The sequence below is a fragment of the Myripristis murdjan genome, chromosome 16, assembly GCF_902150065.1.
Source record: "Myripristis murdjan chromosome 16, fMyrMur1.1, whole genome shotgun sequence".
NCBI lineage: Eukaryota > Metazoa > Chordata > Actinopteri > Holocentriformes > Holocentridae > Myripristis > Myripristis murdjan.
Window position 1 is genome coordinate 30,707,459 of NC_043995.1, and position 72,089 is coordinate 30,779,547.

General features: G+C 41.8%; 2 protein-coding genes and 1 long non-coding RNA gene across 3 annotated transcripts; 2 read left to right on the forward strand and 1 right to left on the reverse strand.

Moving 5' to 3' along the window:
- The first annotated feature begins 7,847 nt into the window (after positions 1-7,847).
- On the forward strand, positions 7,848-9,652 carry LOC115374323 (natural killer cells antigen CD94-like). The gene is made up of 6 exons (XM_030073179.1): positions 7,848-7,866; positions 8,132-8,204; positions 8,289-8,440; positions 8,557-8,726; positions 8,869-8,975; positions 9,517-9,652. The coding sequence occupies exons 1-6, from the start codon at positions 7,848-7,850 to the stop codon at positions 9,650-9,652; spliced, it is 657 nt and encodes a 218-aa protein (XP_029929039.1).
- Positions 9,653-11,591: 1,939 nt separating this feature from the next.
- LOC115374030 (uncharacterized) lies at positions 11,592-29,236 on the reverse strand. Its single transcript, XR_003929588.1, has 3 exons — positions 29,225-29,236; positions 28,238-28,243; positions 11,592-11,672 (listed from the first exon to the last, which is right to left on the reverse strand). It is a non-coding gene; the product is annotated as an uncharacterized LOC115374030 (long non-coding RNA).
- Positions 29,237-49,323: 20,087 nt separating this feature from the next.
- Positions 49,324-61,475, forward strand: LOC115374324 (asialoglycoprotein receptor 1-like). Its single transcript, XM_030073181.1, has 7 exons — positions 49,324-49,387; positions 49,508-49,585; positions 59,788-59,877; positions 60,143-60,193; positions 60,236-60,457; positions 60,572-60,744; positions 61,353-61,475. Exons 1-7 carry the CDS (start codon positions 49,324-49,326, stop codon positions 61,473-61,475), a joined length of 801 nt encoding a protein of 266 aa, XP_029929041.1.
- The last annotated feature ends 10,614 nt before the right edge of the window (positions 61,476-72,089 follow it).

The window sequence follows — 72,089 nt, forward strand, 5'->3', positions numbered from 1 at the left end:
CTCTGTTCATGCAGTGGAACGAACTGCTGACAAAAATCCAGACCTTTCAGGTAAATTTTGAAGTCATGATTATTATGATAATTTTTATTCTATAAAAAAGATGACATTTGGGATAAAGGTAAGAGTTGAACAGAATATGTGGTATATTTCAAAGGATGTGTGTTTAATGCAAAAAAAAAATACACACATATATATATATATATATATATATATATATATATGTGACTCACATGAAAGTGTTTCCTATCAGCTGTTCGGGTGATCTGACTGGACTCTTTGTCTCTGCTAGATGAGAAGACTCCCTCCTTCTCTCCGTCTTTTCCACTGGTATCGGTATGTTGGCTGATGTTCTTAGTCATCATGGCCCTTCGTTTCTACTGTGAGTATTGACTCAACATTTATTCTGTCATATAAACAGGACATATTGTCCTAATTCATATTTAGATGCAGTCCTGTCAGCTTTACAGTTGGTCTGTAAAATAAAGTGAGGTTGGAAGTGGAGCATCAAAAGTTATAACTTTTACATGAAGGCCAGTTGAACTGAAATGATTCGTAATACCATGTTCCACAGTGACACTACAACAGATTCTTATTTTGTGGCTGATTTGACAGCCGAGACGTTTCTGTGTCCTTCTCTGCAGTTACCTCGCTCATTTCTGACAATATGGCCAAGCTGAGAGAAAACCACACAGCTGCAGCCAATCAGAACTTACTGTGCCTCAGCTCAACCAATGACATCTTGAGGAGGGTTCTCAGCGATCAGACGGTCCTCATTGGTGACCTGAGACTAAACAACAGCATCCTGATTTCAGAAAGTCAGCAGCTGCAGATGGAGAAGAGCGCCTTAGAGAGACAAGTGGAGAAGCTGAGGAGAGAGAGGACTGAGCTCAGCTTGACTCGGACACAGAGGATCCTTGATGCCTACTGCCCCAAAACAGGAGACAAGGAAGGTAATCTGAAAACCACTTCAGCATGGTCACCAAAATGAAATTATTATTATAGTGATAATACTGAAATCACAAATTAATAATCATGTTTGTTGATTTGTCTGTTATTTTTCTCAGAGAGACGGTGTAATCCTTGTCAGAGGGGCTGGCTTCTCTCCCCGTCCAAGTTCAACTGTTATCTTCTTAGAACAACAAATAATTATCATGAATTGAAAACCTGGGAAGAAGCTGGAGAAGACTGCAGGCAGAGGAATGCAGATTTGCTTGTGATAGAAAATGGACAGGAGCAGGTAAAGGGAACATGACAGGAACAGAGAGGAGTGTCTATGTCACAAACTGAGCTTGAAACAGTAAAAAAAAGAGTCCAAAAGTCACAATGTGTCCATTTGAATGTGATACTGAAATATCTCTGATTATTCATCAGGAGTTCATCAAGGAAATCAGTGACAGTGATTTTTACGGCTACTGGATTGGCTTGAGAAGAACAAGTGGGGTCTGGAAGTGGGTCGATGGAAGTGATCTGACTGAAAGGTAAGACACATTTCTAAACACCATGACTCATAAAATCTGTCAGCAGTTTTCTAACCATCACGTTCTTCCATCAGCTACTGGATATACCGACCTTCTGACAACAGGGACTGTGCACTTTCTGTCCAGGGGGGCTCACCTAAGGGATGGACAGCTGTGAAATGTGCTGGCAAATACCAATGGATCTGTCAAATGAAGGCTTTGTCTGTTTAGACATCGTGTGATTATTGAATCCACCTGTAGAGAAATCAGCTGGATTGCTCATATTCATGAACAAAACATGGAGAGTTTCAGTTAAAATTGCTTGGTTTTCTTTGCATAATCATTTACTGTAAAAGAGCATTTTATTGCAGAGCTGTACTTGAAATACTGTCATTCACATGATTTCCAACACAAGCGGCATCAACCAACATTGTTTGAAGCAGTTTGTATTCTAATGACAATATTCATTTTGATTTAGTGAAGAAGTGTCTTTTCCTGTGATCACATCACTGTTACCATGTTAAAATGTAATCTGTAACTTCCCAACCTGATCACTGTGTTCAACATCTCTCCAAGTAAAGCTGCTGAATTCTTAACCATATCCTATGTGTGCATGAGTATATTTTTTATTGTATTTTAATTTTTACCTCAAATTGCCAAACATTCCTCTCTGGCCTCATTTGAAGCCACAGTGATCATTTTTTTAATCCTCATCATAGCGTTCCATGATGACAGTTTGTTCCTCCTGAGTGAAGTAGGCAGCAGAAGAAGAGTTACATGACGCACCGAATGCCCCTTTAAATGTGAACGCACTCAGAGCAGAGAGCCGGGCTGCACAAAGCGACTTGATAACCACCATCATGATACCAGTTATCTCCACTTGGGGCTTCAGGTTTTGTCGAGTGAGCTCACACACAGAAAGCCGGGCTTTGCTGAAGTGGCCTGGTGGTGAAGAGGGCAGCTTACATGAAGGCACACTTCTGTATTTCTGTTGAATGAAATAACAGAGGAGGTAAATGAGGCAGGAAAGAGCAAAGACACCCAGTTTTTGGGCAGCAGTGTTTTTTTATGGGTTGCCTTCAATATGGAGCGCTCTGAACAAAAATGACGGATTGTGACTTTAATGTACAGACAAATAAAATAAAGGACAAAACGTGTCTTTGTAACGTGCTCATGAGCCACCATGAGCCTCCAAAATTTAATTTAAGTTCTGATTGTTGCTCATTTTTCTATTGTTCCTTTTCCATTGTTTTACTGATGTTGTAGGAGATTCAGTGCAGTTTTAATTCACAGTTTTATCTTTTAGTGCTGTGGCTGCTGTTGGCCTGCAGCTCCAGCAGCGGCTGGTGCAGTGTGAGCTGAACGGTTGTTGTGGTTCTGCTTCTGGTTTTGGTGAGTGGTTTTCTGTTGGGGGTGGTGGAGGTGTTTTCTCAGTTTTGGTTTTAGCACAGCGACACTTCCTGTGCATTGGCCTGACTGGAGCGCTGCACCACCACAGCTAGTGGTTTCCATTTTTAACTTTGTGAAAAGGCTTGATGTTAAACCTGGTCATACAAAATCTGAATTTTTGGTAACTAATAGAGGTGTGCCACATGATTGTAATAAATCAGCCTGTTGTGGCATTTTGACCCATACTGGCTGCCCGTTGTATAAATTTTACTCTGGGTATTTAGCCAATTTATCACGTCCATCTGTATAATGCAGTTCAGTGCAATAGCTTTGCCATGGTTTATTATTGAGTTCGTAGTTTGCAGAGGTCTTGTACTGGACTACATTACATTGAGAGGTTTTTCTAATTTTGTTGTCCTCCGTATTTATATACATGAGGGAGGACAGAATAGTGGAAACAGCTATCAATATAATGCAGTCCAGTCCAACAGCACCACTATGAGCTCAGTGCCAAACCAGACCCAGCGCCAGAGGAAGCTCGCTGAATGGGCATTTGTTTTTTTTGACGGGCCCCGACAATCATAGCCATTTAATTTGATTACAGATTCATACTGTATAGTTTACTGCTATGTTTTATGTGGAATAAGGTGTATGCATTTATATGTTAAAAGACTATAATGAAATTACATTCTTATTTACTCCATATCTTAATGATGACATATTATAATGATGACAGTTCAGTTCAGTCGTTATGAATTATCTCGCCCCGATAGTGCAGCCTATTACAAGAATGGCACAGTATAGGATGGCCTACTAAAGTCATGTGGTCTGAACCCATTAAACCTTACAGTTCACACACAAACAGTTTGAGGCCTAATTTATTTATTAGTGCAAAACAAATTCACCAAACAGCCACATGGTGACAGATGCATCAGCACCGTGGACAGCGCCACACATCAATCAGAACTATGTCAGCGTTTCTTCTGCTCTCTCATCGACTGTCAGGCCTGCTCGAGATTTGCAAACATTCACTGAAGAGATGCATGAGCTCTGAAGTGTCTATAAGGGAAACGGTACGCAGCATTGCCTTTCACAGAGAACTCAAGCCAGGCTCTGTTTTGGTACCATGCGCTGCTGAAAGTGCGCATGGTACTGACTGCTTCACAGTTACATTTACTTCAATCATTAATAAACATGCTCCCCTCAAGAAATTCAGGATCAAAGACAGAATTGCACCTTGGTTCTCAAAGGAACTATCAACTTTGTTCCGTGAGAAGAACAAAGCCTGGTCTCGTGCGAGGCGTTCAGGTGACCCTGCACATTGGTTGTACTTCAAACAACTTAGGAATAAATGTACTACAGCAGTGAGAAAATCAAAATCTGATTACTATTTAGCTCTAATCACTAACTCCTCCTCAAACCCAGCCCACTGGAAATTCTGGCGATTCAGATGATTTAGAGATCTGCCTTATCCTCAACAAGTACTTCACAGATGCTGCACTTTTATTTGAGAGAGAGTATCCAGAGCTTCTTTAAGTCAGTACTGATAGCACTGGTGCTGATGCTGACGCTGATAGTGAGAGTGCTAGGGGTCAAACCAGTTTCTCCCTCTGTTCCTTCACACACAGTGAAGTGCTGAATGCACTACAATCCATAGATCCTAAATGCTCTACTGGTGAGGATAATTTGGATTCCTTCTTTTTAAAGCTTGCAGCCCCTGTTATCACACAGCACCTTACCAACATTTTTAATCTGTCCATCTCAATTGGAAAATTTCCCATACTATGGAAAACTGTTCATGTAGTCCCCTTACACAGAGGTGGCACTGGGGATGACTTAAACAACTATCGCCCCATCTCCAAATTACCTTGTCTAGAAAAAGTAATGGAATCTTTGGTCAACTCTCAACTCAAGCCTTTTATTTCAGACCATTCAGTCTTAAGTCCTTTTCAGTCTGGCTTCAGAGCCAATCATAGTACAATCTCCACCATCACATTGGTGACAAATGACATAATAACTGCATTAGATAAGAGGTATCACTGTGCTGCTCTTTTTATAGATTTGTCTAAAGCATTTGATACAGTTGATCACCACTTGCTTCTCAGAAAATTAGATGCTATTGGTTTGGATAAAAATGCATGTACCTGGTTTCAGAGCTACTTATTTGATAGGCTTTAGGGTGTTAAACTTGGTCATACAAAATCTGAATTTTTGGTAACTAATAGAGGTGTGCAACAAGGTTCTGTCCTGGGCCCCATACTTTTCACTGTCTATATAAATGATATTGTTTCTTCTGTAAGTGATTGCCATGCTCATCTTTATGCTGATGACACAATTTTATATCGTATCACGGATTCTGTACAGCTAGCCACCAAAAATCTGCAACTTGCTTTTAATTCTTTTCAAGAATCCCTTATCTGACATAAACTACTTCTTAATGCAACTAAGACAAAATTCATGTTGTTTTCCAGAGCCAAAAACATTGACTACAATAGTGTATACACCAAAACTGGTTCAGAAATCAAGAGTGTCACAGAATACAAATATCTAGGCATCTGGCCTGATGAGGAGTTCTCATTCAAGTTCCACGTGAATGAGCTAGCCTCCAAGTTGCGACAAAAGATTGGCTTTCTGTACAGAAATAAATCAAGTTTTCCAGTACACTCAAGAAAAAGAATTGTTGAAGCTGTATTTTTGTCTGTCATGGATTATGGGGATGTAATTTACAAACATGCTGCTGCTTCAACTCTGAAGCCCCTGGACACTGTTTATCACTCTGCCCTTAGATTTATAACTGGCGATAGATATGACACTCATTATTGCTTGCTCTACAAGAAAGTTGGTTGGCCCTCCCTTGAAGAGAGGCGCAAAGGACATTGGCTTTTATTCATCTTTAAGGCCCTTCTTGGTAGACTACCATCATATATCACAAACCTTTTAGCATGGAATTCTGGCACTTACGTGACCCGTTCATCTGACTTGCTACTCCTAAAAGTTCCCCGAGCTTGTACTGAACTTGGTAAAACTGCATTCTCCCATAATGCCCCAAACTCGTGGAACACCCTCCAGCACACTCTGAAGATGCAAGCACTCCCCTCTCTTGCACAGTTTAAGACTTTAATCTCAGAACACTGTGTTTCTGATTGTATTTGTTTTAAATGATTTTCTTATTATATGTATGTGTTATTTTGTTTTTAATGCGCTTGTAAACTCGATGGCATTGAAAATGAGGGTAGCCTCAATGTCCATTCGAGAATGAATAAAGGTTCAGTGAATGAAGTGCATTACTTCAACGAGACGAGCTGAACTGGAAAATGATCCAGGAGGAGCTGTTTGGGTTTATCAACCCCGAGGTCGTGTGGAGTTACACTGCTGGATTCTCCAAGATGAGAGTTGGTAAAAAGGCTACCGCTAACAGATGCGCACCTGCCATCTGTTTCTGTTGCTGCTGGTTGCAGAAAAGGTGAGCCAGGCCCCGGTGGTGGTGTTGGTGGTGGTGGAGTGGAGGGGAAAAGTGGAGCATAGATGGCCCAGTGGTGACTGCTCTTGTCCCTGCTTTGGTTGCTAGTTTGGCAATGTGGACGCCACCTCCCGTTTCACCACCAGGATCTACAAACCTGCCAGCAGTGGCTGCTTCTTGTATTCTGCCATTTTTAGCTTTTAGCCTTTACACCTCCTGGTCACATATCATTACGTGTCATTTGTCTTGGTTAAACTCTCACTGGTTAGGATTGTCACCGAGCAGAAAACAAGGCCTTCCTGTCTCCTCATCAGCTAATTAGATACAAAGTGGTGAGTGTGATGAGTTCAAAGAAACACTTCAACTCAGCAGCGAGGACAGTGCAGCCTGGGACTGTTTGTGTTTCCTGGACACCAACACACACACACACATTGAACTACACACTGGCACAAGCTTGAATAACAAAATGCAAACACAGAATATACATGAATATAGAATAAAAGTGGCTACATGATTCTAATGATACACATAAACAGATATATGATTCCCTCTGAGCTCACTCCATTTTTGGGCATTGAAGAGCACTGAAGCTGCTTGGGAGGGTCCTGGTGGCCACACATCTTACTGTAAGATGCTATATGTTGTTTTTTCCCTGAATTTGTCATGAAAAAAGGGACATGCTTGAATTCACGGCAAGTTCACAACTTCATCACCAAGACATGATGCAAGAGTCACACAAACAAGGCTTAACAACTTGAGAGAAACCAAGGAAATTAACTCATTTCTTCACCTGAAAAAGACTGACAAAACCTCAAAGCAGAAGTGAAAAATAACTGAGCAGTTTCCATTAAAAACACACACTGGCACGCTCTCAACATAAAGAATTAACTTGCAAGCCTCCTATCAGACTGTTGGCGATCCCTCTGATGTGAGCAGGATGAACAGAAAACCAAACGCGCAGGCCGTTCTTTTCAAAAATCCTAATGTTTATCTGTCTGCAGGTAAGATGCTCTCTACACCTAATCTGCACAAGTTCTCATCTTGAACACAAAACCAGATGATTTACCACGAATCTGACTTCGGTAACGCAAACGCTTCCATGTATGAATGATGAAGTTACCAAAGTACAAAAAAATACTATGACCATTATTCTTATATTATTTTGCTGATGTATTTTCAATGTACATTGTTCTGATGTTCAATTCTTTATCATGTATGATTTGTCAGAGACAATTGAGGAAGGGGAGGACTCTGTTCATGCAGTGGAACACACTGCTGACAAAAATCCAAACTTTTCAGGTAAATTTTGAAATCCACATGATTATTATTATGATTATGATTCTATAAAAAAGGCGTTTGGGGTAAAGGACAGAGGATGTGTGTTTAAAGCAAAAAAATAAAAATTACTCACATGAAAGTATTTTCTATCAGCTGTTCAGGTGATCTGACTGGACTCTTTGTCTCTGCTAGATGAGAAGACTCCCTCCTTCTCTTCGTCTTTTCCACTGGTATCGGTGTGTTGGCTGATATTCTTAGTCATCATGGCCCTTCGATTCTACTGTGAGTGTTGGCTCAGCATTTATTCTGTCACATAAACAGGACATATTGTCCTAATTAATATTTAGATACAGGACTGTCAGCTTTTCAGTTGGTCTGTAAAATAAAGTGTGTTTGGACTTGGAGCATCAAAAGTTATAATAAGTTTTACATGAAAGCCAGTTGAACTGAAATGATTTGTAATACCATGTTCCACAGTGACAGAACAACAGATTCTTATTTTGTGGCTGATTTGACAGCTGAGATGTTTCTGTGTCCTTCTCTGCAGTTACCTCGCTCATTTCTGACAATATGGCCAAGCTGAGAGAAAACCAGACAGCTGCAGCCAATCAGAACGTACTGTGCCTCAGCTCAGCCAATGACAGCTTGAGCAGGGTTCTCAGCGATCAGACAGTCCTCATTTGTGACCTGAGATAAAACAACAGCATCCTGACTTCAGAAAGTCAGCAGCTGCAGATGGAGAAGAGCGCCTTAGAGAGACAAGTGGAGAAGCTGAGGAGAGAGAGGACTGAGCTCAGCTTGACTTGGTCACAGAGGATCCTTGATGCCTACTGCCCCAAAACAGGAGACAAGCAAGGTAATCTGAAAACCACTTCAGCATGGTCACAAAAATGATTTTATGATTATATTGATAAAACTGAAATCACAAATCAGTAATCATGTTTGTTAATTTGTCTCTCTTATTCCCCTCAGAGAGACGGTGTAATCCTTGTCAGAAGGGCTGGCTTCTCTCCCCATCCAAGTCCAGCTGTTATCTGGTTGTACACGGTACATATCGTGACTGGAAAACCTGGGAAGAAGCTGCAGAGGACTGCAGGCAGAGGAATGCAGATTTGGTTGTGATAGAAAATCGTCAGGAGCAGGTAAAGGGAACATGACAGGAACAGAGAGGAGCGTCGATGTCATAAACTGAGCTTGAAACAGTAAAAAAAAAAAAAAAAGAGTCCAAAAGTCACAATGTGTCCATTTGAATGTGGTACTGAAACATCTCTGATTATTCACCAGGAATTCATCTGTAAAGTCAGTGAAAGGAGTTTGTACGGCTACTGGATTGGCTTGAGAAGAACAAGTGGTGTCTGGAAGTGGGTCGATGGAAGTGATCTGACTGAAAGGTAAGACACATTTCTAAGCTCTAGGCTAAGTTCTAGGCTCTGTGATATGTGTGACCTTGGAGAAATAGAAAATGAAATGCACTTTCTTTTTTACTGCCCGTTTTACCATGATATAAGATTTAAGTTGTTTAATCAAGTTAAGGTACAAACAAGCCACCTAATGCAGGACAAAGAGATGTTGACATGGCTATTTAAATATAAAACACATGCAGTCGCGGATTTCATTGAGAAGGCCTGGTATAAGAGGAAGATGGCAATGTACCATTGAGTGCCTGGAATTTGTTGTATTATTGCCTGTTTGCTCCCTTTGTTTTGTTGTGGCAAGCAGTGTTTTTTTGTTTTGTTATGGATGGTGATATATTTTTATTTGGTGTCTTATAATTCCTTTGTGGGATGGGCCACAGTTGTGGCAGGACATGTAAATAAATCATTAATTCATTCATTCATTCATTCATTCATTCATTCATTCATTCATTCATTCTAAACACCATGAGTCATAAAATCTGTAAACAGTTTTCTAACCATCATGTTCTTCCATCAGCTATTGGATATACCAACCTTATGACAACAAGGACTGTGCAGCTTCTGTCCAGGAGAGCTCACCTAAGGGATTGATAGCTGGGAACTGTGCTGACAAAAACCAATGGATCTGTGAAATGAAGGCTTTGTCTGTTTAGACATCGTGTGATTATTGAATCCAGCTGTAGAGAAATAAGCTGGATTGCTCATACTCATGAGCAAAACATGGAGAATTTCACTTAAAACTGCTTGGTTTTCTTTACATAATCATTTACTGTAAAAGAGCATGTTATTGCATAGCTGTACTTGAAATACTGTCATTCACATCATTTCCAACACAAGCAGCATCAACCAACATTGTTTGAAGCAGTTTGTATTCTAATGACAATGTTTATTTTGTTGATTTGGTAAAGAAGTGTCTTTTCCTGTGATCACATCACTGTTACCATGTTAAAATGTAATTCTGTAATCTGTAACCTCCCAACCTGATCACTGTCTTCAACATCTTTGCAAGTAAACCTGCTGCATTCTTAACCATATTCTGTGTGTGCATGGGTATATTATATTTTATTATTATTATTATTATTATTACCTCAAATTGCCACTTGAAGATTTAACAGGAACTTTAATCAAGTTAGAAATGATCTCATCAGACAGGATCCTGTAACATATATTATCCAGTAAATACAAGAATAATACCAGAATAATAAGCCACAGCAGCTCCATGACACTTTGAATTATATTTTTATGCTCGCTCCTTATTTGTTAGCAAGTTTGTTTGACGCTGCTGGTATCGCATCTCATAAAACCCCGAATAAAAATCAAAGTCTATCACAAATTGGCCTAATACTGTATCAGTTAAAATTATTTCACTTGCTACGCACAAAAACTACAGTGATTTATATGTATCCTTCATTATAAGACGAGTGCGAGTCCTCAATGCAAGTCATGAGTTTAATGTTCTGTTTTGTCAGTCTGACTGAATGAAAACTGATCTTTTAGAAGTGAACACTCTTCAAAACCAATTCCAGAAACAAATCAACTCTATGCACAGAACAACACATCAGGAGAGTGAAAAGAACACACACTTAAGAGAAAATATACATTTTTTTAAACAGAAAATTTACTATAAGATTTTACCTTACCATATAATAAACAAAATCTCAATCAGGATTCTCAAACCCTCCTCCCATATTCTATAGTTGTACTGTTGAAAGTATTGGTGGTTCCATTGAAGCAAGGCAGTGTTGGATTTTGACCTCAGTGCCTCCCTCTGGTGGGCGTCTCTCCACACTGCAGCAGATAGTGACAGATCACAGCAGGACATCAGCTCAGCTCTCTGAAGCTTTGATGAAAAGTTAGACATATCCAACACTGCACAATTTCACAGTTAGCTGCACCTTTTATATTTAATAGATCAGAAACTGTTGATTTTGGGAGACAGACACATTTTATTTATGTGTTTAATGATTCATTATTTAACATCACTTCTTGATGTAAAGGAAGTGTCCCAAAGTTTCCCCACCGCTCAGTGGATGGGTCAAACTCTCCAAAGATTTTCTTAGTCTGACTTTTAGTGTCTTAGTGTTTTTGGATGAAAATGGCCAAATGTAAAGGTCATGAATAAGGGCATAAAAGGTACAGCCACAGGGATTTTACCACTGACAGCTGCTCAAAATCCCTGCTGCTGCATCACTGACTCGGTGCAGCCACCAGTGCAACGTGACTGACAGTTTCAGCCTCTAGAGGGCAGTGCAGCAAACATTTCCTCTCCTTATGTGATTTAAAACACACAATAAAAGGTTGGTTTGGCTTGCCAACAGCATGAGGAGCACTCACAGGAGCAGGGATGAAGCTGACCCACCTGTGTTCTCCATGAGCCTCTTAAAGTCTCCATGAAATGACCTCACATGACCTCCACTTCCTGTAAAGCAGAGCATCTCATATAGTGACAGCACCCTGTACTAGTGGCTGCAAAGTCAAATTTCAACCGGTACAACCCTCACAAATTTTTAAACATCCTCTCTCATCCACCTCATCCTTTCAAAATAAAAGTCTCATTCTTCCAAACTGAGATCCTGTTGGTTTGCACTTGTGAGTGATCCTTCCCTGCACCATGTCCCGCCCTAACTTCCTGTTTCAACAGGAAATCCATCAAATCAAGACAGTAAGAGTCCACTCACGAGCTCTTTAAAGGTCCAGGTGATCTCTCACCTTCATTGGACAAATTGTGAAACTGAGTCCTGGTGTCCCCTGTCTGCACGTCTCTTATTTATAATTCGTCTTGTATTTTGCAGCTGCACTTCCCTGCTGGTAAATTCAAACTGCTTTACTTTTGATCGGTGTGAAATGTGTTAGATGTGTAAAAGGCCTGGGACTGAAACAGGCCCTGCTGTCACATCTCCATCCTCCCTTCAGCATCTTCTGTCTCAGAAATACCTTGAGGGTGGATTGGCCACCCAACCCTAATTTATTTTATTTAGTTTACTTATTAATTTCATCGTTTGGTCTCAGTGTCTCACACAAAAGTCCTTTTTTCAGTGGAGACCTGGCTATGAGAGCAGCATGGAAATATTTAATAAATATATACATTTTTTAAAGCACACACACAACATACATCAAAGCATGTGAGCAAAAATACAATTCAACTCTCATAACAGTGAATATCAGAGGCCAAATTTGCTGCATCAGCACAGATAAAGGCTTCAGTCCAGCGGTAAAGCAGCTCCGTCAGGGAGCAAATTATGAATCTTAGCCAAACAGCACATAAACATTTTAAAAACACTGGTTGTCTCAGTGATAAGCAGCAGCATGCACACACACACACACACACACACACACACACACACCCTTCATACTGGTACATTTGTCCACTTTAAAAGTGTGAATATGCTGATGAGTGGACAAGTTGAACCATCTTTGCACCAGACAAAACCACAGTCACAGTGGTTTGTTTTTCCTGTTTTTTAGCAGACAAAGCAGCGTGTCTTTGCACAGTTATCTGCTCACAAGGCTCATAATACCACCTCTCAGCATCATCAGAGGAAAGACTTTTTTTTATTTTTGCTAATGCAACAGTGAAGTCAGGAAGCCACATGTATGTTGTCAGAGTTACTGCTGTGAAGGAGTTTGTCACACAGCCTTTGCCAAAAGATGATCATCTGACAGCTGAGGCTGATGGACTGAGCAGAGGAAACAACTGCCTCCTCCTGCAAGGCAGGAACTTGTTTTTTTACACCGTGTTACATCTCCGAGCAGAAGCCACACAGCTTCTGGACAGACAGAGAAGCTGTCGAGTCTGAGCGATGGAGGGAGAGCTTAATTACGCTTCCATTGTTTTCAAAGCCAACAAGCCCTCCGCATCCAAAGGTAAGAGTAATTTTTGACATTTGGCAGATCACAAAGAGTGAGCCCACTCTTGACACGAATATCTTATTTTATGTAACTGCAATAGATTATTTTTTATTATTGTCTACCTGTCAGCTAAATGTGAGGAGGAAACAGTGTACGATGACGTGAAGGTTCAGGGCAACACAGCAGATCTAAATACAGACACACAAGGTGAGTTCATATAAAGGAATTTATTCAATAATTGGAAATTCCTTCCTAGTTTCCAAATGGAATAATAATATTACTACTACTATTACTGCAAGTACAACTACTGTTGCTACTTCCCCAACTACTACTGCTGCTATTATTACTATTTCTAGTAGTTATGCTACTCAGCTACCACTTCTACTGCTACTACTGCTGCTCTTACTACAGTTGTACTAATACTCTGACTACTGTTACAAGTACTGCTACTGTTATTGTTAGTATTTTTCAAGATGCAAAGAGTTTTTCTGTCACAATCAACAAGGTTAACCCAAATTCTGGACGCAGACTCAGAGCTGAAGTGATAAAAAAAGGAGTTTTTCAGTGAATCTATGGCACGGGAAAAAACACATGGTTAGATTCCAAACATGAAAGCAAAAGTAATCTTGAACACAAAGTTCAGGACAAGGAAAAACAGGGAGAAAAACTAGTGACACGACCACAGCCAGGAGATTTTCAGGCTCGTATTGAGCAGCTGGTCATCAGAGTCAGAGACAGGCTCTTTTCATTGTCTGTTCAGCTGATGATGCTGAGTGCCCAGTTCTACTTCTGTTTATTGCAAACAAACCACAAACATGAAACGCATCACTTCCTGAGTAGCAGAGGGGGCGATCACACCCTGAGCGCTGAGAACAGGCAATGGAAAAACTTTATGATCAGTGTCAGTGTTAGGAAGGTCACTTTTGAAATATAATAGGTTGCAGATTACTAGTTACCCTGACAAAAATGTAATAAGTAATGTAACTATTTTAATTACTTCATCAAAATAATGCAACTTATTACATTTAAATACTTTTTGATCACTTTTCTAACAAATGGCTTAATTTGGGCAATAAAGATGCAAAGTGCAGTGGCACTGAGAGCTCAGTGCACTGCAACTAAAGAAAACACATTCAGATACAGAAGAGAGAACACAAGCAAATTAAGAAACTTCATCATCCTCATCTTCACTTTCTGCTGCTGATCCGGGACTGGGTCGCTCTGGCAGCAGGCTGAGGAGGTCAGTTCAGACGGTCTTTTCCAGGGCCTCATCCACCAGCTCCTCTTGGGGTCCCAAGGGGTTCCCAGGCCAGTCAGGACACATAACCAACCCACCAGCATGTCCTAGGTCTGTCCCAGGGTCTCCTCCCAGGTGGTCATGCCCAGAAAAACCTCCACAGGGAGGCGACCACGAGGCATATTTGGATGTAACCCCTTTTGTAATCAGTTACATTAAAAACTGTAATTTTATTACATGTTCCTCTCAGTAACTGTAACTGATCACAATAACACTTATTTGGGAATTTAATTCCATGTTACTAGTTACATGTGACTAGTTACTCTGCTTACATGTGACTAGTTCCTCCCCAACACTGATCACTGTTGACTGTTCTGTTATATGAGTCAGTGAGTCCCAAGTGGTAACAGGCTATAACTTTAAAATCAGCCCACCCAGCCCCACATCATTCCCTTCTCTCTTCATAATAAACTGTCAAATAATCAGAAATGCCTTAAAAAATATCCTGAAGCTGTTTCTGTTCACTGATGTTTGCCATCAACAGGATTTTTAGGGGAGAAGCCAGTGAGAGGAAGTCACGGTGTTCAGCTGGTGGTGTGCTGTTTGGGGATTCTTTGTGTTATCTTGGTCGCGGCCATCATAATGCTCTGTTTCTACTGTAAGAATGCACACATGATAAAAGCAACTGTCATTTTATGATGTTTAAGCTAACTCATTTGGAGGTAGAGCCTAATGGATAAACTGTATTTTTTTTTCCTATCACAAGTAATGCCCATATTCAAGTAGTCTAGTTTGTCCCAAAGTATTACAGATCAAAAACAATCTACAGGGGAAATGAATGGTGTTTTCCCTCCACTCTTTCAAACCAATTCTTGATTTCTGTATCTTTTTTTGTCTTTGATTAATATATATTTATAAGTGGAACATGATTGGTGTATTTTTGAGTTATATTTTAGATTTAAAAAACGTTACAGTTACTCAAAGCAGTGGTGGGTCTCTGAGTTAATTTTAACAGAGATTTAATAAGAAAACCCAGACTTCCAGGAGGTCAAGTGAACCTACAGTAAAGTAAAGTAGATCAGGTGGTTTGATGTTTCATGAGCATTAACAGCGACTGACAAAGTAAACCAATGTAAGAGACGTTATCTCACTGATTTTTATGTTGCAGTTCCTGCAGCAAGAAATTACAGTGATGCAAAAGAAAACAACCTGACCAGCATCATCAACAACCTCAGCTCAGAAATAATTCACTTAAAGAAGAACAGCAGAGATCAGACGGTCCTCATTGGTGACCTGAGACAAAACAACAGCATCCTGACTTCAGAAAGTCAGCAGCTGCAGATGGAGAAGAGCGCCTTAGAGAGACAAGTGGAGAAGCTGAGGAGAGAGAGGACTGAGCTCAGCTTGACTAGGATCCTTGATGCTTACTGCCCCAAAACAGGAGACAAGGAAGGTAATCTGAAAACCACTTCAGCATGGTCACAAAATGATTTTATGATAAGTGATATATGATAGTGATAATAGTGATAATACTTAAATCAGTAATCAATAATCATGATTGTTGATTTGTCTCTTATTTCTCTCAGAGAGACGGTCTAATCTTTGTCAGAAGGGCTGGCTTCTCTCCCCGTCCAAGTCCATCTGTTATCTGCTTATAACAACAAATAATATTAATGAATTGAAAACCTGGGAAGAAGCTGCAGAAGACTGCAGGCAGAGGAATGCAGATTTGGTTGTGATAGAAAATAAACAGGAGCAGGTAAAGGGAACATGACAGGAACAGAGAGGAGCATCGATGTCTCAAACTGAGCTTGAAACAGTAAAAAAAAAAAGAGTCCAAAAGTCACAATGTGTCCATTTGAATGTGGTACTGAAACATCTCTGATTATTCATCAGGAATTCATCTGTAAAATCAGTGAAAGGAGTTTGTACGGCTACTGGATTGGCTTGAGAAGAACAAGTGGGGTCTGGAAGTGGGTCGATGGAAGTGATCTGACTGAAAGGTAAGACACATTTCTAAACACCATGAGTCATAAAATCTGTCAACAGTTTTCTAACCATCATGTTCTTCCATTAGCTACTGGATATACCAACCTTCTGACAACATGGACTGTGCACTTTCTGTCAAGTGGAGCTCACCTGAGGGATGGAGAGCTTGGAACTGTGCTTACAAAAACCGATGGATCTGTGAAATGAAGGCTTTGTCTGTTTAGACACTGCTGAGTGTGTTGTGATTATTGAATCCACCTGTAGAGAAATCAACTGGATTGCTCATACTCATGAACAAAACATGGAGAATTGCAGTTAAAATTTCTTGGTTTTCTTTGCATAATCATTTACTTTAAAAGAGCATTTTATGGCAGAGCTGTACTTGAAATACTGTCATTCACATCATTTCCAACACAAGCAGCATCAGCCAACATTGTTTGAAGCAGTTTGTATTCTAATGACAATGTTTATTTTGTTTATTTGGTGAAGAAGTGTCTTTTCCTGTGATCACATCACTGTTATCATGTTAAAATGTAATCTGTAACCTCCCGACCTGATAACTGTGTTCAACATCTCTGCAAGTAAACCTGCTGAATTCTTAACCATATTCTATGTGTGCATGAGTTTATTTTTATTGTATTCAAATTTTTACCTCAAATTGCCAAACATTCATCTCTGGCCTCATTTTAAGCCACAGTAATTATATTTTTATCCTCTTCTTAGCACTCCATGATGACAGTTTGTTCCTCCTGGGTGAAGTAGGCGGCAGAAGAAGAGTCACATGATGCACCAAAAACCCTTTAAATGTGAACGCACTCAGAGCTCAGAACAGAACAGAGCACTCCTCCCCACCAACCCCCAATGGAAATGAATAATAATTCAGTATTTGTCAGTGCATTTCTCTTTATTTCCAAAATAACTTCTCAATATTAATGTTTTGGAGACATGCAAATAAATAAGAGGTGAAATTAAAATATTGATAAAACACTAACTATAAATAAAATAAAATAATTTAAAATACAGTTAGGCCCAAAAATATTTGGACAGTGACACAATCTTCATGATTTGAGCTCTGCATGCCACCACATTGGATTTGAAATGAAACAACTACAACGGAATTGAAGTGCAGACTTTAAGGTTTAATTCAAGGGGTTGAACAAAAATATATGATTAAACATGTAGGAATTGTAGCTATTTTTATACAAACACTCCTCATTTCAGGGGCTCAAAAGTAATTGGACAAATAAGTATAACCCTAAGTAAAATGTTACTTTTCAATATTTTGTTGAGAATCCTTTGCAGGCAATGACTGCCTGAAGTCTGGAACCCATGGACATCACCAAAGGCTGGGTTTCCTCCTTTATGATGCTTTGCCAGGCCTTTACTGCAGCTGTCTTCAGTCTTTCTGCCTTAAATTTTGTCTTGAGCAAGTGAAATGCATGCTCAATTGGGTTGAGATCTGGTGATTGACTCGGCCATTGCGGAATATTCCACTTTTTTGCTTTAAAAAACTCCTGGGTTGCTTTTGCAGTATGTTTTGGATCATTGTCCATCTGTACTGTGAAGCGCCGTCCAATCAACTTTTCTGCATTTGGCTGAATCTGAGCAGAAAGTATATTCCTATACACTTCAGAATTCATCCGGCTGCTTCTGTCTTTTGTCACATCATCAATAAACACAAGTGACCCAGTGCCATTGGAAGCCATGCATGCCCATACTATCACACTGCCTCCACCATGTTTTACAGAAGATGTGGTGTGCTTTGGATCATGAGCTGTTCCAATTCATCTCCAAACTTTCTTCTTCCCATCATTCTGGTACAGGTTGATCTTAGTCTCATCTGTCCAAAGAATGCTGTTCCAGAACTGGGCTGGCTTCTTCAGGTGTTTTTTGGCAAAGTCAGTTCTGGCCTTTCTATTTTTGAGGCTGATTAATGGTTTGCACGTTGTGGTGAATCCTTTGTATTTACACTTATGAAGTCTTCTCTTTGTGGTAGACTTAGATGCTGATACACCTACTTCCTGGAGAGTGTTCTTCACTTGAGTGGATGTTGTGAAGGGGTTTTTCTTCATCATGGGAAGGATTCTGCGATCATCCACCACTGTTGTCTTCCGTGGACGTCCAGGCCTTTTTGAGTTCCCAAACTCACCAGTGCACTCTTTTTGTCTCAGAATGTACCAAACTGTTGATTTGGCCACTTTCTTCTTTTTTTTCAGCCTCAGGATGGTCTGTTTCACCTCCATTGAGAACTCCTTTGACCGCATGTTGTGTGTTCACAGCAACAGCTTCCAAATGCAAACACCACACCTGGAATCAACTCCAGACCTTTTAACTGCTTAATTGATGACAAGTTAACGAGGGAAGAGCCCATGCAGCCTTGTTATTTATTTATTTATTTATTTATTTATTTATTTTGCAGCCTTCTGAGTCAATTGTCCAATTACTTTTGGTCCCTTGAAAAAGAGGCGGCTACGTATTAAAGAGCTGTAATTCCTAAACCCTTGCTCCAATTTGGATGTGAATACTCTCAAATTACAGCTGAGAGTCTGCACTTTAAGCCCACATTATAATTGTATCCTGAATATGTTTTCGTAAACAGCTAAAATAACAAAACTTGTGTCACTGTCCAAATATTTTTGGACCTAACTGTAATAAAATAAAAACCACCACCATTATTAAAAAAAGATCTTTGCAATGACTGTAGACAAACTGAAAATTGTAAACACAGTACAAAGTACCTTTAAATAAGGAATTTTAAATAAGAATTTTAAAGTGCAAAATTCACATAAGTACAAATAACAACACAATAAAATTTACTTAACAAAGGAACTCTCTACAAAAGACTATGCTATTCTATAAAACTATGTACCAGATATTTTCACAAGCACCAGTTGTTAGAGGCCCTACAGAGGCACATGACAGTTTCTGAGCCACATCCCCAATGTGTGCTGACCATAGAGCAGGATCGGTTGGAGGGGGCACATACAGTGGTGGAAAAAAGTTTTCGGACACCCCATGCATTTGTGAAATATTGCATTAACAAATCACTCTTAGGTCTTCAAGTGCAATTTCTTTTAGTACAGTCACAGCCAAAATACTAAACAAATCCTAAAAAAATTGATTGGCTCCATAAAAATACTTAAGAAATTTTCAGTATTGGGTCATTTTGGTACCAGTGATGAAGGTCGTTCTTTTTATTAAAAAACACAATTTTTGTTGCCAATCTTCGTGTTTATATAAAGCCAGCACATTTGAAAGTCCTTCAGACACAAAAATGGCTAAAACAAGGAACCTAACACAGGAAACACGCCTGAAGATAAAGATTAAACTGTCAAAAATTTAGTTTTGTTAGTTTTTCTTGTAAACAATAAACAAAAAAATATAATTTGTATTTGTTTGTATCTCTTTGGGCAAAATTGAATCGTAGGCAACTGGACTTGTATTTGTCTTAGGAAGACGTTTTGCCTCTTATCCAAGGGGCTTCATCAGTTCATGCTCATCGGTCTTTCTAGTCCGCACTAATCTGACAAAGACAGTGGGGTAAGGTCCAGGTATATAACCTCTGTGGGAGTGTCCACCCTAATGCCTGTGGGTGTGTTCATGCAGGCACTGGTTTCACTGGACCATTGTTGTGGTCTGGTGAAACGACAGTGGTCAGAGTCAGGTGAAACCCTGGTGAACGACGATCGTTGAGAGTCGTCTGAGGTTAATTTGTTGAACCTCCTGGGTACCGATGAAAGGGCAACATGATAGATTGGAGATAGGTGGTGCCGCAGACCCCCTCCCCTGTTGAGGGATGGTTTTTCCACTTTCACATATATGGCCTCTTTTACTCCTCTCTCAAACCATCTATCCTCCCTGTCCAAAATCTTAACATTGCTGTCTTCAAAGGAATGTGCCTTTTCCTTTAGATGTGAATAGACAGCTGAGACTGGACCTGAGGAGTTCGCCCTTCTGTATTGAGCCATGCGCTTGTTAAGTGTTTTTTTTTGTTTCCCCAATGTATAAGTCCAGTTGCCTACGATTCAATTTTGCCCAAAGAGAACGATGACCTGGATAAATGAGAATATCCATAGACATTTGTTTGTATCTGTCTAATGCAGCCACACAAGTTTACACACTTTTATTTTAAATATATCGTTATTATGATTACTACTGTTATGATGATTTTTCACAAGCCTGTTTTTTTGGTGCCCCCCCAGGCACTTGGTGCCCTACGCGCAGTGCGTGATCAGCGTGTGCAGACCGCCGGGTTTGTGTAGGAGATTCAGCGCAGTTTTAATTCACAGTTTTATCTTTTAGTGCTGTGGCTGCTGTTTGCCTGCAGCTCCAGCAGCAGCTGGTGCAGTGTGAGCTGAACGTTTGCTGTGGCTCTGCTTCTGGTTTTGGTGTGTGGTTTTCTGTTGGGGAGGTGGAGGTGTTTTCTCAGGTTTGGTTTTAGCACAGCATACTTCCTGTGCATTGGCCTGGACCACCCCAGCTTGAGGTTTCCATTTTTAACTTTGTTCATGGGCTTTATGCTTTAAACCAGATTGTAATAAATCAGTCTTTTGCGGCATTTTGAACCACACTGGCTGCCTGTAGAATAAATTTTACTATGGCTGTTTCATATATGCTATAAACCTATATTCAGTGGCCACTTTATCAGGTCCACCTGCACAATCTAATGCAGTTCAATTCAACAGCTCTGCCATAAATTCTACCTTTGAACAAAGTTTATAATGTTCAGCTTGTGTTGACATTGTGGAGAATGTGTCACTTTAATTGTATGCTTATTGTTGAGGTTGTAGTTTGCAGAGGTCTTGTACTGAACTGCATTACATTGAGAGGTGTTTCTATTTTTGTTCTTATACATCAGGGGGACAGAATAGTAGAAACACATCTCAGTAAACTGCAGTCCAGTCCAACAGCAGCTCTAACTATGAGCTCAATGCCAAACATAGAAGTGTATGAACATCTCTATTTCTGTGACAACAAGAAAAGCTGAACACTATAGGCATCAGAGAAGGAAACTTTGTGGCAGTTGTATTGGATTAGATTGTACAGGTGGAACTAATAAAATGGCCTCTGAGTGTATATCTTCATATATACACGTGATGCATGTATGTATGTAGGGGCGGACTGGCCATCTGGACGTTCTGGAGAATACCAGAACGGCCGGTGCTGCCAGTTGACCAGCGGCCAGCCGCTCTTTTTTTTGTTTTTCTTCCCCTTTTTGCTTGTAATCTACTGTTGTTCCATATCCAGACCGATAGGTGGCAACAATGCGCCAGTAGGCCCTTAGATGCGCAGGCTTACTTGCCACTCAGCCGTGTCAAAGATACTCATGGTAGTGTGTGCCTGTGTGCAAGTTGAGATGACTAGAGAGAGACCATGGACACCACTCGTGTTGCTAATCCTAAAAAAAGGAAAGAAAATGGTGGGATCACGGATCACGGAATCGCGGAATTAGCCAAATAAAACGGAATCTATTTTTAACGCGGAATTTGACATAATAACTGCACCGGCACCGCATAAGCCAAAAGGCAGAGAAACTCTCCAGCTACAGCAGCGCACTGACATAGATTGTGTAACAAAGCGAAGAGTTGCCACTCCGCTCTATTTTCACTGGCGAACAGCAGCACACTGGCTTAGCTTGTCTATTCAGAGAAGAGGTATCACTTCGGCTTATTTTTCAATCTGTGTTATCACAGGCATACTACTGCTCATTCATTGGTAGCTGAATTGTTAGGTCTGTTTGATAAGTAATTTACATTTTTAAAACAAATAATTTAACATATTGTTAAATTATTAACATATTGTTAAATTATTGGAATCAAGCCAAGTCAAAGTCCAGGGCTGTTTTTTAGTCCTAGTCCGCCCCTGTATGTATGTGATAAGAGTATATCATCTTATATGTAACATGTATGGCAATATCTGTGTTATAGTGGCATATGTGTCATATATTACATTTCCATATGGGACATTATAATACAAAGAGTTGGCATTATAGCACATAGAGAGGGATATTATAGTGTATGGAGAGGGGTATTATAGCAGAGGGCTATTCCATGAAAGCAGCTAAAGAAAGCTGCGCTTACGTGATGTAGCCTGGCTTGAATTAGCATCAACTTTCACTAAAGCCTCAACCCGTTCCACTAACGCGATTCAGCCGCGTCAAGTCAACACTAATTCTAGCCACGTTTGAACGAGCCTCAAGTGTGCGCGTCCGCGGGGTACATAAGCAGCCCAGAACAGTCGATTGTCGAAACGAAGATACAGCTGTCTCAAAAGGAGGGGAAAAGGGGAGCCTCGACGTTTTCAGCGGCAGAGCAGACACTGCTGATGGAACTATATGAAGAATATAGGGAAATCATCACAAACAGGGGCGGCTTTTGGCATAGGCAGTATAGGCAATTGCCTAGGGCGCCATCTGCTGGAGGGGTGCCGCTAGCGGCCAGAGGGGCGCCGGAAGCAGGATTGTTGACCGGTGCAACACCGCCGGGATATGGAAATCAGAAAACTGGAGAAGGAAGTAAGTATAAATTTAAACACAACAGAAAGCCATGGTGTGGACTGTATTTAATGCTTTCATTCTTTGTCTTCACAGCTTGTACAAAATTATGATGATTGAGTTTTTTTTTTTTTTTGTTTTTTTTTTTGAATGGTTAATAAATGATTTCAAAACACAGTCTTTCTGAAATTATACATGCAACAATCCAAATAAAAAGGAATCATTCAAAAAGTGGGATGACCATGAATCCAATTGGGATTAACTGAAATATGTGTTCTTGTAAACGTCCTTCACCTATGTCAACTAACCTACTGGCTTCGGGCAGAATAGAGGCGGATCATCACAAATTGCAGTTGGGAAATAAAATAAGACGTCTTCTTTTATTTAACCTCATGTTCTTTTTAACTCTTATGTTCAACACTTGTTGTTGCATTTGTTGTATGACTTGTGCTACATGAATAAAATTTGATTGAGTAATTGATTGTTTATTCGGTTGATTTCGGAGACTGACAGTGCTAACACATGATTTTCATTACGTTTATTTTTATTAAATAAACACATTCATGCTTGGTCACATTATGGGAAATAAGTCTGAACTTATATTTCCGAACACGAACATGGTGCTACATAATTAAATTTGAATTTAGTTTAATTGAATATGTGATGCCATGGCAACAATATACATGACAGGACTGTCATTTGGGGGTCTGTTTCCGTCCGTCGGACATTCTTTGACACGCAGCTGAGCTAAGCTTGACCGTAAGCCCGCCAAGGAGCAGGCTAGTTCTGCTGACTAAGTTACCATGGTTACTGAGCTGCAACTCATATAAGCCACTTTGATGGAACAGAACTCTCACTTAAATTAGCGAGGCTTATCGAAATAAGCCAGGCTATCCCGTTATCCAGCTTGATGGAATAGGCTGGTCTGCAGTGCATAAAGCCTCATTATAAAGACAAACACACAGTTGGGCGTTGAGTGGCATGGCTCTACAGAAATGTGGAGAAAAAGTGATGTGGTCAAGCGAGTTATCCTTCACCATATTCTGGACACGTGGGCGAGTCCACCCAGAGACCTCTACGGGCGTGAGGGGGGCATTTTCCACTTGTCCCCTCAGAGGGAAGGCTCACTGCAAAACAATAGGAAGTTATTCTGAGTGATCATCTTTTATCCTGCGAGGAAACGTGTCTGTCCTGATGGGAGTCGTCTCTTCCAGGATGACTACGCTGAGATACTGAAGAATACAACACACACAAATTTCATGAGACAGGTGCGTAGGAGAGGGACGAGTGGATCCAAAGTTGCAGACTCCCACACACTGCCAAACTTGCAATGATACATATATTTCCGACGTTTCGGTGTGTCATGGAATTATTTATTGCTCAGTGTTGGTTAACTGAAAGGACGTGGGAAAGTCCCCCCCTTTTGCACACAAACACACACACTAAACTACACACTGACACAAGCTCACCTAACAAAATGCAAGCACAGAATATATATTACTATAGAATAAAGGTGGCTACATGATTTTAATGTTACACATATGCAGATATCTGCACTGCGCTTCTTAAGCAAGCCACAGTTTTTCACTTTTCTCACTGCAACTTGTGAGCAGCACCAAACCCATCAACGTCTGGAACAGATTCTAGGTTATGATGAGAGAGAGGAGCGAGACCTTCAACAGGCAACAAAGGAGGACCAGTAGAGCCTCCATCCACAGGGCAGCAGGGCTCACTAAATGGTTTGATGAGGATGAAAATGATATTTGACCTTTGCACTCACCACATCTCAACCCAGCTCAACACCTATGGGACATTTTGGAGCGGCACGGCGCTCTCCACCACCATCATCAAAACACCAAATGAGGGAATATCATTTGGAGGAATGGAGCTCCGTTCCTCCAGGAGATTTCCAGAGACTTGGAGAATCAAATGCTGAGGAGAACTGAAGCTGCTTGGGAGGCTCCTGGTGAACACACACCTTACTGTAAAATGCTTTATGTTGGTTTTTCACTGAATTTGACATGAAAAAAGGGACATGCTTGAATTCAAAGCAAGTTCACAACTTCAGCACCAAGACAAGATGCAGGAGTCACAAAAACAAAGCTTAACAACTTGAGAGAAACCGCGGAAATGAGCTCATCTTCTTCACCTAAAAACAACTGTCAAAACCTCAAAGCACAAGTTAAAAATAACTGAGCAGTTTCCGTGAACAATAACACACTGGCACACTCTCAACATAAAGAAATAACTTGCAAGCCTCCTATCAGACTGTTGGCGATCCCTCTGATGTGAGCAGGATGAACAGAAAACCAAACGCGCAGGCCGTTCTTTTCAAAAATCCTAATGTTTCTCTGTCTGCAGGTAAGACGCTCTCTACACCTAATCTGCACAAGTTCTCATCTTGAACACAAAACCAGATGATTTACCACTAATCTGACTGATTCTGTGATGCAAATGTGTCCTTTTTAGAATAATGAAGTTACCAAAGTACATCGAATACTACTACCATTATTATTTTATTATGTTGCTGGTGTATTTTCCATGTACATTGTTCTGATGTCCAGTTTTTTTATCATGTATGATTTGTCAGAGACAATTGAGGAAGGGGAGAACTCTGTTCATGCAGTGGAACGTACTGCTGACAAAAATCCAAACTTTTCAGGTAAATTTTTCAAATCAACATGATTATTCTCTAGTGTTACCCTGGTACACACACCATGGTCATAACATGGCCAGTATCCGCTCCTGCGTTGTATCCAGAGTGTGTAATAATGCAGTTTAAAATTCCTTCTTTTACACTGGTATCATGGCATGGAACTGTTTGCCCACTGCTACAAAACTCCTAACATCACGAGAAATTTTTAAAAGGCAGTTCAAGCAGCTTTTATGGAAGAAGGTGAATGTGTATTAATTCTAGATAGTTTTACTGCTATTTAATTGTTATTTATTTGTTTTATGGGCTGTCTTCTGTTCCCACCTAATCCTGTATGTCTTTTGTCTTGAGATTGTCTGATTCTTGTCTATTTGTTTCTTCTGTGTAACACCAAGGACCATGCTGGAAATAAGTTTTGTACTTTAGCATGTCATCCTTTGGATTGCTGTTTTATCATCCTAATCCAGCAGTAAATCTATCTATCTATGATCATGAATTCTGTAAAAAAAGATGACATTTGGAATAAAGGTAAGAGTTGAACACAATATGTGGGATATTTCAAAGGATGTGTGTTTAATGCTAAAGAAAACTGACTCACATGAAAGTGTTTTGTATCAGCTGTTCAGGTGATCTGACTGGACTCTTTGTCTCTGCTAGATGAGAAGACTCCCTCCTTCTCTCCGTCTTTTCCACTGGTATCGGTGTGTTGGCTGATATTCTTAGTCATCATGGCCCTTCGTTTCTACTGTGAGTATTGACTCAACATTTATTTTGTCACATAAAAAGGACATATTGTCCTAATTCATATTTAGATGTCAGCTTTACAGTTGGTCTGTGAAATAAAGTGAGGTTGGACTCAGAGCGTCAAAAGCTATAATAACTTTTACATGAAGGCCAGTTGAACTGAAATGATTTGTAATACCATGTTCCACAGACAGTACAACAGATTCTTATTTTGTGGCTGATTTGACAGCCGAGACGTTTCTGTGTCCTTCTCTGCAGTTACCTCTCTCATTTCTGACAATATGGCCAAGCTGAGAAAAAACCACACAGCTGCAGCCAGTCAGAATGTACTGTGCCTCAGCTCAGCCAATGACAGCTTGAGGAGGGTTCTCAGCGATCAGACGGTCCTCATTGGTGACCTGAGACAAAACAACAGCATCCTGACTTCAGAAAGTCAGCAGCTGCAGATGGAGAAGAGCGCCTTAGAGAGACAAGTGGAGAAGCTGAGGAGAGAGAGGACTGAGCTCAGCTTGACTCGGACACAGAGGATCCTTGATGCCTACTGCCCCAAAACAGGAGACAAGGAAGGTAATCTGATAACCACTTCAGTATGGTCACAAAAAATGATATTATTATTAGAGTGCTAATACTGAAATCACAAATCAATAATCATGTTTGTTGATTTGTCTCTCTTATTTCTCTCAGAGAGACGGTGTAATCCTTGTCAGGAGGGCTGGCTTCTCTCCCCGTCCAATTCCAGCTGTTATCTTCTTAGAACAACAAATTATTATCGTGAATTGAAAACCTGGGAAGAAGCTGCAGAAGACTGCAGGCAGAGGAATGCACTTTTGCTTGTGATAGAAAATGGACAGGAGCAGGTAAAGGGAACATGACAGGAACAGAGAGGAGTGTCTATGTCACAAACTGAGCTTGAAACAGTAAAAAAAGAGTCCAAAAGTCACAATGTGTCCATTTGAATGTGGTACTGAAACATCTCTGATTATTCATCAGGAGTTCATCAAGGAAATCAGTGACAGTGATTTTTACGGCTACTGGATTGGCTTGAGAAGAACAAGTGGGGTCTGGAAGTGGGTCGATGGAAGTGATCTGACTGAAAGGTAAGACACATTTCTAAACACCACGACTCATAAAATCTGTCAACAGTTTTCTAACCATCATGTTCTTCAATCAGCTACTGGATCAACCGACCTTCTGACAACAGGGACTGTGCACTTTCTGTCCAGGGGGGCTCACCTAAGGGATGGATAGCTGGGAAATGTGCTGGCAAATACCAATGGATCTGTGAAATGAAGGCTTTGTCTGTTTAGACATCGCTGAGTGTGTTGTGATTATTGAATCCACCTGTAGAGAAATCAGCTGGATTGCTCATACTCCAGAACAAAACATGGAGAATTTCAGTTAAAATTGTTTGGTTTTCTTTGTGTAATCATTTACTGTAAAAGAGCATTTTATTGCAGAGCTGTACTTGAAATACTGTCATTCACATCATTTCCAACACAAGCAGCATCGGCCAACATTGTTTGAAGCAGTTGTATTCTAATGACAATGTTTATTTTGTTTATTTGGTGAAGAAGTGTCTTTTCCTGTGATCACATCACTGTTACCATGTTAAAATGTAATCTGTAACCTCCCAACCTGATCACTGTCTTCAACATCTTTGCAAGTAAACCTGCTGCATTCTTAACCATATTCTGTGTGTGTATGGGTATATTGTATTTTATTAATATTATTTTTTTTTTTTTACCTCAAATTGCCACTTGAAGATTTAACATGAACTTTGATAAAATTAGAAAGGATCTCATCAGGCAGGATCCTGTAACATATATTATCCAAAAAATACAATAATAATACCAGAATAATAAGCCACAGCAGCTGCATGACACTTTGAATTATATTTTTATGCTCGCTCCTGATTTGCTACCAAGTTCGGTTGACGCTGCTGGTACCACATCTAATAAAATCCCAGATAAAAATTAACGTCTATCACACATCGGCCTAATATTATATCAGTTAAAATTATTTCACTTAAACCTTGACGACAAACTACAGTGATTTATATGTATTCTTCATTATAGGACAATGCGAGTCCTAAATGCAAGTCTTGAGTTTAATGTTCTGTTTTGTCAGTCTGACTGAATGAAAACTGATCTTTGAGAAGTGAACCCTCTTCAAAACCAATTCCAGAAACAAATCAACTCCATGCACAGAACAACACATCAGGAGAGTGAAAAGAACACACACTGAAGAGAAAATATGTTTTTTTAAACAGAAACTTTACTCTAATATCTCACCTTACCATATAATAATAAACAAAATCTCAGTCAGGATTCCCAAACCCTCCTCCCATATTCTATAGGTGTACTGTTGAAAGTATTGGTGGTTTGATTAAAGCCAGGCAGTGTTGGATTTTGACCTCAGTGCCTCTCTCTAGTGGCCGTCTCTCCACACTGCAGCAGATAGTGACAGATCACAGCAGGACATCAGCTCAGCTCTGTGAAGCTTTGATGAAAAGGCAGACATATCCAACACTGCACAATTTCACAGTTAACTGCACTTTTTATGTATAATAGATCAGTAACTGTTGATTTTGGGAGACAGACAATATCAGTGGTCTGTTTTGTTGTTGTTGTTTTGTTTTTTTTGGCAGCACACTGACACATTTTATTTCTGTGTTTAATTATTCATTACGTAATTATTCTTGATGTAAAGGAAGTGTCCCAAAGTTTCCCCTCTGCTGAGTGGAGTGGTCAAACTCTCCAAAGATTTTCTTAGTCTGACTTTTAGTGTCTTAGTGTTTTTGGATGAAAATGGTCAAATGTAAAGGTCATGAATAAGGCCATAAAAGGTACAGCTACAGGTATTTTACCACTGACAGCTGCTCAAAATCCCTGCTGCTGCATCACTGACTCGGTGCAGCCACCAGTGCAACGTGACTGACAGTTTCAACCTCTAGAGGGCAGTGCAGCAAACATTTCCTCTCCTTATGTGATTGAAAACACACAATAAGCAGAGCATCTCATATAGTGACAGCACCCTGTACTAGTGGCTGGAAAGTCAAATTTCAACCGGTACAACCTTCATAAATCTTCAAACATCCTCTCTCATCCACCTCATCCCTTCAAAATAAAAGTCGGTCTTTCTCCCAAACTGAGATCCTATTGGTTTGCACTTGTGAGTGAACCTTCCCTGCACCATGTCCTGCCCAAACTTCATGTTTCAACAGGAAATACATCAAATCAAGACAGTAAGAGTCCACTCACGGGCTCTTTAAAGGTCCAGGTGATCTTTCACCTTCATTGGACAAATGGTGAAACTGAGTCCTAGTGTCCCCCATCTGCACAGGTCTTTTATTTATAATACGCCTTGTATTTTGCAGCTGCACTTCCCTGCTGGTAAATTCAAACTGCTTTAGTTTTGATCGGTGTGAAATGTGTTAGATGTGTAAAAGGCCTTGGACTGAAACAGGCCCCTGTCTCAGAAATTACTAAAGGGTGGATTGGCCACCCAACCCTAATTCCATTTATAGACACCACAAAGCTACACTGTGTCTAACATTAGCTATAAAAGGACTGCGTAGCTGAAAAGACAATGAAGCTCAAGGCAGACTCATATCCAGAAAGAATTGACAGGGGGTCAGTAAAGATCCTGGGTGGGCAGTATCCACACCAGTGAAAAATTTTTAGGCCATTTTTTTTTCAGCCAGATTTAGAGGGATATCTCATTTCTCACTGTCATTCTCATTCTCATCATTCTCATTCTAAGTTCTCACCACACCTACTTCTGTGTGTTTGACATACACTACCAGTCAAAAGCTTCTCATTTAATGCTTTTTCTTTATTTTCATGACTATTTACATTGCAGATTCTCACTGAAGGCATCAAAACTATGAATGAACACATGGAATTATGTTGTAACAAAAAAGTGTGAAATAACATGTTTTATATTTTAGATTCTTCAAAATAGCCACCTTTTGCTTTGATTACTGCTTTGCACACTCTTGGCATTCTCTCGATGAGCTTCATCAGGTAGTCACCTGAAATGGTTTTCCAACAGTCTTGAATGAGTTCCTAGAGATGCTGAGCACTTGTTGGCCCTTTTGCCTTCACTTTGCGGTCCATCTCATTTTTGAATGAATCCCCAACAATGTCACCAGCAAAGCACCCCCAGACCATCACACCTCCTCCTCCATGCTTCACGGTGGGAACCATGCATTTAGAGACCATCCGTTCACCTTTTCTGCGTCGCACAAAGACACGACGGGTGGAACCAAAGATCTCAAATTTGGACTCATCAGACCAAAGCACAGATTTCCACTTTGTTTGGGCCGAGGAACACAAGGAATGGACATTCCTTGTGTTTCTTCTTGTGCTTGTTGCTTTTCCTTAGAAGTGGTTTCCTAGCAGCTATTTGACCATAAAAGCCTGATTTGCACAGTCTCCTCTGCACAGTTGATGTAGAGATGTGTCTGCCACTAGAACTCTGTGTGGCATTTATCTGGGCTCTAATCTGAGGTGCTGTTAACTTGCGATTTCTAAGGTTGGGTACGCAGATGAATTTATCCTCAGCAGCAGAGGTGACTCTTGGGGCCCTATCTTGTGCCACCCGCTATCCGCTGCCACTACCCGCTACCCGCAAATTGCGGATTTAGGAACTTCCGCTATCCCTAAACGGTATCTTGCGCCACCCGCTACCCGCTATCCGTTATGCCGACTCCGTCATTTGCGCCTGGAGGTGTGTCCGTGGGAGTGTTTCATGCGCTATCCCTAAAGTTGCTATCTTGCGCACCACCCGCTATCCGCTATCCCTAAAGTTTGGGCTGTTACGAGAGCGCGCCCAGGCGGCTTCAATGCGCGCCTCGACGGAGCCTCGCGACTACACGGTTGGACTGATATCGGGACGCCGCCGGAATGGACTGAGTATATTACTCATATAGACTGTTTAGAGGAAAGAATGTTTTAATTGGACACTTACGCCAGCACGTTTTATTGTTTTATCATAAGCCAGCAGCTGTGCTATATTTTTATTTTTAATATTTTATTTGCCTAATCTACCTTGTCAATAAATTAGTTTACACATAGTTCCACCTCTGCCTCTTGTGTGTCTGTGGTGTGGCCCGGGGATTTTACTCAATCAGTACAACCTTGTGACACGTCCACTTGGACACATGTGGCTCCACCTCCCGAATGAACTCGCCTATAATATAATATATAATATGTATATAAAGCCAACTTGCTTTAGCCTCAGTAGAAGCCCTGAGAAAATCTACCTCCTTCTCTCCATCGCGGGTTTAGGATTTAGGATTTAGGATAGCGCATCCTGCCCTTAAAGGCAATGGCACCTGGCACACTGATTGGTTTAACTGGCGTAATGCCCAAAACACACCTATGCATAATATAGCGGGTAGCGCAGGTGTTTTGCGGATAGCGGGAGGTGCACAAGATAGCAACTTTTACGGGGGAACGCCTCTTCCTAAATCCTAAATCCGCAAATAGCGGGTTTAGGGAGTCTGGCGCAAGATAGGGCCCTACGTCTTCCTTTCCTGGGGGGTTCCTCATGTGAGCCAGTTTCATTGTAGCCCTTGATAGTTTTTGTGACTGCCCTTGGGGACACATTCTTTTTGGGGACACAAGTTTTTGCAATTTTCCGGACTGACTGACCTTCAGTTTTTAAAGTAATGATAGACTGTCGTTTCTCTTTATTTAGCTGATTGGTTCTTGCCATAATATGAATTCTAACAGTTGTCAAATAGGGCTGTTATAGCTGTGTACCAACCTGACTTCTGCACAACACAACTGATGGTCCCAATCCTGTTAAGAAGGCAAGAAATTCCACAAATGAACCCTGACAAGACACACCTCTGAAGTGAAAACCATCTCAAGTGACTACATCATGAAGCTCACTGAGAAAAGGCCAAGGGTTTGCAGCGCTGTCAACAAAGCAAAGGGTGGCTACTTTGAGGAATCTAAAATATAAAACATATTTAGAGTTATTTAACATTTTTTTCTTTGTTACATAATTCCATATATCTTGCTTCATATATTTGATGTCTTCAGTACGTGTCTCCAATGTAGAAAGTAGTAAAAATAAAGAAAAAACATTGAATGAGAATGTGTGTCCAAACTTTTGACTGGTAGTGTATCTATCTATCTATCTGTCTGTCTGTCTGTCTGTGTGTCTGTCTGTCTGTATAGATAGATAGATAGACAGACAGACAGACAGACAGAAGGACAGACACGTGTGGTGGGGTCCTTGGCATGGCCAAGAGTCAATTAACGCAGAAGAACTCAAACTGCATAGTGAACGCATATGAAATATCTATTATACAACACGTAGATCCGACCGAGCAATCTCATTGGTCAATCAGACGTTTAGAATGTGCTCAAATGAGCATGACAGCACAGCTAGCCATGAAAAATGAAAAATACCTCATCACCGAAAATATTACTCCACCTATATTTTATATCCCTAGTCTGTGTGGTTTCCATGGCAACATGAAACGTTTCACTGAAACCCGCATCAAAAGCCGCTGTCAGCTTTGTTAGCCTTCATAATGGACCATTTTGTTGTCAATTTTGATTTATTTGGCAGCCTAAGTTTGGATAAATGGCTGAACGAGGAAGACAAGACAAAAGGCCGAGATACGCGAGACTGATGAGTGTAGAGCTGGATCAGCTGGAGTGGTCAGGAAATGAAGCCAGTACGGCCGGTCAACATCTTGGGCCGTCAAATGTCTACAAGACTACCTGACAAACACCGGGCAAACAGCTGATTTCTCAGCTCTAAGGAAAGAAAAGCTAAACAAGACCCTCCGTGGATTTTATGCAGCTTTAATTTCTATGATAAAGAGGATGAAATGCCTCAGCAGAGTCAGCAGCACGGACAGTACCTGCTGAGGCTGATTCAGCACCAAGGACAGTACCTGCTGAGGCAGAGTCAGCACCACGGACAGTACCCATCTCAGCGGATTCAGCCACAAGGACAGCACCTGCTGAGGCAGAGTCAGCAACACGGAAAGTATCCGCTGAGGCAGGTTCAGCACCACAGACAGTACCTGTCAGATTTTCCACAGAGATGTGCGGCTATAACTTTGTTCTTGATATTAATGCGTTAATGTTATCAGTTATTAATTAGCCCATTAATCGTTATTAATTTGTTTAGTCTTTATGAGTTTCCTAGGCCATTGATTTAATCAATGTCAATTTGTTTGCATCTGTACATTGAAATGAACATTTAGTAAATCAACACATCTGTGAAAACTGTCGTCTTTATTTCAGAGGTAAATTGATAATAGCCTGAAAAGGTGATTAGCAAAAGCCCGCAAAAGGTGGGGTTGAAATGATATAACTCTGTTCAGCCTTAATGTGACTGCTTACTGTTACTTTTGCTGCTTAGCCACATTAATCGGAGCTGATGTTAAATTGGAGTGACACACCCCCAGATGAAATAAAACATCTGCCGGTGAGTTTATTAAAAGATAGATGTTTGTTCTGGCACCGACACTGGAAAGCAGTAGCCTGTATTTAAATATAACTGTTAATATAAGTTGGTTGTAGATACATATCAGCTGTGTTGGTGAGTCAATGTCACTGCAGCTGTTAGCTTAAAAATGACTGAGAAGTCGGCAGAAGTATAACAATCAGTCCATGAAAAAAAAAAAATTCCAGCGGATATTCTAGTAACAGCATGATGAACAGCAGTTTTGTGTTGCTATGTGTGGTATTTATTCAATTTTGGGGAAACACAATGTCTAGAAAACATGATAAGCTCCAGTTGGCTGGCTGACAAGGCCGCTGCGTCCATGCTCGTTGCCATCACCATAGCAACACAATGCCGGCTTTGTCTGTGGTTTGGGATCGGAATTGGGCTCAAGTACGTACAGTTGTATAGCATCACGCTTGGTGGTAGCCATGACAGTCTTACATAAGATGATAACTTGCTTTCGACAAGTTTTCAAATAGTTACTGTATCTCGTTGGCTCCGTTTTTCTCTAGCTCTATTGTTTACGTCCCAGAATGCATTGCGCATTGACGTCGGTTGATTGGCTCGACCATATGTCACTCAGAAAACAGTCAGCCAATCAGTGGAGAGGGGCTGATTTTCTCTTCTGATTGGCTAAATGAACCATGCTGACAGAGCTCCGGGATAAAGGCAAGAAAGGGGAGCTGTAAAACTATATTTAGCAGACCACAGGTACTCAAAACCACAAATACATCATGCTAGGGATATCAGCAGTTAAAATAAAACCCTGGAAAAGTGTACATCATGGGGCAAAACGTGTCTTCGTAAGGTCTTCATGAGCCTCCAGAATTTAATTTAAATTCAGTTGTGATTGACGTTCATTGTTTTACTGATTTTGTAGGAGATTCAGTGTAGTTTTAATTCACAGTTTTATCTTTTAGTGCTGTGGCTGCTGTTGGCCTGCAGCTCCAACAGTGCCTGGTGCAGTGTGAGCTGAAGGTTTGCTGTGGCTCTGCTTCTGGTTTTGGTGAGTGGTTTTCTGTTGGGGGGGTGGGGGTGTTTTCTCAGTTTTGGTTTTAGCACAGCTTACTTCCTGTGCACTGGCTTGACTGGAGCACCCCACCACTGCAGCAAGAGGTTTCCATTTTTATTTATTTATTTATTTATTTATTTTATGGCCTTCATGTTTTGACCTGTATGGTAATAAATAAGTAGTTTGTGGCATTTTGACCCACACTGGCTGCCCATAGTATAAATTTTACTATGGGTGTTTCATATATGTTATAAACCTATACTATACCTATAACCTATACCAATTTATCAGGTCCACCCTTATAATCTAATGCAGTTCAGTGCAATAGCTTTGCCATAAATTCAACCTTTTCACAAAATTCATAATGTTTAGTTTTTGATGACATTGTGGAGAATGTGTAAATTCTGTTTTTGCTATTCAGGTTGTAGTTTGCAGAGGCCTTGTACTGGACTACAATATATTGAGAGTTTTTTTTCTAATTTTGTTGACCCCCATGTTTAGATACATGAGGAGGGACAGAATAGTGGAAACAGCTTTCAATAAAATGCAGTCCAGTCCAACAGCACCACTGTGAGCTCAATACCAAACCAGACCAGGCGCCAGAGGAAACTCGCTGATTGGGCATTTGGTTTTTATGGGCGGGCCCCAAAAGTCACAGCCATTTTTTTCCGGACTTTTTAATGCGATGACGGATTCATACTCTATAGTTTACCATACAGCATGAATCTGTTATCAGTATGAATATGCCCAAACACTACAATCAAATGACATTCTCATTTACTTCATATTTTAATGATGACATATGACAATTCGGTTCAGTCACTATGAATTATCTCGCCCCGATAGTGCAGCCTATTACAAGAATGGCACAGTATAGGCTGGCCTACTAAAGTCATGTGGTCTGAACCCATTAAACCTTACAGTTCACACACAAACAGTCTGAGGCCTAATTTATTTATTAGTGCAAAACAAATTCACCAAACAGCCACATGGTGACAGATGCATCAGCACCGTGGACAGCGCCACACATCAATCAGAACTATGGCAGCGTTTCTTCTGCTCTCTCTCTCATCGACTGTCAGGCCTGCTCGAGATTTGCAAACATTCACTGAAAAGATGCATGAGCTCTGAAGTGTCTATAAGGGAAACAGTACGCAGCATTGCCTTTCACAGAGAACTCAAGCCAGGCTCTGTTTTGGTACCATGCGCTGCTGAAAGTGCATTTCTTCCCTGAAAAGAGCTGAACTGGAAAACGATCCAGGAGGAGCTGTTTGGGTTCATCAACCCCGAGGTCGTGTGGAGTTACACTGCTGGATTCTCCAAGATGAGGGTTGGGAGAAAGGCTGTCGCTAACAGATGCACACCTGCCATCCGTTTCTTTAGCTGCTGGTAGTGGAAAAAGTGAGCCAGGCCTAGGTGGTGGTGGTGGTGGTGGTGGAGGGGAGGGGAGAAGTGTAGCAGAGATGGCCCGGTGGTGGCTACTCTTGTATCTGTTTTGGTTGTTAGTTTGGCAATGTGGACGCCACCTCCCGTTTCAGAACCAGAATCTACAAACCTGCCAGCAGCGGCTGCTTCTTTTATTCTGAGAGACCATCCTTATTAGGTGAGCTTTTCTTCTTATTTAGACATTTTTAGCTTTTAGCCTTTACACCTCCTGGTCACATGTCATTTGGTTTGGTTAAACTCTGACTGGTTAGGATTGTCGCCGAGTAGAAAACAAGGCCTTCCTGTCTCCTCATCAGCTCATTAGATACAAAGTGGTGAGTGTGATGAGTTCAAAGAAACACCTCAACTCAGCAGCAAGGTCAATGCAGCCTGGGAGTGTTTCCTGCACACCAACACACACACAAACACACACACATTGAACTACACACTGGAAAAAGTTTGCATAACAAAACGCAAACACAGTATATACATGAATATAGAATAAAAGTGGCTACATGATTTTAATGGTACACTTAAGCAGATATATGACTGATAAGGATCAGAGCATAATTTCCCTCTGAGTCCGCTCCACTTTTGGGCATTGAACAGCATTGAAGCTGCTAGGGAGGCTCCTGGTGGCCACACACCTTACTGTAAGAGGCTTTATGTTGGTGTTTCCCTGAATTTGTGTAAAAAAAGGGGCATGCTTGAATTCACGGAGAGTTCACAACTTCAGCACCAACACAAGATGCAGGAGTCACAAAAACAAGGCTTAACAACTTGCGAGAAACCACGGAAATGAGCTCATCTTCTTCACCTGAACACGACTGACAAAACCTCAAATCACAAGTTAAAAATAACTGAGCAATTTCCGTGAAAAATAACACACTGACACACCCTCAACATAAAGAATTAACTTGTAAGCTTCCTATCAGACTGTTGGCGATCCTCTGATGTGAGCAGGATGAACAGAAAACCAAACGCGCAGGCCGTTCTTTTCAAAAATCCAAATGTTTATCTGTCTGCAGGTAAGACGCTCTCTACATCTAATCTGCACAAGTTCTCACCTTGAACACAAAATCAGATGATTTACCACTAATCTGACTGATTCTGTGATTCAAACGCTTCCGTGTTTGAATGATGAAGGTACCAAAGTACAACAAATATTTCTGATGTTTAATGTTTAATCATGTATGGTTTGTCAGAGACAGTTGAGGAAGGGGAGGACTCTGTTCATGCAGTGGAACACACTGCTGACAAAAATCCAAACTTTTCAGGTAAATTTTCAAGTCCACATGATTATGATTATGATTCTATAAAAAGATGACATTTGGGGTAAACGTAAGAGTTGAACACAATATGTGGGATATTTCAAAGGATGTGTGTTTAATGCTAAAGAAAATTGATTCACATCAAAGTGTTTTCTATCAGCTGTTAAGGTGATCTGACTGGACTCTTTGTCTCTGCTAGATGAGAAGACTCCCTCCTTCTCTCCGTCTTTTCCACTGGTATCGGTGTGTTGGCTGATGTTCTTAGTCATCATGGCCCTTCGTTTCTACTGTGAGTATTGACCCAACATTTATTCTGTCACAGAAACAGGACATATTGTCCTAATTCATATTTAGATGCAGTCCTGTCAGCTTTACAGTTGGTCTGTAAAATAAAGGGATGTTGGATTCGGAGCGTCAAAAGTTATGATAAGCTTTACATGAAGGCCAGTTGAACTGAAATGATTTGTAATACCATGTTCCACAGTGACAGTACAACAGATTCTTATTTTGTGGCTGATTTGACAGCTGAGATGTTTCTGTGTCCTTCTCTGCAGTTACCTCGCTCATTTCTGACAATATGGCCAAGCTGAGAGAAAACCACACAGCTGCAGTAGCAGCCAGTCAGAACTTACTGTGCCTCAGCTCAGCCAATGACAGCTTGAGGAGGGTTCTCAGCGATCAGACGGTCCTCATTGGTGACCTGAGACAAAACAACAGCATCCTGACTTCAGAAAGTCAGCAGCTGCAGATGGAGAAGAGCGCCTTAGAGAGACAAGTGGAGAAGCTGAGGAGAGAGAGGACTGAGCTCAGCTTGACTCGGACACAGAGGATCCTTGATGCCTACTGCCCCAAAACAGGAGACAAGGAAGGTCATCTGAACACCACCTCAGCATGGTCACAAAAATGATTTTATGATCATAGTGATAATACTGAAATCACAAATCAGTGATCGTGTTTGTTGATTTGTCTCTCTTATTTCTCTCAGAGAGACGGTGTAATCCTTGTCAGGAGGGCTGGCTTCTCTCCCCGTCCAAGTCCAGCTGTTATCTGGTTATAACAACAAATAATTATCATGAAATGAAAACCTGGGAAGAAGCTGGAGAAGACTGCAGGCAGAGGAATGCAGATTTGGTTGTGATAGAAAATGGACAGGAGCAGGTAAAGGGAACATGACAGGAACAGAGAGGAGCGTCAATGTCAAAAACTGAGCTTGATACAGTAAAAAAAAAAAAAAAAAAAAAAGAGTCCAAAAGTCACAATGTGTCCATTTTAATGTGGTATTGAAACATCTCTGATTATTCATCAGGAATTCATATGTGGAATCAGCCTCAGGTCCAGTCAAAGCAGACCATACAGCTACTGGATTGGCTTGAGAAGAGCAAGTGGGGTCTGGAAGTGGGTCGATGGAAGTGATCTGACTGAAAGGTAAGACACATTTCTAAAAACCATGACTCATAAAATCTGTCAACAGTTTTCTAACCACCATGTTCTTCCATCAGCTACTGGATCACCCAACCTTCTGACCACACGGACTGTGCAGCTTCTGTCCAATGGATCTCACCTAAGGGATGGATAGCTGGGAACTGTGCTGACAAAACCCAATGGATCTGTGAAATGAAGGCTCTGTCTGTTTAGACACTGCTGAGTGTGTTGTGATTATTGAATCCACCGGTAGAGAAATCAGCTGGATTGCTCATACTCATGAACAAAACATGGAGAATTTCAGTTAAAATTGCTTGGTTTTCTTTGCATAATCATTTCCTGTAAAAGAGAATTTTATTGCAGAGCTGTACTTGAAATACTGTCATTCACATCATTTCCAACACAGGTGGCTTCAGCCAACATTGTTTGAAGCAGTTTGTATTCTAATGACAATGTTTATTTTGTTGATTTAGTGAAGAATTGTCTTTTCCTGTGATCACATCACTGTTAAAATGTTAAAATGTAATCTGTAACCTCCCAACCTGATCACTGTGTTCAACATCTCTGCAAGTAAAGCTCATGAATTCTTAACCATATTCTATGCAGGGCTCTCAAGTCTCACGCATTGGGCATGAGACACACGCATTTCAACCCATTCACAGGCCAAACCTTGTATTTCTCGCGCAGAGAAATTACCAGAACGCCGACCAAGTTGCGCCGCTATTTTTTGTAACAGTGGAACATCTAGAGGATTCTGTATTTTTATATTTGACTGTATTTTCATTATTGAAAATACAGTCTAGGCTATGTTTGGTCTGCTTGGCTATTATGACCCTGACAAACACACGCAGAAGCTTTTGCGCCTATTATTACTATTATTATTATTACACATGTTGAATCGGCTGCTCGTCCGGTCCCCCCTCGCCTCCTCCCCAACCCGCCGCCTCCAAAATCTCACTCTGAACTCAGTTCATAACTTGAGGGCCCTGTCTATGTGTGTATGAGTTCATTTTTATTGTATTTTAATTTTTACCTCAAATTGCCAAACATTCCTCTCTGGCCTCATTTGAAGCCACAGTAATCATTTTTTTTTTTATCCTCGTCATAGCGCTCCATGATGACAGTTTGTTCCTCCTGAGTGAAGTAGGTGGCAGAAGAAGAGTCACATGACGCTGCAAAAGCCCCTTTAAATTTGAGCGCACTCAGAGCAGAGAGCCGGGCTGCACAAAGCGACTTGATAACCACTGTCGTGATACCAGTTATCTCCACTTGGGGCTTCAGGTTTTGTGGAGCCAGCTCACACACAGAAAGCCTGGCTCTGCTGAACTGGCCTGGTGGTGCAGCCCTCAGGTTACATACACTGTCAACATCAACATCAACAACATCAACACAGCTCCTCATGTGGGATGGGAAGTCTCATTTATCAGAGAAAACAGCAGGATCTGTATTGGAATTTGGAAAGCGGGATTCCCCTGTTTGAAATGAAAGAAGGCAGCTTACATGAAGGCACACTTCTGGATTTCTGTTGAATGAAACAACAGGGGAGGTAAATGAGGCAGGAAAGAGCAAAGACAACAACTTGTTGGGCAACAGTGTTTTTCTATGGGTTGCCTTCAATATGGGGTGCTCTGAACAAGAATGACGGATTGTGCCTTTACTGTACAGACAAATGAAACAAAGGACAAAACGTGTCTTCGTAAGGTCTTCATGAGCCACCATGAGCCTCCAACATTTAATTTAAGTTCTGATTGTTGTTCATTTTTCTATTGTTCCTTTTCCATTGTTTTACTGATGTTGTAGGAGATTCAGTTCAGTTTTAATTCACAGTTTTATCTTTTAGTGCTGTGGCTGCTGTTGGCCTGCAGCTCCAGCAGCAGCTGGTGCAGTGTGAGCTGAAGGTTTGCTGTGGCTCTGCTTCTGGTTTTGGTGTGTGGTTTTCTGTTGGGGGGGGGGGGGGTTCTCAGGTTTGGTTTTAGCACAGTGTACTTCCTGTGCATTGGCCTGACTGGAGCGCTGCACCACCGCAGCAAGAGGTTTCCATTTTTAACTTCATGCTTTAACCCTGATGGTAATAAATCAGCCTGTTGGAACATTTTGACCCACACTGGCTGCCCGTTGTATACATTTTACTATGGCTACTTCATATATGTTATAAACCTATTTTCATCTAATGCCGTTCAGTACAACAGCTTTGCCATAAATTCTACCTTTAAATAAAGTTTATAATGTTCAGGTTGTGTTGACATTGTGGAGAATGTGATACTTTAATTCTGTGTTTATTACTGAGGTTGTAGTTTGTAGAGGTCTGCTACTGGACTACATTACATTGAGAGGTGTTTCTATTTTTTTGTCCTCCCTATTCATAAACATCAGGGGGACAGAATAGTGTAAACACATCTCAATAAACTGCAGTCCAGTCCAACAGCAGCACTAACTATGAGCTCAGTGCCAAACATAGAAGTGAATGAACACCTCTATGACTGTGACAACAAGAAAAGCTGAGCATTATAGACAACAGAGAAGGAAACTTTATGGCAGATCAGTTGTATTGTATTGGATTAGATTGTACAGGTGGAACTAATAAAATAGTCACTGAGTGTATATCTTCACATATCCATGTGATGTATGAAAATTAAAAAGATTGGAAGAAGCATTAAATCAAAAGATGTGAGGAAAGTCCCCCTCCAAAACGCAAACACAAAATACAAATGAATATAGCATATAGAATAAAAGTGGCTACATGATTTTAATGATACACATGAGCAGATATATGATCGTTAAGGATGAGAGCATAATTTCCCTCTGAGTTCGCTCCATTTTTGGCATTGAAAATCATAGTTGGGGTGTTACACTTCTCTGCACCGCACTTGTTAAAAAAGCTGCAGTTTTTCACTTTTCTCACGGCGACTTGTGAGCAGCACCAAACCCTTCAACGTCTGGAACAGATTCTAGGTTATGATGAGAGAGAGGAGCGAGACCTTCATCAGGCAAAAAAGGAGGACCAGTAGCACCTCCATCCACAGGGCAGCAGGGCTCACTGAAAGGTTTGATGAGGATGAAAATGATGTTTGACCTTTGCACTCACCACATCTCAACCCAGCTCAACACCTATTGGACATTTTGGAGCGGCACGGTGCTCTCCACCACCATCATCAAAACACCAAATGAGGGAATATCATTTGGAAGAATCCCACTAAGCAAAAAGTGGTCCAGAAAACGTTAAAAAGACATCTTTTCTGTACCTCCAGAAGACGTCTTCAGATGGACCAGAAATAACGTTTTTAATACGTCTTTCCTGGACGTTGTTACAACGTCATCTGTAAACCTTCAGAAGACATTGTAAAGTTTCTGAAAAAAAAAAAAATTAAATATGCTTGCAACCCTTGTGACCCCGTGGACATACGCTTACCTGCCAGCGCTGTGCTGTTTGTAAGTTGTGTAGGGTTGTTGTCGTTGCTTAGGCGGGGAGTCCATCCCAGGTCTCCTGCATGGCAGGCAGAGACACTAACCGCTGTGTCATTGAGGCTTCTGTAACTTGGATGAAAAATAAGGCTCTGTAAATCACACAGCATGCAAAACTAGTTTACCTACTACTTTACCCGAAATTTTTGCATGTGCAGTGAAAATAGTGGCCAGTGGAGCAATTTTAAGACAAGATTTTTAGGCGATTTTCCAGGGCTGCTCCACTCTAGCCATCAGGTCTCTCACTCTAGCTCACGCAATACACGGCCAAACAATGACTGGGCTGTGAGGCTTTGAAAATGCATGGGTGTCGGCCGGTTCCCCATTATTTTTCATTGAAGGTGAAAATCGCAATTTTAAACATAAATTATGAAAAATTGCAATGTCGGATCAGTCACACCGCTTCTACTCGATAAGACGCACGTTTCTCGTATTTGGTGGGTGGACGCAGGTCAAAAGCTCTGTTTCAACTAAATATGGACGTCTTATTGACGTTTAGATTCTGTTCTGGACAGACTGACGTGATATCTACTTCTGTTGGACGTCCACGGACGTTGCTTGCTCAATGGGATGGAGCTCCGTTCCTCCAGGAGATTTCCAGAGACTTGGAGAATCGAACGCTGAGGAGCACTAAAGCTGCTTGGGAGGCTTCAGGTGACCACACACCTTACTGTAAGACACTTTATGTTAGTTTTTCACTTGAATTTGACACGAAAAAAGGGACGTGTTTGAATTGATTGCAAGTTCACAATGTCAGCACCAAGTCAAGATGCAAGAGTCACAAAAACAACGCTTAACAACTTGAGAGAAATGTCGGAAATAAGCTCATCTTCTTCACCTAAACACGACTGTCAAAACCTCAAAGCAGAAGTGAAAAATAACTGAGCAGTTTCCATGAAAAATAACACACTAGCATGCCCTAAATATAAAGAATTAACTTGCAAGCCTCCTGTCAGACTGTTGGCGATCCCTCTGATGTGAGCAGGATGAACAGAAAACCAAACGCGCAGGCCGTTCTTTTCAAAAATCCTAATGTTTATCTGTCTGCAGGTAAGATGCTCTCTACACCTAATCTGCACAAGTTCTCATCTTGAACACAAAACCAGATGATTTACCACTAATCTGACTGATTCTGTGATGCAAATGTTTCCATGTTTGAATGATGAACTTACCAAAGTACAACAAATACTACTACCATTATTATTATATGATGTTGCTGGTGTATTTTCCCTGTACATTGTTCTGATTTTCAGTTTTTTATCATGTATGATTTGTCAGAGACAATTGAGGAAGGGGAGGACTCTGTTCATGCAGTGGAACACACTGCTGACAAAAATCCAGACTTTTCAGGTAAATTTTGAAATCCACATGATTATGATTATGATTCTGTAAAAACGATGATGTTTTGGGTAAAGGTAAGAGTTGAACACAATATGTAGTATTTTTCAAAGGATGTGTGTTTCCTAAAAAAAAAAAAAAAAAAAAAAAAAAAAAAAAAAAACTGACTCACATGAAAGTGTTTCCTATCAGCTGTTCAGGTGATCTGACTGGACTCTTTGTCTCTGCTAGATGAGAAGACTCCCTCCTTCTCTCCGTCTTTTCCACTGGTATCGGTGTGTTGGCTGATATTCTTAGTCATCATGGCCCTTCGTTTCTACTGTGAGTATTGACCCAACATTTATTCTGTCACATAAACAGGACATATTGTCCTAATTCATATTTAGATGTAGTCCTGTCAGCTTTACAGTTGGTCTGTAAAATAAAGTGAGGTTGGACTCGGAGCATCAAAAGTTATAATAACTTTTACATGAAGGCCAGTTGAACTGAAATGATTTGTAATACCATGTTCCACAGTGACAGAACAACAGATTCTTATTTTGTGGCTGATTTGACAGCCGAGATGTTTCTGTGTCCTTCTCTGCAGTTACCTTGCTCATTTCTGACAATATGGCCAAGCTGAGAGAAAACCAGACAGCTGCAGCGACAGCCAATCAGAACTTACTGTGCCTCAGCTCAGCCAATGACAGCTTGAGGAGGGTTCTCAGCGATCAGACGGTCCTCATTGGTGACCTGAGACAAAACAACAGCATCCTGACTTCAGAAAGTCAGCAGCTGCAGATGGAGAAGAGCGCCTTAGAGAGACAAGTGGAGAAGCTGAGGAGAGAGAGGACTGAGCTCAGCTTGACTCGGACACAGAGGATCCTTGATGCCTACTGCCCCAAAACAGGAGACAAGGAAGGTAATCTGAAAATCACTTCAGCATGGTCACAATAATGATGTTATGATTATAGTGATAATACTGAAATCACAAATCAGTAATCATGTTTGTTGATTTGTCTCTTATTCCCCTCAGAGAGACGGTGTAATCCTTGTCAGGAGGGCTGGCTTCTCTCCCCGTCCAAGTCCAGCTGTTATCTGGTTGTAAGAACAAATGATTTTAATGAATGGAAAACCTGGGAAGAAGCTAGAGAAGACTGCAGGCAGAGGAATGCAGATTTGGTTGTGATAGAAAATGGACAGGAGCAGGTAAAGGGAACATGACAGGAACAGAGAGAAGCATCGATGTCACAAACTGAGCTTGACACAGTTTGTGACAAAAAGTTTGTGACAAAAAAAAAAAACAACAACAACAACAAAAAAAAAACAAATAGAGTCCAAAAGTCTCAATGTGTCCATTTGAATGTGGTACTGAAACATCTCTGATTATTCATCAGGAATTCATCCGTGGAATCAGTCGTGAGGACGGTGACAGTAGTTTGTATGACTTCTGGATTGGCTTGAGAAGAACAAGTGGGGTCTGGAAGTGGGTCGATGGAAGTGATCTGACTGAAAGGTAAGACACATTTCTAAACACCATGACTCATAAAATCTGTCAACAGTTTTCTAACCATCATGTTCTTCCATCAGCTACTGGATATACCAACCTTTAGACAACAAGGACTGTGCACTTTCTGTCCAGGGGGTCTCAACTAAGGGATGGATAGCTTTGAACTGTGCTGATAAAAACCGATGGATCTGTGAAATGAAGGCTTTGTCTGTTCAGACATTGCTGAGTGTGTTTTGATGACTGACTCCACCTGTAGAGAAATCAGCTGGATTGCTCTTAATCATGAACAAATCATGGAGAGTTTCAGTTAAAATTGCTTTATGAACTTTGTATAATTATTTCTGCAGTTTTTTACGCAATTTACACAATCATTTAAGCAGTTTGTATTCTAATGACAATGTTTGTTTTGTTGATTTGGTGAAGAAGTGTCTTTTCCTGTGATCACATCACTGTTACCACGTTAAAATGTAATCTGTAACCTCCCAACCTGATCACTGTGTTCAACATCTCTGCAAGTAAACCTGCTGAAATCTTAACCATATTCTATGTGTGCATGAGATTATTTATTAATTTATTTATTTTTACCTCAAATTGCCAATTGAAGATTTAAAATGAACTTTAATCACGTAGGAAAGGATCTCATCAGACAGGATCCTGTAACATATATTATCCACAAAATACAAGAATAATACCAGAATAATAAGCCACAGCAGCTGCATGACACTTTGAATGATATTTTTATGCTGGCTCCAAATTTGCTGTGAAGTTCGTTTGACGCTGCTGGTACCACATCTAAAACACCTGATAAAACACCTGATATAACGTCTATCACACATTGGCCTAATATTATATCAGTTAAAATTTTCTCACTTGATACTCAAAAAAATACAGTGATTTATATGTATTCTTCATTATAGGACAATGCGAGTCCTAAATGCAAGTCTTGAGTTTAATGTTCCATTGATTTTTGTCAGTCTGATTGAGTGAAAAGTGATCTTTGAGAAGTGAACGCTCTTCAAAAACCAGTTCCAGAAACAAATCAACTCTATGCACAAAACAACACATCAGGAGAGTGAGAAGAACACACACTGAAGAGAAAAGCATATTAAAAAAAAAAACAAAAAAAAAAAAACAGAAACTTTACTACAGTACTTTACCTTACCATATTATAATAAACAAAATCATAATCAGGATTCCCAAACCCTCCTCCCATATTCTATAGGTGTAACTGTTGAATGTATTGGTGGTTCCATTCAAGCAAGGCAGTGTTGGATTTTGACCTCAGTGCCTCCCTCTGGTGGCCGTCTCTCCACACTGCAGCAGATAGTGACGTCACAGCAGGACATCAGCTCAGCTCTCTGAAGTAGGGATGGACTTTTTAGCCGATATGCAATCATTGCACCGATGCGAGGGTCTACGATGTGTTGCATCGGTTGGAATGGTGTGCATCGGATAGAATCTGGGCTGAAACCACGATGCATCGCCTTGTCAAAGCTTTGCATCGGTAAAATCCGATTCATTATTAATATAAATATTTTTTAAATGATTATTTTCAGTCAATTCACTTCCATAATTATCTCAGCAGTTCTCACAAGCGGACTATTTGTTGCGGAACGACAAACACACTCTGATTCATCTGTTCACCACTCGGCGTCACTTCTCACTGAATATCAACCTCCGGGCAACAGGCAGACTACTACCGTCAACAAGAAACACGTGTTGACTCGACTCCGCCAAGCGCTGGACATGGCAGACGCACAAGTTCATAGTTTGCCTAGCCATACATACAAGTCGCATGTTTGGCGTCACTTTGGATATTTTAAGAGGGATGGAAACCTTGACAAGTCCCAAGCCATTTGTAAGATATGCCGTCTTGTTATCAAGCACACAGGCAGCACGACCAACCTGAATACTCACCTGAGGCGACGACATGGACTCCGTTTACATGCACACCATATCCCGGTTCTGCGCTGCGCCAACTGGAATATTCCGTTTACATGTCATTTGGCATGTTCCCGTGTTTTGGCGTATTCCACTCTCTAACGTAATGTGACACTCAGCCTCGGGGGGCAGCAGTACATCTATAGGCATCTGGTCTGCCAGAAATACAGAAATAGCGACAGAAGAAAAAGAAGAAGACTACTACTTCTTCTTCTGTCGCTATTTGTTTTCCTCCCATCTTCTTCTTCTTCTGCTTCTTCGTCTTCTCCTTCTTCTTCTTTGGCGTTTAACGGCAGCTGGCATCCAATTTGTTGCATTGCTGCCATCTTCAGTATTATTTGAGCATTACATTGATGATTAATTTACACAGATTTGCATTGTTATTAGATTGTATTGAATCGTGATTGCATCGTGACTGCATCGTGACTGCATCGCGGTGGGAAGATAAATCGTATCGTATTGAATCGGAAGATGCTTCATGTTAATCGTTAGCGTATCGTACCGTAGCCTACATATCGAGATGCATATCGTATCGTCCCGGGGATGAAGATTTCCATCCCTACTCTGAAGCTTTGATGAAAACGCAGACATATCCAACAGTGCACAATTTCACAGTTAACTGCACTTTTTATGTATAATAGATCAGAAACTGTTGATTTTGGGGACAGACAATATCAGTGGTCTTTTTTTTTTTTTTTTTTTTTGGCAGCACACTGACATATTTAATTTCTGTGTTTAATTATTCATTATTTAAAATCATTTCTTTATGTAAAGGAAGTGTCCCAAAGTTTCCCCACCGCTGAGTGGAGGAGTCAAACTCTCCAAAGATTTTCTTAGTCTGTCTTTTAGTGTCTCAGTGTTTTTGGATGAAAATGGCCAAATGTAAAATGAATAAGGACATAAAAGGTACAGCCGCAGGTATTTTACCACTGACAGCTGCTCAAAATCCCTGCTGCTGCCTCGGTGCAGCCATCGGTGCAACGTGACTGACAGTTTCAGCCTCTAGAGGGCAGTGCAGCAAACATTTCCTCTCCTTATGTGATTTAAAACAGACAATAAAAAGTTGGTTTGGTTTGCCAAAAGCATGAGGAGTGCTCACAGGAGCAGGGATGAAGCTGACCCACCTGTGTTCTCCATGAGCCTCTTAAAGTCTCCATGAAATGACCTCACATGGCCTCCACTTCCTGTAAAGCAGAGTATCTCATATAGTGACAACACCCTGTACTAGTGGCTGGAAAGTCAAATTTCAACTGGTACAACCTTCACAAATTTTTAAACATCCTCTCTCATCCACCTCATCCCTTCAAAATAAAAGTGTGTCTCTCTCCCAAACTGAGATCCTGTTGGTTTGCACTTGTGAGTGATCCTTCCCTGCACCATGTCCCGCCCTAACTTCCTGTTTCAACAGGAAATCCATCAAATCAAGACAGTAAGAGTCCACTCACGAGCTCTTTAAAGGTCCAAGTGATCTCTCACCTTCATTGGACAAATTGTGAAACTGAGTCCTAGTGTCCCCGCTCTGCACATCTCTCTTATTTATAAAATATCTTGTATTTTGCAGCTGTACTTCCCTGCTGGTAAATTCAAACTGCTTTACTTTTGAACGGTGTGAAATGTGTTAGATGTGTAAAAGGCCTGGGACTGAAACAGGCCCTCCTGTCACATCTCCATCCTCCCTTCAGCATCTTCTGTCTCAGACAATACTTTAGGGTGGATTGGCCACCCAACTCTAATTTATTTTATTTAGTTTACTTATTAATTTCATCATTTGGTCTCAGTGCCTCACAAAAATATATGTATTTTTGTAAAGCACACACACAACTCACATCAACGTATGTGAGCAAAAATACAATTCAACTCTCATAATAGTGAATATCAGAGTCCAAATTTGCTGCATCAGCACTCATAAAGGCTTCAGTCCAGCGGTAAAGCAGCTCCGTCAGGGAGCAAATTATGAATCTTAGCCAAACAGCACATAAACATGTTAAAAACACTGGTTGTCTCAGTAATAAGCAGCAGCATGCACACACACACACACACACACACACTTCATGCTGGTGCATTTGTCCACTTTAAAAGTCTGAATATGCTGATGAGTGGACAAGTGTTGAACAATCTTTGCACCATAAGTAGACAAAACCACAGTCACAGTGGTTTGTTTTTCCTGTATTTTAGCAGACAAAGCAGCGTGTCTTTGCACAGTTATCTGCTCACAAGGCTCATAATACCACCTCTCAGCATCATCAGAGAAAAGACTTTTTTTATTTTGCTAATGCAACAGTGAAGTCAGGAAGCCACATGTATGTTGTCAGAGTTACTGCTGTGAAGGAGTTTGTCACACAGCCTTTGCCAAAAGATGATCATCTGACAGCTGAGGCTGATGGACTGAGCAGAGGAAACAACCACCTCCTCCTGCAAGGCAGGAACTTGTTTTTTGTTTTTTTTTGTTACAGTGTGTGACTTCTCCGAGCAGAAGCCACACAGCTTCTGGACAGACAGAGAAGCTGTCGAGTCTGAGCGATGGAGGGAGAGCTTAATTACGCTTCCATTGTTTTCAAAGCTAACAAGCCCTCCACATCCAAAGGTAAGAGTCATTTTTGACATTTGGCAGATCACAAAGAGAGAGTCCACTCTTGATACGGATCGAATGTCTTCCTTTATGTAATTGCAAAAGATTATTGTCTTATTATTTTCCACCTGTCAGCTAAACGTGAGGAGGAAACCGTGTATGATGACGTGAAGGTTCAGGGCAACACAGCAGATCTAAATACAGATACACAAGGTGAGTTCATGTCAAGGAATTTATTCAATAATCAGAATTATTTCCCTTTTTCCAAATGGAATAATACTATTACTACTACTATTACTGCAAATACAACTACTGTTGCTATTATTACTATTTCTGGTAGTTATGCTACTGCAGCTACCACTACTACTGCTGCTCTTACTACAGCTGTACTAATGCTCCTAGTACTGTTACAAGTACTACTACTGTTATTGTTAGTATTTTTCAAGATGCAAAAAGTTTTTCTGTCACAATCAACAAGGTGAACCCAAATTCTGGACGCAGACTCAGAGCTGAAGTGGTAAAAAAGGACTTTTTCAGTGATCCTGTGGCACGGGAAAAATCACATGGTTCGATTCCAAACATGAGAGCAAATGTAATCTTGAACACAAAGTTCAGGACAAGAAAAAACAGGGAGAAAAACTAGTGACACGACCACAGCCAGGACATTTTCAGGCTTGTATTGAGCAGCTGCCCATCAGAGTCAGAGACAGGCTCTTTTCATTGTCTGTTCAGCTGATGATGCTGAGTGCCCAGTTCTACTTCTGTTTATTGCAAACAAACCACAAACATGAAACGCATCACTTCCTGAGTAGCAGGGGAGCGATCACACCCTGAGCGCTTAGAACAGGCAATGGAAAAGCTTTATGATCAGTGTCAGTGTTAGGAAGGTCACTTTTGAAATGTAACATGTTGCAGATTACTAGTTACCTCGTTAAAAATGTAACACGTGAAACTATTTTAATTATTTAAATTACATTATCAAAGTAATGCAACTTGTTACATTATACTTTTCTAACAAATGGTTTAAATTGTGCAATAAAGATGCAGAGTGCAGTGGCACTGAGAGCTCAGTGCACTGCAACTAAAGAAAACACATTCAGGTACAGTAGACAAAACACAAGCAAATTAAGAATCTTCTTCATCTTCTTCATTTTCACTTTCTGCCACTGATCCGGGACCGGGTCGCTCTGGCAGCAGGATAAGGAGGTCAGCCCAGATGGTCTGCTCTCAGACCAGCTGCTTAGAGCGATGGGCATTGATTTGATTGGCAGACAAGAGGCAGGGCAAATTCAAACAAGAGAGCCAATGGCTGTCACACAATTCCTGCATAGCAGGAAGATGCAAAGCAACAGAATGAAAATTATATACCACATGTAAGCTTTTTACCCAAACACTTTGTAATCAGTTACATTAAAAACATGTTCTTCTCAGTAACTGTAACTGATTATAATTACACTTATTTGGGAATTTAATTGCATGTTACTAGTTACATGTAACTAGTTACTCTACTTACATGTGACTAGCTCCTCCTCAACACTGATCACTGTTGTGTTATATGAGTCAGTGAGTCACAAGTGGTAACAGGTTAGTAGTTTAAAATCAGCCCCACCTGCCCCACATCATTCCCTTCTCTCTGCATAATAAACTGCCAAATAATCAGGGATGCCTTAAAAATATCCTGAAGCTGTTTCTGTTCACTGATGTTTGCCATCAACAGGATTTTTAGGCGACAAGCCAGTGAGAGGACGTCACGGTGTTCAGCTGGTGGCGTGCTGTTTGGGGATTCTTTGTGTTGTTTTGGTCACGGCCATCGTAACACTCTGTTTCTACCGTAAGAACACACATAATAAAAGAAGGGGGTCTCTGATGTAATTTTGACAGAGATTTAATAAGAAAAGCCAAACTTCCAGGAGGTTAAGCAAACCTGCAGTACTTATCTCGCCGATTTTTAAGTTGCAGTTCCTGCTGCAGGAAATGACAGTGATGCAAAGGTGCTGCAACAGTTGAAAGAAAACAACCTGACCAGCATCATCAACATCCTCAGCTCAGAAATCACTGATTTAAGGAAGAACAGCAGCGATCAGACGTTCCTCACTGGTGACCTGAGACAAAACAACAGCATCCTGACTTCAGAAAGTCAGCAGCTGCAGATGGAGAAGAGCGCCTTAGAGAGACAAGTGGAGAAGTTGAGGAGAGAGAGGACTGAGCTCAGCTTGACTCAGCCACAGAGGATCCTTGATGCCTACTGCCCCAAAACAGGAGACAAGGAAGGTAATCTGAAAACCACTTCAGCATGGTCACCAAAATGATATTATGATTATAGTGATAATACTGAAATCAGTAATCAATAATCATGTTTGTTGATTTGTCTCTCTTATTTCTCTCAGAGAGACGATGTAATCCTTGTCAGAGGGGCTGGCTTCTCTCACCGTCCGAGTCTAGCTGTTATCTGGTTATAACAACAAATAATGTTAATGAATTGAAAACCTGGGAAGAAGCTGGAGAAGACTGCAGTCAGAGGAATGCAGATTTGGTTGTGATAGAAAATGGACAGGAGCAGGTAAAGGGAACATGACAGAAGAGTCCAAAAGTCACAATTTGTCCAATTTAATGTGGTACTGAAACATCTCTGATTATTCATCAGGAATTCATCCATGAAATCAGTGACAGTGATTTATACGGCTACTGGATTGGCTTGAGAAGAACAAGTGGGGTCTGGAAGTGGGTCGATGGAAGTGATCTGACTGAAAGGTAAGACACATTTCTAAACACCATGAGTCATAAAATCTGTCAACAGTTTTCTAACAATCATGTTCTTGCAGAACATGCAGACCCTTATTCCCTCCCGGTGAGTTTTCATCAGCTGTTCTAATCATAGCCATGTACATAGCTCCCGATGCTAATGCTAACACGGCCCTTAGCCTTCTACACAGCGCCATTTCCACCCAACTGAACAAATACCCAGAAGCAGTACACATAATAGCGGGGAACTTCAACCTCGTAGACTTAAAAGTAATGTTTCCCAAATTCCATAAGCATGTCAACTGTGCCACCAGAGGGAAAATCCTACTTGACAAAGTTTACTCTAACATGAAACAGGGCTATAGGTCTATTCTAGAGAACGACCGATAGTGGATTTGGCCGAAAGCCGAAAGTGCCAATAGTAGTTATCCTGAAAAAGGCTGATAGCCGATTATTTGCCGATAGTTGATTACTTGGCCAATAGTCAAAAGAGAGAGGGGCCAATAGTGCCGTTAACGTACCGTTAGAGTCAGAACGGACAAGCAATGATGTCAACTTCTAATGTAATAACCTTATGAATTTACATAGATATCTTGTGCTGAGGTGCACCTTCCAGAAAAATCGAAGCCAGTTTGGGACAGTTTGGGGTTTTTTTAAGGACGAGTTTTGTGTGTTTATTTGGGGTGCCAGCCAGGTCTCTCTCCTGGCATTTGGATTTTAGTTCAGTCAAGTCAGTTTAAATATATGTACCAAACCCTCACAAAGGACATATATGGCAACATAATACATCCCATATTGAATGACACACAAATTCAATACACAACACACACAACACTTGGAGTTTTAAGGTGAAAAAAGGTTTGCTGTATTATCAGTCTTTTTAAGTCACAACTCAAATCAGTCATTATCAGACAACTCATAATCACAACATTCATCATGTCTTCCTTTTAACTAAAAGACGTTTTGGTTTCTTTTAATCAGACATAGGTTAAGGGATGTTTATTTACCTTGACAGTTTCAGATGTAACTTGAATTGATGTGCGAACGTATGACGAGTTCGGGGTGTGTGTACTGGTGGTCAGCTTGTGATGTAATGCAGGTTGTCACACTCCCTCCCCCCTGAGAAAAGCCTGACATATGCTCTTCACCAACATAACTCTGCAATCTCTGCAGAGAGCCACACGTGTTTCCGTGACCGTGGCGCGTGCTCAGCTCGTTTTAGTAATGTTTGGCCGATACTATCGATGGGGCCCGATACTATCGGCCTGCCGATTAATCGGTCGTTCTCTGGTCTATTCCAACACCCCACCTGGGCCGGTCGGACCACATATCCCTGTTTATGTTACCAGCTTACACCCCTCTTAGGAAGAAAGCCCCCCCACCTCAAAAACTATTCAGACATGGCCTGATGGTGCCTCCTCACAGCTACGGGAGAGTTTTGAAAACACAGACTGGAGCATCTTTGAATCTCAGGACCTGGAGGAGTACACCACATCTGTACTCTTCTACATCAAGCACTGCACAGACACTATCACTGTTGAAAAATGCATGTGGGTATACCCTGGATGACAAGAGAAGTCAGGACCCTGCTTAGGGAAAGAAATTCCACCTTCAGGTCCGGTGTCATGTCTCTGTACAGTGCAGTCAGGGCAAACCTGAAAAGGGGCATCAGACAGGCCAAGCTGGTCTACAAAAACAAGATTGAGGACCATGGGGGTCCAAAACATCACAAACCACAAACCCAGATCCAACGTGGTAGATGGAAATGCTGCGCTAGCAGAGGAGCTTAACTTCTTCTTTGCTCGCTTTGAGCATAACCTCAGCAGTGGCTTCATCACATCTTCCACCAGGTAACACCAGCCACACCTTCACAGTGGAGGAGCATGAGGTGAGGCGTGTGCTTAGGAAAGTAAACCCCAGGAAAGCAGCAGGACCCGAGCACGTCCATGGGAGGGTTCTTAACCCTCCTATTATGTTTGGGGTCAATTTGACCCCAGCCAATGTTTAATGTCTCTAAATAAATGATTAACATCATTTTTTTTTGCTTCATATTTAATGAGTGTTCCTAATGTAATGGGCACTACCAGGTAAACATGAAATTGACATGATGATATATTTTCAATGTCCTGTACACACTTTGTAACGCATTGGTTATAAATAACAAAAATCGTTACTTAGAAATAATATAAAGCCATTAAAACACCACAAATTAATATTTCTTTCCAATTTTAGATCAATCAGTGAGATTTTATGGTGATTTGAATATTTTTCCATTGTCGTGTAATAGGAGTAGGGGTGGTGGGGAGTTATATTTTATTTAAATGGCTATTTAGGTCATCAACAAACAAACATAAAGTATCTGACACATAAACTTTGATGACAATTTTAGTTATAATAATTTAGTGGAGGTTTAAACTGCAGGGGTCAAATTGACCCCAAACATAAAAGATGTTCAAAAATGTGAACATAACAGGAGGGTTAAGGAGTGCGCTGACCAGCTCTTGGGGGTTTTCACTGAAATATTCAGTCGTTCCCTAGCACAGGCCACTGTCCCATCCTGCCTGAAATCCTCAACCATTATCGCTGTCCCAAAAAAGACCACCATCAACAGCCTAAATGACTACAGACCTCTCTGGTTCTCACTCCGGTCATTACCAAGTGCTTTGAGAAACTGGTCAGACCTCACATCATCCAAGCACTTCCACCTTCACTTGACACCCACCAGTTCGCATGCAGGAAAAACAGATCAACAGAGGATGCCATCGCCATAGCCCTCCACACAACCCTGACCCACCTGGAGCAGAAGAACAGTTATGCCAGGCTTCTCTTCCTTGACTTCAGCTCGGCATTCAACACAGTCATTCGTGACATACTGGTAAACAAATGAATCAACCTTGGCCTCCCACACTCCACCTGCATCTGGATTAAGGACTTCCTCACCAACTGCCCACAGAGTTAAAGTAGGGTCTCACCTTTCCCCAGCACTCCGCCTCAACACCAGCTCCCCCCAAGGTTGTGTGCTGAGCCCTCTACTCTACACTCTGTACACCCATGACTCTGTACCCCCACCCACCCAAGCAACTCTATCGTGAGACAATGAGTCTGCATACAGGGATGAGGTGGAAAAACTATTATCATGGTGCAGCGCCAATAACCTGGTCTTAAAAACAAAAAAGACCAAGGAAATAATCATAGACTTCAGGAAACTCAGACCCGACCCCCTTCCCATACACATCAACGGGGACTGTGTGGAGAGGGTCTCTGTTTTTAAGTTCCTGGGCCTTCACCTGAATGATGACCTCACCTGGAAATCCAACACTACTGCGCTGATCAAGAAGGCACAGCAGTGGCTCCACTTTTTAAGGGTACTGAAAAACAACGCCCTAAACAAGGAACTGCTGGTGTCCTTCTACAGATGCTCTGTGGAAAATGTACTGACGAACTGCATCACAGTGTGGTTTGCCAGCTGCACTGTCCAGGAAAAGACAACGTTCTTTAACTTACTGTATATTTATTGTTTTTTTTTTTTTTTGTTTTTTTTGTTTTTTTTCACTGACTGTTTTTGTTTTAGTTATTTCTTCTTTTATTCTTTCTATTGAAAGGCACTGGAAATGGAAATGCACACAATTTCATTATGCTTTTTGGTATAATGACAATAAAGATTTTCTGATTTCTGATTTCTTCCATCAGCTACTGGATGTACCAACCTTTAGACAACGAGGACTGTGCAGTTTCTTTCCGTTGGAGCTCACCTGAGGGATGGAGAGCTTGGATCTGTGCTGACAAAAACCGATGGATCTGTGAAATGAAGGCTTTGTCTGTTTAGACATCGCTGAGTGTGTTGTGATTATTGAATCCACCTGTCAAATCAGCTGCATTGCTCATATTCATGAACAAAACATGGAGAATTTCAGTTAAAATTCCTTGGTTTTCTTTGCATAATCATTTACTGTAAAAGAGCATTTTATTGCAGAGCTGTACTTGAAATACTGTCATTCACATCATTTCCAACACAACCAGCATCAACCAACATTGTTTGAAGCAGTTTGTATTCTAATGACAATGATTGTTTCGTTGATTTGGTGAAGAAGTGTCTTTTCCTGTGATCACATCACTGTTACCTTGTTAAAATGTAATCTGTAACATCCCAACCTGATCACTGTGTTCAACATCTCTCCAAGTAAATCTGATGAATTCTTAACCATATCCTGTGTGTGTATGAGTTTTTGTATTGTATTTTAATTTTTACCTCAAATTGCCAAGCCTTCCTCTCTGGCCTCATTTGAAGCCACAGGAATTATTTTTTTTTATCCTCCTCATGGCGCTCCATGATGACAGTTTGTTCCTCCTGAGTGAAGTAGGCAGAAGAAGAAGAGTCACATGACGCAGCAAACGTCCCTTTAAATGTGAACACGCTCAGAGCAGAGAGCTGGGCTGCACAAAGCGACTTGATAACCACCGTCGTGATACCAGTTATCTCCCCTTTGGGCTTCAAGTTTTGTGGAGCGAGCTCACACACAGAAAACCTGGCTCTGCTGAACTGGCTTGGTGGTGCAGCCCTCAGGTTACATACACTGTCAACATCAACATCAACAACAACACAGCTCCTCATGTGGGATGGGAAGCCTCATTCATCAGAGAAAACAGCAGGATCTGTATTAGAATTTGGAAAGTGGGATTTCCCTGTTTGAAATGAAAGAAGGCAGCTTACATGAAGGCACATTTCTGGATTTCTGCTGCATGAAACAACAGGGGAGGTAAATGAGGCAGGAAAGAGCAAAGACAACCACTTGTTGGGAAACAGGTTTTTTTATGGGTTGCCTTCAATATGGGGTGCTCTGAACAAAAATGACGGATTGTGACTTTAATGTACAGACAAATGAAACAAAGGACAAAATGTGTCTTCGTAAGCTCTTCATGAGCCACCATGAGCCTCCAAAATTTAATTTAAGTTCTGATTGTTCCTCATTTTTTCTATTGTTCCTTTTCCATTGTTTTACTGATGTTGTAGGAGATTCAGTGTAGTTTTAATTCACAGTTTTATCTTTTAGTGCTGTGGCTGCTGTTGGCCTGCAGCTCCAGCAGCGGCTGATGCAGTGTGAGCTTAAGGGTTGCTGTGGCTCTGCTTCTGGTTTTGATGTGTGGTTGTATGTTGGGGGGGTGGGGGTGTTTTCTCAGGTTTGGTTTTAGCACAGCGTACTTCCTGTGCATTGGCCTGACTTGAGTGCTGCACCACTGGAGATAGTGGTTTCCATTTTTAACTTTGTTAAAAGGCTTCATGCTTTGACCCTGATTATAATAAATCAGCCTTTTGCGGCATTTTGAACCACACTGGCTGCCCTTAGAATAAATTTCACTATGGCTGTTTCGTATATGCTATAAGCCTATACTCAGTGGCCACTTGATCAGGTCCACCTGCACAATCTAATGCAGTTAATTTCAACAGTTCTGCCATAAATTCTACCTTTGAACAAAGTTTATAATATTAAGTTTGTGTTGACCTTGTGGAGAATGTGTCAGTTTTATTCTCTGTTTATTATTGAGGTTGTAGTTTGCAGATGTTGTACTGGACTACATTACATTGAGAGCTTTTTTCTAATATTTTTGTCCCACCTATTTATATACATAAGGGGGACAGAATACTAGAAACACCTCTCAAAAAAATGCAGTCCAGTCCAACAGCAGCACTAACTAGGAACTCAATGCCAAACATAGAAGTGTATGAACACCTCTTTTACTGTGACAAAAAGAAAAGCTGAGCATTGTAGGCAGCAGAGAAGGAAACTTTATGGAAGTTGTATTGGATTAGATTGTACAAGTGGAACTAATTAGATGGTCACTGAGTGTATATCTTCATATATGCATGTGATGCATGTATGTATGTGATAAGAGTATATCATATTATATGTAACATTTATGGCAATAGCTGTGGTATAGTGGAATATGTGTCATATATTACATTTCCATATGGGACATTATAATACAAAGATTTGCCACTTCTTCCCTCAGAGGGAAGGCTCACTGCAAATCAATAGGAAGTTATTCTGAGTGATCACCTTTTATCCTGAGAGGAAACGTGTCTGTCCTGATGGGAGTCGTCTCTTCCAGGATGACCACGCTGAGACGCTGAAGAACACGACACACACAAATTTCATGAGACAGGTGCGTGAGAGAGGGACAAGTGGATCCAGAGTTGCAGACTCCCACACACTGCCAAACTTGCAAAGATACATATATTTCTGATGTTTTGGTGTGTCATGGAATTATTTATTGCTCAGTGTTGGTTAGTTCAAAGGATGTGGGGGAAACTCCCCCCCTTTACACCTCCTGGTCACATGTCATTACATATCATTTGGTTTGGTTAAACTCTGACTGGTTAGGACTGTCACCAAGCAGAAAACAAGGCCTTCCTGTCTCCTCATCAGCTCATTAGATACAAAGTGGTGAGTGTGATGAGTTCAAAGAAACACTTCAATTCAGCAGTGAGTACACTGCAGCCTGGGAGTGTTTGTGTTTCCTGCACACCAACACACACACACACACACACACACACACACACACACACACACACAATGAACTACACACTGGCACAAGCTCACATAACAAAATACAAACACAGAATACACATGAATATAGAATAAAAGTGGCTACATGATTTTAATGATACACATAAGTAGATATATGATTGTTAAGGATGAGTGCATGATTTCAGTTCGCTCCATTTTTGGCATTTAAATCATAGTAGGGGCGTTACACTTCTCTGCACTGCACTTGTTAAGCAAGCTGCAGTTTTTTGCCTTTTCTCACTGCAACTTGTGAGCAGCACCAAACCCTTCAATGACTGGAACAAATTCTAGGTTATGATGAGAGAGAGGAGCAAGACCTTCATCAGGCAAAAAAGGAGGACATGTAGTGACAAGGTTTAACCACTTTAGAGAAACCTCTGAAATGAGCTTAGCTGCTTCACCTGAACAGGACTGACAAAACCTCAAAGCACAAGTTAAAAATAACTGAGCAGTTTCCGTTAAAAATAACACACTGGCACGCTCTCAACATAAAGAATTAACTTGCAAGCCTCCTGTCAGACTGTTGGCGATCCCTCTCATGTGAGCAGGATGAACAGAAAACCAAACACGCAGGCCATTATTTTCAAAAATCCTAATGTTTATCTATCTGCAGGTAAGATGCTCTCTACACCTAATCTGCACCTTGAACACAAAACCAGATGATTTACCACTAATCTGACTGATTGTGTGATGCAAACGTTTCCATGTTTGAATGATGAAGTTGCCAAAGTACAACAAATACTACTACCATTATTATTATATGATGTTGCTGGTGTATTTTCCCTGTACATTGTTCTGATGTTCAGTTTTTTTTTTATCATGTATGATTTGTCAGAGACAATTGAGGAAGGGGAGGACTCTGTTCATGCAGTGGAATACACTGCTGACAAAAATCCAAAATTTTCAGGTAAATTTTTGAAGTCCACATGATTATAATTATGATGATGATTCTGTAAAAAAGATGACATATGGGATAAAAGTAAGAGTTGAACATAAAATGTAATATTTTTCAAACAATGTGTGATTAATGCTAGAGAAAATATAATGCATGAAACAGTTTTCTATCAGCTGTTCAGGTGATCTGACTGGACTCTTTGTCTCTGCTAGATGAGAAGCCTCCCTCCTTTTCTCCTTCTTTTCCACTGGTATTGGTGTGTTGGCTGATATTCTTAGTCATCATGGCCCTTCGTTTCTACTGTGAGTATTGACTCAACATTTATTTTGTCACATAAACAGGACATATTGTCCCAATTCATATTTTGATGCAGTCCTGTCAGCTTTACAGTTGGTCTGTAAAATAAAGTCAGGTTGGACTCAAAGCATCAAAAATTATAATAACTTTTACATGAAGGCCAGTTGAACTGAAATGATTTGTAATACCATGTTCCACAGTGACAGAACAACAGATTCTTATTTTGTGGCTGATTTGACAGCCGAGACATTTCCGTGTCCTTCTCTGCAGTTACCTCGCTCATTTCTGACAATATGGCCAAGCTGAGAGAAAACCAGACAGCTGCAGCAGCAGCCAATCACAACTTACTGTGCCTCAGCTCAGCCAATGACAGCTTGAGGAGGGTTCTCAGCGATCAGACGGTCCTCATTGGTGACCTGAGACAAAACAACAGCATCCTGACTTCAGAAAGTCAGCAGCTGCAGATGGAGAAGAGCGCCTTAGAGAGACAAGTGGAGAAGCTGAGGAGAGAGAGGACTGAGCTCAGCTTGACTCGGACACAGAGGATCCTTGATGCCTACTGCCCCAAAACAGGAGACAAGGAAGGTAATCTGAAAACCCCTTCAGCATGGTCACAAAAATGATTTTATGATTATAGTTATAATAATGAAATCACAAATCAATAATCATGTTTGTTGATTTGTCTCTTATTTCTCTCAGAGAGACAGTGTAATCCTTGTCAGGAGGGCTGGCTTCTTTCCCCGTCCAAGTCCAGCTGTTATCTGGTTATAACAACAAATAATTTCAATGAATGGAAAACCTGGGAAGAAGCTGGAGAAGACTGCAGGCAGAGGAATGCAGATTTGGTTGTGATAGAAAATGGACATGAGCAGGTAAAGCACAGCAAAAACTCAAAATCTTACCAAGATTATTTGTCTTATTTCAAGTCAAAAATGTCTTATTACTAGTCAAAATATCTCATTACACTTAAAATAAGACATGATCATCTCAGAAGTAACTTGTTTTTAGACAATTGTCTAAAAACAAGTTTCAAGTGAAAATTTGCTTGAAACAAGTGAAAATTTGCTTGTTTCATTGGAAAAATTTGTTTCTTGTTTCTAGCTAATTTTCACTTATTTCAAGTGAATTTTCACTTTTTCCACTGGTAAATTTTGCCAATGAGACAAGCAAATTTTCACTTGTTTCAAGTGAATTTTCACTTGAAACAAGTGAAAATTGTCTAAAAACAATTTACTTCTGAGGTGATTATGTCTTATTTTAAGTGTAATGAGATATTTTGACTAGAAATAAGACATTTTTGACTTGAAATAAGACAAATAATCTTGGTAAGATTTTGCGTTTTTGCAGTGAGGGAACATGACAGGAACAGAGAGGAGCATCGATGTTACAAACTGAGCTTGAAACAGTAGGAAAAAAAGAGTCCAAAATCACAATGTGTCCATTTGAACGTGATACTGAAACATCTCTGATTATTCATCAGGAATTCATCCAGGAAATCAGACAGGAGTCCACTCACGATAGTTCCTACAGCTACTGGATTGGCTTGAGAAGAACAAGTGGGGTCTGGAAGTGGGTCAATGGAAGTGATCTCACTGAAAAGTAAGACACATTTTTAAACACCATGAGTCATAACATCTGTCAAAAGTTTTCTAACGATCATGTTCTTTCATCAGCTACTGGATATACCGACCATTTGACAAGAAGGACTGTGCAGCTTCTTTCCAATGGAGCTCATTTAAGGGATGGAGAGCTGAGAACTGTGCTAAGAAAAACCAATGGATCTGTGAAAAGAAGGCTTTGTCTGTTTAGACATTGCTGAGTGTGTTGTGATTATTGAATCCAGCTGTAGAGAAATCTGCTGGATTGCCCATACTCATGAACAAAACATGGAGAATTTCAGTTAAAACTGCTTGGTTTTCTTTGCATAATCGTTTACTGTAAAAGAGAATTTTACTGCAGAGCTGTAATACTGAAATACTGTCATTCACATCATTTCCAACACAAGCAGCATCAACCAACATTGTTTGAAGCAGTTTATATTCTAATGACAATGTTTATTTTATTGATTTGGTGAAGAATTGTCTTTTCCTGTGATCACATCACTGTTATCATGTTGAAATGTAATCTGTAACCTCCCGACCTGATCAGTGTGTTCAATATCTCTGCAAATAAAGCTGTTGAATTCTTAACCATATTCTATGTGTGCATGAGTTTATTTTAATTGTATTTTATTTTTTACCTCAAATTGCCAAACATTACTCTCTGGCCACAGTAATCATCTGAAATAAGGCAGAAGAAAGAAGCCAGCTTACATGAAGGCATTTTTGTTGAATGAAACAACAGGGGAGGTAAATGAGACAGGAAAGAGCAAAGACAACCATTTGTTGGGTTTTGTCCTGGTTGCCTTCAATATAGAGGAACTCTGAAAGAAAATGATGGATTGCGGCCTTAATGTAAAGAAAAATGATTGCATTTACATCCAGAGATGATTTCTCTTCATTCACCTTAGCAGCAGAGAAGCAAGGAACATCTCAAGGAGAAGCTTGAAGAATGAAGGATGTCAAGTGGTCATCGGGTTTTTGGACCCTTAACCGTGACACCCTCGCGCTGTTGGGTCGGCAGTGGTGGCCAGGTCACTGCCCATCTCCTCCTGGCTTCCAGGTCACCTCTTCTGCTGACTAAGGGAATCCACTGCAGCCGACCTTGACTGGGAATAGTCATGCCTGCCATCCTTTTCCCCTGCAGTCATCCAAAAGGTCCTGGTATTTGTCACTCTTTCTTTCCAAGGCTTCATCACACCCATCTTCCCATGGCACTGTACGTTCGATGAGAATGATCTTCTTTGCCTCTTCAGACCACAGCACCACATCTGGTCTCAGGGTTGTCTGGACAACCTGGGGGAACTGCAGCCTTCCTCCCAGATCTACCTTCATGTCCCAGGAACGGGCCATTTGTAGTAGGCTGTTTCTGGATGTTGCTGTGGTTGGTGGATTTTATCCTTCCCTTAAAAACTGTATTGATGTTGTTCTCCCATGTGGTTGATGTTTCTTGCATCTCTGCTGCTCCAGTGTCATGAGCACCTTGTCATGGCACCATCTGTACCTCCCCTGGGTGAGTGCTGTTTTACACCCTGACAGGATGTGTGCCATGGTGCCCTTATCCCCACAAAGCTTACTGCTTCACTTCTACAGTACAAGTTTGTTGGAGTTGAGAGTGTGTCATACACTGATTGCAGCAGGAAGGAGATGCAGAATGGTTCCAGCTTCCATAGATCCGCCCATGTAATCTTTCTCTTAGGAAGGTCCTATTTGGTCCAGGCTCCCAGGGACGCTAGTTCCACTGCCCTTGACCTTCGACCTTCCTCCTCAAGGCTCTGTTTTTTCCTCCAGGACCATTGCTCTTCTTTCCCTGGGTTCTGCCATACTCCACTGTTGGACATGGGGAGTTCCGAGACCCTGTCTTCCTGTGCATGGTGTTCCTATGATGGCATGTAGCCTCAATATGCTCTCTGCTTGTGCAACAGATGCATCAGCTGTCCACTTGTGTCCTGATCTAGTGGTGACGCCTGTATGTCTGACTTGTTCATCCTGGGAGTCTCTGTATGTCATTAAGACTCTGCACTTTGCTACCTTGAATTCCTCCACCACAGATGACAATGGGAGGTTGGGGCTGTCCTGATCTTATCTAGAGGCCTACTGATGCAACACATGGAGGGATTCCCAGACACTTTTGGAGGTACTTACTGATCATTCTTTCCACTCCTTCTACACACGTCAAAGGGACTTCATACACTGTCAACAGCCACATGAGTCCATGTTGGAAAAGCCATGCTTTGAATTTTCCAGGGAGCCCTGACTTTTCGACTCCCTCAACCACTCCTCTGTTTGCTTCTCTGTACTGATGATGTTGTTCAGTTACCGAGTTGTGAAACCACTTTCCAAGGCACTTTATAGGATTCTCCTCAGTTGATGAAATCACTTCTCCCTGCACTTGCTGCTTGAACCTGTTCGTCAGTTTACCTTTTCGGATCACCATGCTCCCAGATTTTTTGGGCTTAACCTTCATTTTGGCCCACATTGCCATGTGGTCCAGAACTATTAGCACCCATCTCGCCTCCACATGGGTCGTGGTCGTCACAGAGATATTATCCATGTAACCTCTTGTTGGGGGCTGTTGAATGCCCAATTCCATCACTGGTCCTTGGGCTTCTTTCCCAGCAGCTTTTATGAGGAGGTTTATTCCCATGACGAAGAGGGTGGGAGAGAATCTGCATCCGGTTACAATTCCCTTGACCATGATGGCCAAACTTGCGGTGATACATTAATTTGAGACGTTTCAGTGTGTCATGGAATTATTTATTGTTTAGTGTTGGTTAATTCAAAGGACGTGGGGAAAGTCTCCCCCTTTACACACTGCACACCGACACACACACACACACACACACACACACACACTGAATCACAGACTCGCATAACAAAATGCAAACACAGAACATACATTAATATAGAATAAAAGTGGCTACATGATTTTAATGATACACATAAGAAGATATATGATTGTTAAGGATGAGTGCATAATTTGAGTTTGCTCCATTTTTGGCATTTAAATCATAGTTGGGGCGTTACACTTCTCTGCACTACGCTTGTTAAGCAAACTGCAGTTTTTCACTTTTCTCACTGCGACTTGTGAGCAGCACCAAACCTTTCAACATCTGGAACAAATTCTAGGTTAAGATGAGAGAGAGGAGCGAGACCTTCATCAGGCAAAAAAGGAGGACATGTAGTGACAAGGTTTAACCACTTTAGAGAAACTTCTGAAATGAGCTCAGCTGCTTCACCTAAACAGGACTGACAAAACCTCAAAGCACAAGTTAAAAATAACGGAGCAGTTTCCGTGAACAGTAATACACTGGCACGCTCTCAACATAAAGAATTAACTTGCAAGCCTCCTATCAGACTGCTGGCGATCCCTCTGATGTGAGCAGGATGAACAGAAAACCAAACGCACAGGCCATTCTTTTCAAAAATCCTAATGTTTATCTGTCTGCAGGTAAGACGCTCTCTACACCTAATCTGCACAAGTTCTCATCTTGAACACAAAACCAGATGATTTACCACTAATCTGACTTCGGTAATGTAAACGCTTCCGTGTTTGAATGATGAAGTTACCAAAGTACAAAAAATACTACGACCATTATTCTTATATTATGTTGCTGATATATTTTCAATGTACATTGTTCTGATGTTCAGTTTTTTTTTTTTTTTTTATCATGTATGAATTGTCAGAGACAGTTGAGGAAGGGGAGGATTCTGTTCATGCACTGGAACACACTGCTGACAAAAATCCAAACTTTTCAGGTAAATTTTTAAAGCCACATGATTATGATTATGATTCTATAAAAAAGATGACATTTGGGGTGAAGTACAGAGGATGTGTATTTAATGTGAAAAAACAAAAATTACTCACATGAAAGTATTTTCTATAAGCTGTTCAGGTGATCTGACTGGACTCTGTCTCTGCTAGATGAGAAGACTACCTCCTTCTCTCCATCTTTTCCACTGGTATCGGTGTGTTGGCTGATATTCTTAGTCATCATGGCCCTTCGTTTCTACTGTGAGTGTTGGCTCAACATTTATTCTGTCACATAAACAGGACATATTGTCCTAATTCATATTTAGACACAGGACTGTCAGCTTTTCAGTTGGTCTGTAAAATAAAGTGAGTTTGGACTCGGAGCATCGAAAGTTATAATACATTTTACATGAAGGCCAGTTGAACTGAAATGATTTGTAATACTATATTCCACAGTGACAGTACAACAGATTCGTATTTTGTGGCTGATTTGACAGGCGAGACGTTTCTGTGTCCTTCTCTGCAGTTACCTCGCTCATTTCTGACAATATGGCCAAGCTGAGAGAAAACCAGACAGCTGCAGCCAATCAGAACGTACTGTGCCTCAGCTCAGCCAATGACGGCTTGACTCGGACACAGAGGATCCTTGATGCCTACTGCCCCAAAACAGGAGACAAGGAAGGTAATCTGAAAACCACTTCAGCATGGTCACAAAAATGATTTTATGATTATATTGATAATACTGAAATCACAAATCAGTAATCATGTTTGTTGATTTGTCTCTCTTATTTCTCTCAGAGAGACGGTGTAATCCTTGTCAGAAGGGCTGGCTTCTCTCCCCGTCCAAGTCCAGCTGTTATCTGGTTGTACACGGTACATATCGTGACTGGAAAACCTGGGAAGAAGCTGCAGAGGACTGCAGGCAGAGGAATGCAGATTTGGTTGTAATAGAAAATGGACAGGAGCAGGTAAAGGGAACATGACAGGAACAGAGAGGAGCGTCAATGTCAAAAACTGAGCTTGAAACAGTAAAAAAAGAGTCCAAAAGTCACAATGTGTCCATTTGAATGAGGTACTGAAACATCTCTGATTATTCACCAGGAATTTATCTGTAAAATCAGTGAAAGGAGTTTGTACGGCTACTGGATTGGCTTGAGAAGAACAAGTGGGATCTGGAAGTGGGTTGATGGAAGTGATCTTGTCACAGGATGCAAAAACATTGCCTTTTGGGCTTAATAGTTTATCGGGTAACCCCATATTTTATTAAATGGTTTGTTTATTTTGTATTGCCCACATTGTGTTATATGGTGTTTTTGCTGTGCGCTACAAGCGATGGACAAAATTTGATTGTTGCAGTGTGCTGTGACTATAGTGTGCTGTGGAAATTGTGGATTGGTTTACCTGTGACTGTTAAACAGAGGCACCCGTTGCTGCAGACAGACACACCTGAACCTCATCGGTGATTACATTCACGAGTTGTTCCTCCCACCCCATATAACCGAGACGCCAGATACCTGCGGGAAGCTGGACCGTGCAGACGGGTTTGTTGGTGTTTCCTCTTGCTGTGGCTGCTGTTTCTTCGGGTCTGGACTGGCTCTCCGCTTTCCCCCCCCTCGGTGTGGACCCTCTGGCTTGGTTGGCTGACCTCCAGACTCTGTGTGTCAACGCTCGCTATTTCCGCACAGAAAGGGAAGTGACCATTTTGCCTCTCTTGCTTGTGTGTCTGAGAGTCCCCCTGCATAGCAGAGTGGGCGTTGAGTGCACTTTTCTTTCTGTGTGCCGAGGGTGTCCGACCTGGGAGACGGCAGGCAGCGGTGGTGGCGGCGTGATAAGGCGGCCGACGGCGGAGCGGAGTCCCCGACACCGGAACCGCGCATCGGACGGCAGGTAGCGGTGGTGGCGGCGTGATACGACGGCCGACGGCGGAGCGGAGTCCCCGGCACCGGAACCGCGCATCGGGCGGCAGGCAGGCGGCGGTGGCGGCGTGATAAGTCGGCCGACGGCGGAGCGGAGTCCCTGGCGCCGGAACCACGCATCGGACGGTGGCGTGGAGAGCCGGCTGTGGCATCCACCGACTGGCATCCGGGCACCACGAGAACCCGGAGCGCAGTATCGGACTAGACTGGCTGGTATCCCGAATTTGTTGAACTGGTAGCTTTATTGGAATTCTTTATTGGACTCAGATTTTAGATTTATTAAGTAAACCAATTGCATTGTTTTATACCTTGTCTTCTAGGAATAATAAATTATTTGTTTAAACACACATCTGTGCTTCTCATTGTGTTGGTGTGGCCGGGAATCAAATTTTAATCTGAGTAACATTTCATTGGTGTTACATTTTGGCGTTGGTCGGCAGGATTCCCTTTCCACACCGCACAGTGTAGAATGGCAGATGAAAATGAAGTACAGCCTGAAAGTGCAGGGCATAGTGCATCACATACTACAAGTTTACCAGTTATAAATGCAATGATGATGCCTTGGTTTATGGGAGTCCCGTGGATCCCGCGATTCAGCGGTGACCAAAGTAAAATGAGTTTTTCAGAATGGAACGGGCAGGTCCAAGCAATGTTGAGGGCACAAGGCTTAAATGAGGAACAGAAAATTGATTTTATTTTTGGAGCACTTGAGGGTGAAGCAAAAAGAGAAATGCGGTTACTAGACCCAACAAAACGCTCAAGTAGCACAGCCATCCTCCAAGAGCTAAAGAAAATCTATGGTCGAGTAATCCCAGTAGCCCAGCTCCGGGCAAAATTTTTCAAATGTCACCAACAGGAAGACGAGACCGCTGCTGCTTACATTCTTCGGCTCCGTGAGCTCTTCTCTACATGGCGGGAGCACGAACCAGATGGCTCAGCTCAGGATGAGATGACTGTTCGAGACCAGCTTGTCTTGGGTTTGAGACCTGGTTTGGTGCAACAGGAGCTCCAGCGGCAGGTGCGTAGAAACCCTACAATGTCCTTTAGTGAGGTTTCCAGTGAAGCTAGAGCATTGGAAGCAGAGCTGAAGACGGAGTTTGCCTGTGCATCACGTGTCTCCGTGCCACCCCCACGACAGACCGCTGCAGTATCTTGCCCTGAGGAATGGAGAGAGACAGTAAGAGCTGAACTTAGGAAGGAAATGAAAGATCAATTAAATGTTCTTAAAGAAGCCTTAACAGAAACTTTAACTGAAGAAATTAAACGCCAACTCTCTCCACAGACCAACCCAGTTGTGCAGGGGGATGTGAACCCACCTCCGAGGGGGAGGGTTCATGGGGGCCGCTATACACCCTCACCTAGGCAGCACCAGGCATTTGAATGGGACCAACGGGGCCAACCTATCTGTAGAGGCTGTGGTAAGGCTGGGCATATCCAGAGGCGTTGCCCAGAGAGGAGACAGTTAAACTAATAGCCCCAGCCACTGGGAGCCAAGTGGTTGGGGAGGGGGTACAGGAAAATGAGACAAAGCAAGCTATAATCGGGACATGTCCAGGGGTGGAAATCTGCGTTGCAGGGGTGAAATTGCCTTGCTTACTTGACACAGGCTCACAAGTCACACTTTTCAGTGAATCTTTTTTCAAAAAATGGCTGAGTGGGGAGCAAAAACGGAACCCACAAGACCTTTTTTGGCTAACATTAAAGGCTGCCAACGGACTACGTATCCCCTACACCGGATACGCCATCTTGGATTTCTCAGTGGGAGGAGTCACTGTGCCAGGTAAAGGAGTCATCATTGTTAAAGATGAGTGTCTAAATGCTGAGAAAGGTATTTTAGGCATGAATGTGATTTCACACTTCTGGAAAGAACTGTTTCAGGGAGTCCACCCTGGGCTGACTGCATTTGGCGCCACCATGTCTCAAGAGGCTAAAGGTGAGTGGGAACGGGCTTTTGCTGTCTGCCGGAGAGTGTCACAAACTGAATCTTCATCTGATGAACAGGTTGGAGTGGCCCGGCTGACCCGCCAGGACCCCGTCTATGTGCCTCCAAACAGTGAGATGGTGCTGTGGACACATTTGTATGGGCCCAAGAACACGTCAGATTTCTGTGCTCTGGTGGAGGGGCCAGAAAGGGATGATGAATGGCAGGTGGCCCGGACTGTTGTTCAGGTGGTGAAAGGACGCCTCCCTATAAGGGTATGTAATGTGAACCCTTATCCTGTTTTAATACCCCAACGGCGCCCTCTTGCTAATGTCTTCCAGGTTGATCCAAGCCAGATTCGGGGGGAAAAGGATCTCATATTGAAGACTTCGGACCCAGGGGTTGTTGAGGTGGACGTTCAGGCAAGCCACATCGCCACAGAAACCCCACATCCGGTCAGTCTGCTGAAAGGTGAGGGATTGACGACAGAACAACAGCAGAAAATGGACTCCCTGTTGCAGCGTTGGAGGGAAGTCTTCGCAGCTGGTGATGAGGATTTTGGACAAACCAGTGCAGTCCTCCACTCAATCCCCACAGGGTCAGCACCACCCAGCAGGGAGCGCTACAGACCGATTCCACCAAGCCTCTACCCAGAGTTGAGGGGGCTACTCCAAAACATGTTGGACAATGAGGTCATTAAAGAAAGCTCCAGCCCTTGGGCGGCACCCATCGTCCTGGTAAGGAAGAAGGATGGATCATGGCGGTTCTGTGTAGACTACCGGAAGCTTAATGCCCTTACACACAAGGATGCCTACCCTCTACCCAGGATAGAGGAATCTCTCACCAGCCTCAAACAAGCCGTGTGGTATTCCACCCTCGATTTGGCCAGCGGTTTCTGGCAGGTGGAGATGGATCCAAAAGACAGAGAAAAGACTGCATTTACGACCCCTTTGGGCCTCTATGAGTTCCAGAGGATGCCCTTTGGCCTGTGTAACGCACCCGCCACATTTCAGCGGCTGATGCAGCGGTGCCTGGGTGGGCAGGTCAACGAGTCCCTCCTTATCTACTTGGATGATGTGGTGGTGTATTCTCCTGATTTTGACACCCACCTCAAACACCTGGAGCAGGTCTTTGAGAAGCTAGCTGCCCATGGCCTGAAGCTACAGCCCCACAAATGTAGCCTGTTCCAGAGGAAGGTCACCTACCTTGGCCACGTCATCTCCAAGGATGGGATATCCACAGACCCTGAAAAGACCGCCTCTGTGAAAGACTGGCCCGTCCCTTCAACCATCAAGCAGGTACGGTCATTTCTGGGGTTTGTGGGATATTATCGGAGGTTCATCAAAGGTTTTTCCAAAATAGCAGCACCCTTGAATGCTCTCCTAGTAGGCACTGCTAGTATGCGACAGGGAAAGAGGACAGTTGATTGGACTCCAGATTGCCAGGCGACGTTCGACACCCTGAAGACTGCCTTGGTGAGTGCCCCAGTTTTGGCCTATGCAGATTTTTCCAAGCCATTTCACTTGTACACTGACGCTAGTCTAGGGGGCTTAGGGGCCGTGCTAGCACAAGTGCAGGACGGCCGAGAGAGAGTAATTGCCTACGCTAGCAGAAGCCTGCACCCCACAGAAAGGAATGACAGAAACTACAGCTCTTTTAAACTGGAGTTTTTGGCCCTTAAGTGGGCTGTTACTGAAAAGTTTAAGGATTATTTGTGGGGCAACAAATTCCTGGCTTTTACAGATAACAACCCGCTTGTCCATCTTGACACAGCACACTTAGGGGCCACTGAACAGCGCTGGGCAGCCCAGCTGGCAAGTTTTGACTTTGAGTTGAAGTATCGCCCAGGTATTGCCAACCGTAATGCTGATGTGTTGTCCAGATTGCCACAGGAGATGGTACCTGACCAGGCCGAGATGGTAACCGCACGGCAGGCTCAGGTTTCATCAGTGGAGGCGGATGCTGCCCTTGGTGTTGGGAACCAGTGGAGGGACTGGCAGGAGGAAGACCCTGCACTGGCGCAAGTGAAAAGATGGGTGACACGTGGTCACCCCCCAGATCCAGAGGAAAGGAAAGCGAGCCTGCCTGCTGTGAGGCGCCTCCTAAGGGAGTGGAGTCGGCTTCACATTCAGGAAGGCACATTAAAGCGTAAAGTCCTGGAGCGCCATACTGGACTGAGTCTTTCCCAAATCGTGGTGCCCACAGGTAAAACCCAGGAGCTGTGGGAGAAGTACCACAACACCTCAGGCCACATGGGCGTGGCCAAGATGGAAGCCTTGCTGAGGAAGGCCTTCTACTGGCCAGGCATGACCACAAACCTACAGGAATGGGCATCCAAGTGTGTGAGCTGTCTTCAACAGAAGAAGGGCCCGGAGGTAAGGGCACCTTTGGTACCTATTCTAACATCATATCCTTTGGAAACTGTGTCAATTGATTATTTGTCTCTTGGTCGACATGGTGACACATACCCTTATCTGTTGGTCATGACTGATCTCTTTTCAAAGTATGGATGGGCTGTCCCCACTAAAGATCAGACAGCAGCCACTACGACTCGTGCCCTATGGCGCCACCTCATTCAGCCGTGGGGCTGCCCAGAACGGATCCTGTCTGACCAAGGAGCAGCCTTTGAGTCTTCCCTGGTAGCACAGCTGTGCAGCCTGTATGGGTGCACCAAAGTCCACACCACACCTTACAGGCCCCAAGGAAATGGGGCCTGTGAAAGATTTAATAAGACTCTTCTGTCTCTTCTAGGAACACTGAGTCAAGAGGATCAAGTACACTGGCCGGATCACTTGCCTACTCTGCTCCAGATGTACAACAACACAACCCATGAGACCACTGGACTGACCCCGCACTTCGTCATGTTTGGTCGACATGCCCGCCTGCCTGTGGAGACCGCAGTTGGGGCACCGCCACTGACCCAGAGACATGACCTGGAAGGCTGGGTTCACACACACAATCAGACTCTGCAAAAAGTCTACCAACAGGTGGCAGCAAAGACAAGGGAAAGCCGGATGCGGGACAAGGA

Bases quoted from the DNA above. Each gene is read 5' to 3' on its own strand.
- LOC115374323 (XM_030073179.1), top strand. The intron at 8,205-8,288 runs GTGCCTCAGCTC...ATAAAACAACAG, and splicing joins GCAGCCAATCAGAACGTACT to CATCCTGACTTCAGAAAGTC. The intron at 8,976-9,516 runs GTAAGACACATT...TTCTTCCATCAG, and splicing joins GGAAGTGATCTGACTGAAAG to CTATTGGATATACCAACCTT.
- LOC115374324 (XM_030073181.1), top strand. From the start codon at position 49,324: ATGGAGGGAGAGCTTAATTACGCTTCCATTGTTTTCAAAGCTAACAAG. The intron at 49,388-49,507 runs GTAAGAGTCATT...TCCACCTGTCAG, and splicing joins CAAGCCCTCCACATCCAAAG to CTAAACGTGAGGAGGAAACC. The intron at 60,745-61,352 runs GTAAAGCACAGC...ATTATTCATCAG, and splicing joins TAGAAAATGGACATGAGCAG to GAATTCATCCAGGAAATCAG.